Below are 71,276 nucleotides of genomic sequence, written 5' to 3'. Positions count from 1 at the left end.
AATAACATCCAATATTCATGATCACGAAACCATGATCATCTATTAATCAACAAGCTAGTTATACAAGAGGCTTACTAGGGACTCCTTGTTGTTTACATAACACACATGTATCAATGTTTCGGTTAATACAATTATAGCATGGTATATAAACATTTATCATAAACACAAAGATATTATAATAACCACTTTATTATTGCCTCTTGGGCATATCTCCAACAGTCTCCCACTTTCACTAGAGTCAATAATCTAGATTACAATGTAAGGTACCTAACACCCATGGCATTCTGGTGTTGGTCATGCTTTGCCCTAGGGTGAGCTTTAGTCAACGGATCTGCAACAGATCTGTGTGCACTTTACAAATCTCTACTTCACCATCTTCGATGTACTCGCGAATTGAATGAAAATGCAGCTTGATATGCTTTAGCTTCTTGTGTGACCTTGGTTCCTTTGCATTGGCGATGGCACCCGTGTTGTCACAATAAATGACTAGCGGGTTCAATGCACTAGGAACCACACCAAGCTCAACAATGAACCTCTTCATCCATACCGCTTCTGATGAAGCCTCTGAAGCTGCTATGTATTCAGATTCTGTTGAAGATTTCGCCACCGTGCACTGCTTGGAACTGCTCCAGCTCACTGCCGCACCATTCAATATAAACACGTACCCAGACTGAGACTTAGAGTCATCAGGATCGGTGTTCCAACTTGCATCGGTGTAACTGGTTACAACGAGCTCTTGGTCACCGCCATAACAAAGATACATATCCTTAGTCCTTTTCAAGTACTTCAAGATATTCTTGACAGCTGTCCAGTGTTCCATTCCTGGATCACTTTGATATCTGCTGGTCAAACTAACAGCATGTGCGATATCCGGTCTAGTACACAGCATGGCGTACATGATAGAGCCTACTGCCGAAGCATAGGGGATCTTGCTCATCCTCTCTCTTTCATCTGCCGTAGCCGGACCTTGAGTCTTACTCAAGACCTTACCTGGCAACATAGGCAAGAACCCTTTCTTGCTTTCATCCATTCTAAACTTCTTTAGAATCTTGTCCAGGTATGTACTTTGTGAAAGGCCTATTAGGCGTCTTGATCTATCTCTATAAATCTTGATGCCTAAAATGTATGCTGCTTCACCAAGGTCTTTCATTGAAAAAGACTTATTCAAATAACCTTTAACGCTGCTTAATAGTTCTATATCATTCCCAATCAATAATATGTCATCTACATATAATATTAGGAACGCTACAGAGCTCCCACGCACTTTCTTGTAAATACAGGCCTCACCATGAGTCCGTATAAAACCGAAGTCTTTGATCACTCTATCAAAGCGTAGGTTCCAACTCCGGGATGCTTGCTTCAGTCCATAAATGGAACGTTGAAGTTTGCATACCTTGTCAGCATTTTCAGGATCGACAAAACCTTTGGGTTGTACCATATACAACTCTTCCTCAATATCTCCATTAAGGAACGCCGTTTTGACATCCATCTGCCAAATCTCATAATCGAAAAATGCAGCTATTGCTAACAAAATCCTCACAGACTTTAGCTTTGCTACAGGTGAGAAAGTCTCATCATAGTCAACTCCTTGAATTTGTCGGAAACTCTTTGCGACAAGTCGAGCTTTATAGACAGTAATATTACCATCAGCATCTGTTTTTCTCTTGAAGATCCATTTATTCTCGATAGCCTTGCGGCTATCAGGTAAGTCTACCAAAGTCCATACTTTGTTATCATACATGGATCCCATTTCGGATTTCATGGCTTCTTGCCATTTGTTGGAATCTGGGCTCATCATCACTTCTTCATACGTCGCAGGGTCTTTCTTCATCATTGTCGTCCACACTCATGACATTTAGACAGGGATCATACCAATCAGGAGTGGTACGTTCCCTCGTCGATCTGCGAGGTTCAGTAGCTTCCTCGTTCGAAGTTTCATGATCATCATCATTTGCTTCCTCTCCTATCGGTGCAGGCTGCGCAGGAACTTCTTCCGGCACTGCGCTACTATGTTCTATGAGAGAAGGTTCATCAACCTCGTCGAGTTCTACTTTTCTTCCAGTCACTTCTTTAGTGAGAAACTCCTTCTCAAGAAAGGATCTGTTCTTGGCAACAAAGATTTTGCCTTCGGATCTGTGATAGAAAGTATACCCAATTGTTTCTTTAGGGTATCCTATGAAGACGCATTTCTCCGCTTTGGGTTCTAGCTTGTCAGGCTGTAACTTCTTTACATAAGCTTCGCAACCCCAAACTTTAAGGAACGACAGCTTAGGTTTCTTCCCAAACCATAATTCATACGGTGTCGTTTCAACGGATTTAGATGGTGCCCTATTTAAAGTGAATGCGGTTGTCTCTAATGCATAACCCCAAAATGATAATGGCAAATCGGTAAGAGACATCATAGAACGAACCATATCTAAGAGAGTTCGATTACGACATTCGGACACACCATTGCGCTGTGGTGTTCCCGGCGGTGTCAACTGTGAAAGTATTCCGCATTTCTTTAAATGCATGCCAAACTCATAACTCAGATATTCGCCTCCGCGATCAGAACGCAGAAACTTAATCTTCTTGTTACGTTGATTTTCTACTTCACTTTGGAATTCCTTGAACTTCTCGAAAGTCTCGGACTTATGTTTCATAAAGTAAATATACCCATATCTACTCAGATCATCCGCGAAGGTTAGAACATAACGATAACCACCGCGCGATGCTACACTCATTGGTCCGCACACATCGGTATGTATGATTTCCAATAAGTCCGTAGCTCGCTCCATTGTACCAGAAAATGGAGTCTTAGTCATTTTTCCCATTAGACATGCTTCACATCTGTCAAGTGACTCAAAGTCAAGTGACTCAAGAAGTCCATCGGAATGGAGTTTCTTCATGCGCTTCACTCCAATATGACCAAGACGACAGTGCCACATATAAGTAGAATTATCATTCAATTAATTCGCTTAGCATCAATGTTATGAACATGTGTATCACTACTATCGAGATTTAACAAGAATAAACCATTCATCTCAGGTGCATGGCCATAATAGACATTACTCATATAAATCGAACAACCATTATTCTCAGACTTAAACGAATAATCGTCTTGCATCAAACAAGATCCAGATATAATGTTCATGCTCAACGCAGGTACCAAATAACAATTATTAAGGTTTAAAACTAATCCCGAAGGTAGATGTAGAGGGAGCGTGCCGACAGCGATCACATTGACTTTGGATCCATTTCCAACACGCATCGTCACCTCGTCCCTCGCCAGGCTTCGTTTATTCCGCAGTTCCTGTTTCGAGTTACAAATGTGAGCAACCGAACCAGTATCAAATACCCAGGCACTACTACGAGAACCAGTAAGATAGACATCTATAACATGTATATCAAATATACCTTTCTTCTTGACGTGGCCGCTCTTCAGATCGGCCAAGTATTTGGAGCAATTGCGTTTCCAGTGCCCCTTCCCCTGGCAGTAGTAGCACACAGTCTCAGGCTTAGGACCAGCCTTAGGCTTCTCAGGAGGCGCTGCAACTTTCTTGCCGCCCTTCTTGAAGTTGCCCTTGTTAGGTTGCCCTGCTTCTTGAAACTGGTGGTCTTGTTGACCATCAACACTTGATTCTCCTTCTGTATTTCTACTTCAGCAGACTTCAGCATGGAGAAGAGTTCAGGTAACTCTTTGTTCATGTTCTGCATGTTGTAGTTCATCACGAAGTTCTTGTAACTTGGTGGCAGTGATTGGAGGACACGATGAATACCCAGCTGGTTAGGGATCACAATCCCCAAGTCACTGAGCTTCTTCGCGTGTCCGGACATGGCGAACACGTGCTCACTAACGGAGCTGCCCTCTTCCATCATACCGCCAAAGAACTGTTTCGAGGCCTCATAGCTCTCCACGGCCGCGTGAGTTTCAAAGATAACCTTGAGCTCACGCATCATCTCACATGGGTCGTGGTGCTCAAAACGCTTTTGGAGCTCTGCCTCTAGGCTGCACAGGATGGCACACTGCACTTCAGAGTACCGAGTCACCCGAGTCTCGTAAACATTCTTTTCGTCCTCGGATACTGCAGGAGGTCGTGGGGGACCTAGCGGTGCATCGAGCACATATTGCAGGCTTCCACCAGTGAGGAAAATCCTCACATGACGGAACCAGTCAGTGAAGTTGCTACCATTGCTCTTTAGCTTATCTTTCTCTAGGAACTGGTTAAAATTGATGGAGGGGGGCGCCATGGTCTACAACATATTTGCAAAGAGTTTAGACTAAGTTTATGGTAAATTGAGTTCAATTTTAATTCTTAAATTAACTAGGTGAACTCCCACTCAAAACAACATCCCTCCCATTGTCTTAGTGATTACACGAACCAAATCCACTACACCAAGTCCGATCTTCACGAGGAAAGATGTAGCTTCAAAGGCGAACACTCAAAGTGTTCATCATATCATTCATATGACTCATGCTCTACCTTTCGGTATCCCGTGTTCCGAGACCATGTCTGTACATGCTAGGCTCGTCAAGGCAACCTTAGTATCCGCGTGTGCAAATCTGGCTTGCACCCGTTGTATGCACATGTAGAGTCTATCACACCCGATCATCACGAGATGCTTCGAAACGACAAGTCTTAGCAACGGTGCATACTAAGGATGAACACTTTATTATCTTGATATTTAGTGAGAGGGATCATCTTATAATGCTACCGTCGCGATCTAAGCAAAATAAGATGCATAAAGGGATTAACATCACATGCAATTCATAATGTGTGATATGATATGGCCTTTCTTCTTGTGCTTTTGATCTCCATCTCCAAAGCACGGACATGATCTCCATCATCACCAGCATGGCGTCAAGGTCAGTGGCGCCGCTTCATGGTTGTCCATCACTTATAGCTACGATAACAACTACTTGAAATAAAGCTATTACATGATGAATAGACACGCAGGTCTTTAACAAAAATTAAAGACAACCATTAGGCTCCTGCCGGTTGCCATAATACAATAATGAACATCTCATACATCAAATATAATCATCATCACATCATGGCCATATCACATCACCAAACCCTGCAAAAACAAGTTAGACGCCTCTAATTTGGTTTGCATATTTTACGTGGTTTAGGGTTTTCGAGTAAGATCCAATCTACCTACGAACATGAACCACAACGGTGATACTAGTGTTGACAATAGAAGTGCAAATTACAATCTTCACTATGGTGGGAGAGACAGACACCCGCAAAGCCACTTATGCAATACAAGTTGCATGTCAAGCGTGGAGCAAGTCTCATAAGACGCGGTCATGTAAAGTTAGCCCGGGCCGCTTCATCCCACCATCCCGCAAGAAGCAAAGTGCATAAACTAAAGCAACAAAAGCATCACCGCCCACAAAACCACTTTGTGTTCTACTCGTGCAACAGATCTATGCATAGACATGGCTCTGATACCACTGATGGGGTTCGTTGCATGGAAAACAAAAATTTTCCTACCGCAAGACGAATAAAACCAACAGATCTAATCTATGGAACACCCAAGATCTAATCGACAAGATCGAAGCAACGAGATGGAGATGAGACTAACCCTCGAAGATTCCAAAGCCTACGAGATTAATCTCATTGTTGGTGTAGACGATCGTCCCCTGGTGCTGCAATCCGGCAGCACTTCCGTACTCGGTCGCGCGTACGGTGTCGATGAAGCTCCTTCCTCTCCCGTTCAAGCGGGCAGCAGAGGTGTGGTAGATCTCCTCCAACTTCCAGCAGCACGACAGCGTGGTGGTGGTGGTGGAGGAAGAAAACTGCAGGGCTTCGCCTAAGCCGGAGCAGCGTATGGTGGAGGGAGAGGCGGCCAGAGGAGGAGGCAATGGATGGGGGTATGGCCGGCCACCCCTCCCCTCTTTATATAGGGGTCAGCCGGCCAGGGTGGCCCCCTTTCCCATCTAGGGTTAGGGGAGCGGCGGCCAAGGGGGGAGAGGGCTTTCCCCTCCCCCAAGTTGATCCCCCCAGGGAAACCCTAGGGGGTTTGGCCGGCCTGGGCCTTGGGGCCATGTGCCCCTAGCCCATTAGGCCAGGGAGCATCCCCTCGGCCCACGGTGGGCCTCCTAGGTCGTGGGCCCCATGGTGGACCCCTCCGGAACCTTCTAGAACCTTCCAGTCATCCACCGGAAAAATCCCGAACATTTCTGAAACCCAGAAATCAACTTCCCTTATATGAATCTTATTCTCCGGACTATTCCGGACCTCCTCGTGACATCCTGGATCACATCCGAGACTCCGAACAAACTTCGTCTCCATACCATATTCAAATCTACTTATGCGACATCGAACCTTAAGCGCGTCACCCTACGGTTCGCGAACTATGCAGACATGGTCGAGACTCCTCTCCGAGCAATAACCAATAGCGGGATCCGGAGATCCATAATGGTTCCCACATATTCAACGATGACTTAGTGATCGATTGAACCATTTACATACGATGCCAATTCCCTTTGTCTCGCGATATTTTACTTGTCCGAGGTTTGATCATCGGTATCTCTATACCTTGTTCAACCTCGTTACCGACAAGTACTCTTTACTCGTACCGTGGTATGTGATCTCTTATGAACTATTCATATTCTTGCAAGCTAATCAGATGACATTCCACCGAGAGGGCCCAGAGTATATCTATCCGTCATCAGGATGGACAAATCCCACTATTGATCCATATGCCTCAACTCACACTTTCCAAATACTTAATCCCATCTTTATAACCACCCATTTACGCAATGGCGTTTGATGTAATCAAAGTACCCTTCCGGTGTAAGTGATTTACATGATCTCATGGTCGAAGGACTAAGGCAACTATGTATCGAAAGCTTATAGCAATTTGAACTTAATGACTTGATCTTATGCTACGCTCATTTGGGTGTGTGTTCATTATATCATTCAATTAATGATATAACCTTGTTATTAATAACATCCAATGTTCATGATCACGAAACCATGATCATCTATGAATCAACAAGCTAGTTATACAAGAGGCTTACTAGGGACTCCTTGTTGTTTACATAACACACATGTATCAATGTTTCGGTTAATACAATTATAGCATGGTATATAAACATTTATCATAAACACAAAGATATTATAATAACCACTTTATTATTGCCTCTTGGGCATATCTCCAACACACAGTAAGCGTGCCGAATCTATAGGTCATTGTCAGCCAATGTCTCAAGTATCACACTGGTATTTCCCTTTTACATCCTTGCCAAGTAAATGGGAAATATTTCCAACCGAATGCATGCTATCGATACTCCCATGTATCTCAGGAAATCCTCTCGCTGCATTTTGTGCTAGGATCCGAGCTATATCTTTTGTATTTGGTGTTCTCAAATAGTCTGGACCAAACACTACCGACATTGCTTGGAAAAATATTTAGACACTCTTGAAGTATGTCGACTCCGATGCGCAAATAGTCATCGGCTACATCTGGGAGAGCTCCATATGCAAAACATCGCATAGCAGACGTGCACTTCTAAACTCATGAGAAGCCCCGCAAGCAGGTGTAGTATTTTGTTGCGCATGAAGTATGTGTCATACTTTGGATGCCAAACACAATCCACATGAACATATCCTTGTTCATCCTAAATCAGCACCGAAAATCCTTGGGAGTATGTGTTGCGATATTGGCGAAGTACTCGGAGTCAAGCAACAATATGCCAGCTTGCAGATGTCGGTCCTGGTTCGGTGCCTTCCCAAACCAAGAACCTCCATGCCAAGGGACAGCGAGTATGTGATGTCAAACACGGAGGTGGTTGGTAAACATCACCAGCCGTTGTTTCCGCTCGACGGTGGCATTGGCCTCCTCCTTCATGAACATATTCACCCTTGATGTATGTAAAATGCATGGATGAATTTTGCAATTTTTTGACACATATTCTCACACATTTGCAACATATATGATGTTATATCCATGTTTTATATTGATTTTTGGGACTTAACAATGATCTCCTTTATTTTGGTTATAACCTTGTAGGACAGAGAAACCCTATTTTGTTGTTTTTACCTTTCAGAGACCTAAACAAAGTCAATTGAGCTGGGATTCTAGGGATATCAATATTTCATCAAAAGAAGCATCTTTTGATGCAGTGTAGCCTGCTGGCTCCCGCATTCTAGGGTCGTTCTTCTTGCCGGATCTTCGGTGTGACGGGTGGCGAGAATGGCTGTTTGCGTGGGGGCTCGGCCTGCATAAAGGTGGCGGTCCTAGGGTTTCTCTTGCGCCAAGACGAAGACCTTCTAGATGCCGACCGTTCTTCATCTAGCCGGAGTGATGAGCTCTGGAAGGCTTCGCCGTCGGTGGTATTCGGTCGCACGCACCCATTGTTCCGACCGTTTGGTTCTGGAGGGAGTGGTGCGAAGCTCTGTTCTGTGTTGACATCAAGTGACTTGGTCCATGGTGAAGTCAGAAAAAGAGAATATCATGAAGGTCGGACTGGAGGACTAGCTAAGGGAGGTTCAAGCTTCACGATATTGAGGGGCTTGCTTGGTGTCCGGGCTTTGCAGCTATGATAGTGGGGGCGATAAAACATGTGAAGTTCAGAGTCCTACCTTTCAGGGTGAAAACCCAAGGTCTGGCCTTAACTGGTTGTGTCTAGCAATGAACTTGTTGGAGGCATTATTTTGAGAGCGGTGACTATCTTCAGGGAGAAAACGTAAGATATTTGATCGAGCGACAACGGCGCTGGTGCATTGTTCCCTTCTTGGAGGCGTCGCGTTTGGAGAGTCTTTATTTCAGGTGTTGTCCTGGTGGTGGATGTATTGATGTTGCTAGGCCTGGGACACTTCTTAGTTTTCTTTTCTCTTTTTTGGCCATGTGCATCCGTACTGCTATTATGATGTTGCGTTGTTGCAGAAGCGAGGTATAATTCATATCTTCTGGTATTAATATATTCTCTTTATCAAAAAATCAAAAGAAGCATTTGGAGCAACATCGCACGAGCGAGCATCACCAACCCCTGGAGCAACCTCGCACCACTACCTGGAGCCCCTGCCCCGGCATCGAAGACATAGTCCCAACTGTGCCTTCGACGACACGGACCCTACTGTGCTGCCTGCCTTACTCCACCAACGCTAGGACCAACAGCCTGGCCAGATGCTTTTCCCAAGCAAATCCAGGCCCAACACCCACCACCACGACGAAAGGACGGCACTGGATCTGCAGGGGCGAATAGCTACGATCAAATCCAGCTAGATAGGAAACGGGTCCGTCACCATGACAGGGTGGCGCCAAAGCTGTAGAGGGGGGCCACAGCAAGCCTGGACCACTGGAGACGACGCGACGGAGCGGCGAGGGGTCCGGCGCTGCATTGACCTCCATCCCGAGCGAGTAGGGCCACGAGGCCAGATCCCCGCTGCCCACATCACCGACGTAGCACATCCTTTGCTGGCGGCGCTGGGAACTAAGAGCATCTCCAACGCGGCGACCCAAACGGATGCACTGGGCCGTCCGTTTTGGGCCATTTGGGTGGTCGTGGGTTCGATTCCCACAGACGGCGCCAATTGACGAGGGTGCTCCTCGACAATGCCCTCCGATTGGGGCTTAGGGTTGATGTAATCCTATAGGCTGACACGAGACATCGGTTAACAGACAAGCGGGGAGAGCAATTTACCCAGGTTCGGGGCCCTCGATGAGGTAACACCCCTACGTCCTGCTGATGGCGTGTAACACACACGTTCGTTGGGAACCCCAAGAGGAAGGTATGATGCGCACAGTAGCAAGTTTTCCCTCAGAAAGAAACCAAGGTTTAATCGAACCAGGAGGAGCCAAGAAGCACGTTGAAGGTTGATGGTGGTGAAATGTGATGCGGCGCAACAACAGGGATTCCGGCGCCAACGTGGAATCTGCACAACAAAACCAAAGTACTTTGCCCCAACGAAACAGTGAGGTTGTCAATCTCACCGGCTTGCTGTAACAAAGGATTAAACGTATCGAGTGGAAGATGATTGTTTGCAAGAAAATAGTAAAACACAATTGCAGTAGATTGTATGCTATGTAAAGAATAGGACCGGGGTCCACAGTTCACTAGAGGTGTCTCTCCCATAAGATAAAAGCATGTTGGGTGAACAAATTACAGTCGGGCAATTGACAAATAGAGAAGGGCATAACAATGCATATACATGATATGATAAATATAGTGAGATTTAATTGGGCATTACGACAAAGTACATAGACCGCCATCCAACTGCATCTATGCCTAAAAAGTCCACCTTCAGGTTATCATCCGAACCCCATTCAGTATTAAGTTGCTAAGCAACAGACAATTGCATTAAGTATGGTGCGTAATGTAATCGACAACTACATCCTTAGACATAGAATCAATGTTTTATCCCTAGTGGCAACAGCACATCACAACCTTAGAACTTTCTCACATCGTCCTGTGTGTCAATGAAGGCATGAACCCACTATCGAGCATAAATACTCCCTCTTGGAGTTAAGAGTACAAACTTGGCCAGAGCCTCTACTAATAACGGAGAGCATGCAAGATCATAAACAACACATAAACAATAGATTGATAATCACCATAACATAGTATTCTCTATCCATCGGATCCCGACAAACACAACATATAGTATTACAGATAGATGATCTTGATCATGTTAGGCAGCTCACAAGATCCAACAATGAAGCACAACAAGGAGAAGACGACCATCTAGCTACTGCTATGGACCCATAGTCCAGGGGTGAACTACTCACTCATCACTCCGGAGGCGATCATGGCGATGAAGAGTCCTCCGGGAGATGAATCCCCACTCTGGCAGGGTGCCGGAGGCGATCTCCTGAATCCCCCGAGATGGGATTCGCGGCGGCGGCGTCTCTGGAAGGTTTTCCGTATCGTGGCTCTCGGTACTGGGGGTTTCGCGACGGAGGCTTTAAGTAGGCGGAAGGGTAGGTCAGGGGGGCTGACGAGGGGCCCACACCATAGGGCGGCGCGGGCCCCCCTCTGGCCGCGCGGCCCTATGGTGGCGGCGCCTCGTCGCCCCACTTCGTTATCTCTTCGGTCTTCTGGAAGCTCCGTGCAAAAATAGGACCCTGGGCGAAGATTTCGTCCAATTCCGAGAATATTTCCTTACTAGGATTTCAAAACCAAAAACAGCAGAAAACAAGAATCGGCTCTTCGGCATCTCGTTAATAGGTTAGTTCCAGAAAATGCATAAATATGACATATAATGTGCATAAAACATGTAGGTATCATCAATAAAGTAGCATGGAACATAAGAAATTATCGATACGTTGGAGACGTATCAGCATCCCCAAGCTTAGTTCTGCTCGTCCCGAGCAGGTAAAACGATAACAAAGATAATTTCTGAAGTGACATGCCATCATAATCTTGATCATACTATTTGTAAACATATGTAATGAATGCAGCGATCAAAACAAAGGTAATGACATGAGTAAACAAGTGAATCATATAGCAAAGACTTTTCATGAATAGTACTTCAAGACAAGCATCAATAAGTCTTGCATAAGAGTTAACTCATAAAGCAATAAATCAAAGTAAAGGTATTGAAGCAACACAAAGGAAGATTAAGTTTCAGCGGTTGCTTTCAACTTATAACATGTATATCTCATGGATATTGTCAACATAAAGTAATATAACAAGTGCAATATGCAAGTATGTAGGAATCAATGCACAGTTCACACAAGTGTTTGCTTCTTAAGGTGGAGAGAGATAGGTGAACTGACTCAACAATAAAAGTAAAAGAATGGTCCTTCAAAGAGGAAAGCATCGATTGCTGTATTTGTGCTAGAGCTTTTATTTTGAAAACATGAAACAATTTTGTCAACGGTAGTAATAAAGCATATGAGTTATGTAAATTATATCTTGCAAGTTGCAAGCCTCATGCATAGTGTACTAATAGTGTCCGCACCTCGTCCTACTTAGCTTGGACTACCGGATCTTTGCATGCCATGTTTCAACCAAGTGTCACAAAGGGGTACCTCCATGCCGCCTGTACAAAGGTCTAAGGAGAATGCTCGCATTTTGGATTTCTCACTTTTGATTATTCTCAACTTAGACATCCATACCGGGACAACATGGACAACAGATAATGGACTCCTCTTAAATGCATAAGCATGTAGCAATGATTATTATTCTCATATGAGATTGAGGATATATGTCCAAAACTGAAACTTCAACCATGATTCATGGCTTTAGTTAGCGGCCCAATGTTCTTCTCTAACAATTTTGCATGCTCCAACCACTAAAATGATAGATCCTTCAGACAAGACGGACATGCATAGCAACTCACATGATATTCAACAATAGTTGATGGCGTTCCCCAGAAGCATGGTTATCGCATAACAAGCAACTTAATAAAAGATAAAGTGCATAAGTACATATTCAATACTACGATAGTTTTTAAGGCTATTTTGTCCCATGAGCTATATATTGCAAAGGTGGATGATGGAATTTTAAAGGTAGCACTCAAGCAATTTACTTTGGAATGGCGGAGAAATACCATGTAGTAGGTAGGTATGGTGGACACAAATGGCATAGTAGTTGGCTCAAGGATTTTGGATGCATGAGAAGTATTCCCTCTCGATACAAGGTTTAGGCTAGCAAGGTTATTTGAAGCAAACTCAAGGATGAACAGGTGCAGCAAAACTCACATAAAAGACATATTGTAAACATTATAAGACTCTACACCGTCTTCCTTGTTGTTCAAAACTCAATACTAGATATTATCTAGACCTTAGAGAGACCAAATATGCAAATCAAATTTTAGCAAGCTCTATGTATTTCTTCATTAGTGGGTGCAAAGCATATGATGCAAGAGCTTAATCATGAGCACAACAATTGCCAAGTATCACATTATCCAAGACATTTTAGAGTTACTACATGTAGCATTTTCCAATTCCAACCATATAACAATTTAACGAAGAAGAAACTTCGCCTTGAACATTATGAGTAAAGCTTAAGGACATATTTGTCCATATGCAACAGCGAAGCGTGTCTCTCTCCCACAAAGTGAATGCTAGGATCCATTTTATTCAAACAAAAACAAAAACAAAAACAAACCGACGCTCCAAGTAAAGAACACAAGATGTGATTGAATAAAAATATAGTTTCAGGGGAGGAACCTGATGATGTTGTCGATGAAGAAGGGGATGCCTTGGGCATCCCCAAGCTTAGACGCTTGAGTCTTCTTAGAATATGCAGGGGTGAACCACGGGGGCATCCCCAAGCTTAGAACTTTCACTTCTCTTGATCATAGTATATCATTCTCCTCTCTTGACCCTTGAAAACTTCCTTCACACCAAACTTCAAGCAAACTCATTAGAGGGTTAGTGCACAATTAATAATTCACACATTCAGAGGTGACACAAACATTCTTTACACTTCTGGACATTGCATAAAGCTACTGGACACTAATGGATCAAAGAAATGAATCCAACATAGCAAAAGAGGCAATGCGAAATAAAAGGCAGAATCTGTCAAAAACAGAACAGTCCGTAAAGACGAATTTAAAGCTGGCACCAGACTTGCTCAAATGGAAAAACTCAAAACTAATGAAAGTTGCGTACATATCTGAGGATCACGCTCGTAAATTGGAAGATTTTTTCGAATTTTCTACAGAGGCCTGTGCCCAGATTCGTGACAGACAGCAATGCTGTTTCTGCGCAGCGATCCCAAATATAACATCAACTTTGACATAGAAACTTTACTTGGCACAAAAATATGATAAGGAGAGGTTGCTACAGTAGTAAACAACTTCCAAGACTCAAATATAAAACAAAGTACTGTAGTAAAAACATGGGTTGTCTCCCATAAGCGCTTTTCTTTAACGCCTTTCAGCTAGGCGCAGAAAGTGCAAATCAAGTAACGTCAAGAGTAGAAGCATCAACATCATAACTTGTTCTAATAATAGAATCAAAAGGCAACTTCATTCTCTTTCTAGGGAAGTGTTCCATACCTTTCTTGAGAGGAAATTGATATTTAATATTACCTTCCCTCATATCAATAACAGCACCAACGATTCAAGAAAAGGTCTTCCCAACACAATAGGACAAGATGCATTGCATTCGATATCCAAGACAACAAAATCAACGGGGACAAGGTTATTGTTAACCGTAATGTGCACATTATCAATCCTCCCCAAAGGTTTCTTTTTAACATTATCGGCAAGATTAACATCCAAATAACAATTCTTCAATGGTGGCAAGTCAAGCATATCATAAATCTTTTTAGGCATAACAGAAATACTTGCACCAAGATCACATAAAGCATTACATTCAAAGTCATTGAATTTCATTTTAATGATAGGCTCCCAACCATCTTCTAACTTTCTAGGAATAGAAGTTTCAAGTTTTAGTTTCTCTTCTCTAGCTTTTATGAGAGCATTTGTAATATGTTTTGTAAAGGCTAAATTTATAGCACTAGCATTAGGACTTTTAGCAAGTTTTTGTAAGAACTTTATAACTTCAGAGATGTGGAAATCATCAAAATCTAAATCATTATGAGCTACAGCAATGGGATCATTGTTCCCAAGGTTGGAAAAAATTTCAGCAGTTTTATCACAAGCAGTTTCAGCAGTTTTAACAATTTCAGGCAGTTTTGTTCGCTTTGCACTAGGACTAGAAACATTGCCAACACCAATTATTTTACCATTGATAGTAGGAGGTGCAGCAACATGTGAATCATTAGCATTACTAGTGGTGGTAATAGTCCAAACTTTAGCTACATTATTCTCTTTAGCTAGTTTTTCATTTTCTTCTCTATCCCACCTAGCACGCAATTCAGCCATTAATCTTATATTCTCATTAATTCTAACTTGGATGGCATTTGCTGTAGTAGTAATCTTATTATCAATATTATTATTGGGCATAACTTTCAAATTTAAAAGATTAACATCAGAGGCAAGTCTATCAACTCTAGAAGCAATAGTATCAATTTTATCAAGCTTTTCCTCAACAGATTTGTTAAAAGCAGTTTGTGTACTAATAAATTCTTTAAGCATGGCTTCAAGACCAGAGGGTACACTCCTATTATTGTTGTAAGAATTCCCATAAGAATTACCATAACCATTACCATTAGCAGAAGGATATGGCCTATAGTTATTACCAGAGTTGTTCCTATAAGCATTGTTGTTGAAATTATTATTTTTAATGAAATTCACATCAACATTTTCTTATTGAGCAACCAATGAAGCTAAAGGAACATTATTTGGATCAACATTAGATCTACCATTCACAAGCATAGACATAATCACATCAATCTTATCACTCAAGGAAGAGGTTTCTTCAACAGAATTTACCTTCTTACCTTGTGGAGCTCTTTCCGTGTGCCATTCAGAGTAATTTATCATCATATCATCAAGAAGTTTTGTAGCCGCCTCCAATGTGATGGACATAAAGGTACCTCCAGCAGCTGAATCCAATAAATTCCGCGAAGAAAAATTTAGTCCTGCATAGAAGGTTTGGATGATCATCCAAGTAGTCAGACCATGGGTTGGGCAATTCTTTACCAAAGTTTTCATTCTCTCCCATGCTTGAGCAACATGTTCAGTATCTAATTGCTTAAAATTCATTATGCTACTTCTCAAAGATATAATTTTAGCGGGAGGATAATATCTACCAATAAAAGCATCCTTGCATTTAGTCCATGAATCAATACTATTCTTAGGCAAAGATAGCAACCAATCTTTAGCTCTTCCTCTTAATGAGAAAGGAAATACTTTCAATTTAATAATATCACCATCTACATCTTTATACTTTTGCATTTCACAAAGTTCAACAAAATTATTGAGATGGGCAGCAGCATCATCAGAACTAACACCAGAAAATTGATCTCTCATAACCAGGTTCAAGAAAGGTGTTTAATTTCAAAGAATTCTGCTGTAGTAGCAGGTGGAGCAATAGGTGTGCATAGGAAATCATTATTATTTGCATTTGTGAAGTCACACAACTTAGTATTTTCAGGGGTATTCATTTTAGCAACAGTAAATAAAACAAACTAGATAAAGTAAATGCAAGTAACTAATTTTTTTTGTGTTTTTGATATAGTGAGCAAGACAATAAATAAAGTAAAACTAGCAACTAATTTTTTTTTTGTTTAGGTGCAGCAAACAAAGTAGTAAATAAAATAAAGCAAGACAAAAACAAAGTAAAGAGATTGAGAAGTGGAGACTCCCCTTGCAACGTGTCTTGATCTCCCCGGCAACGGCGCCAGAAAAAGAGCTTGATGGCGTGTAACTCACACGTTCGTTGGGAACCCCAAGAGGAAGGTATGATGCGCACAGTAGCAAGTTTTCCCTCAGAAAGAAACCAAGGTTTAATCGAACCAGGAGGAGCCAAGAAGCTCGTTGAAGGTTGATGGTGGCGAAATGTGATGCGGCGCAACAACAGGGATTCCGGCGCCAACGTGGAATCTGCATAACAAAACCAAAGTACTCTGCCCCAACGAAACAGTGAGGTTGTCAATCTCACCGGCTTGCTGTAACAAAGGATTAAACGTATCGAGTGGAAGATGATTGTTTGCAAGAAAATAGTAAAACACAATTGCAGTAGATTGTATGCTATGTAAAGAATAGGACCGGGGTCCACAGTTCACTAGAGGTGTCTCTCCCATAAGATAAAAGCATGTTGGGTGAACAAATTACAGTCGGGCAATTGACAAATAGAGAAGGGCATAACAATGCATATACATGATATGATAAATATAGTGAGATTTAATTGGGCATTACGACAAAGTACATAGACCGCCATCCAACTGCATCTATGCCTAAAAAGTCCACCTTCAGGTTATCATCCGAACCCCATTCAGTATTAAGTTGCTAAGCAACAGACAATTGCATTAAGTATGGTGCGTAATGTAATCGACAACTACATCCTTAGACATAGAATCAATGTTTTATCCCTAGTGGCAACAGCACATCACAACCTTAGAACTTTTTGTCACTGTCCCAGGTGTCAATGAAGGCATGAACCCACTATCGAGCATAAATACTCCCTCTTGGAGTTAAGAGTACAAACTTGGCCAGAGCCTCTACTAATAACGGAGAGCATGCAAGATCATAAACAACACATAAACAATAGATTGATAATCACCATAACATAGTATTCTCTATCCATCGGATCCCGACAAACACAACATATAGTATTACAGATAGATGATCTTGATCATGTTAGGCAGCTCACAAGATCCAACAATGAAGCACAACAAGGAGAAGACGACCATCTAGCTACTGCTATGGACCCATAGTCCAGGGGTGAACTACTCACTCATCACTCCGGAGGCGATCATGGCGATGAAGAGTCCTCCGGGAGATGAATCCCCTCTCCGGCAGGGTGCCGGAGGCGATCTCCTGAATCCCCCGAGATGGGATTCGCGGCGGCGGCGTCTCTCGGAAGGTTTTCCGTATCGTGGCTCTCGGTCTTGGGGTTTCGCGACGGAGGCTTTAAGTAGGCGGAAGGGTAGGTCAGGGGGGCTGACGAGGGGCCCACACCATAGGGCGGCGCGGGCCCCCCTCTGGCCGCGCGGCCCTATGGTGGCGGCGCCTCGTCGCCCCACTTCGTTATCTCTTCGGTCTTCTGGAAGCTCCGTGCAAAAATAGGACCCTGGGCGAAGATTTCGTCCAATTCCGAGAATATTTCCTTACTAGGATTTCTGAAACCAAAAACAGCAGAAAACAGCAACTGGCTCTTCGGCATCTCGTTAATAGGTTAGTTCCAGAAAATGCATAAATATGACATATAATGTGCATAAAACATGTAGGTATCATCAATAAAGTAGCATGGAACATAAGAAATTATCGATACGTTGGAGACGTATCACCTGCCTGTCTGATCTTGATTATGAGAATATCGGGTTACAATGGGGTGCCGAAGGTTTCGGCTGTGATCTCGTCGAGAGGCTAAGTGCTACGGCGACCTAGCTCTAGACTTCTGGTGGCTAAAGTTGCTAAGATTGATCGTGTCCCTCGGCAGCCCCTCTCCTGGCCTTTATATAGGAGGCCAGGTCTCAAGAGATCTGTCCGGGTACGACTAGGTTTACAAAAGACCTAGTACTAAACTTTCCTTGTTCGGCTCTTCGTCTTGTACTCCAAGGAATCTACTTCAGCACCGTCCTAGTGGCCCACCTTGCCGTCGGGTATCTTCATGGGCCTCCAGTTAGGCCGCATAGGATAGGGCAATATTGGTTACCCGAAGGGTAATGCCCACGTCACCCGGACAGCGGCCCGCGTCCGCGTGTCCGTTTGGGTCGCACGTTGCGCCCAATGCGGCGACCCAAAAAGCCGCCACGTGGTTCATCTTCCCTGCGCGGCGCTGAGCCATGGTAGACCTCGACGGGACAGCAATGGCGGGCGGGAGAACGCGCGGGAAAGTTCCTGCGCGCACCAGGGCTCCCCCGCGCGCGAAAAGGCCATGGGCGCGCGCTCTCGCCCAAGTTTCCCGACCAAGGCTGCCAGCTATAAAAGACGGCGGCGGCCTCACAGACCTAACACCCGCTCTGCCGTCCTCTCCCCCTTTTCCTTCTCTGGTGCCCTCTACACCTCCATCGCCATGCCGTGCACCCTCCAGGCCACGAGGGCCAAACTCTACCTTGCCGCCCGGGCCAGGTTCCCACGGACGGAGGAGGACGAGTAGGCGGACACACGTTGGGTCGACGACGACGAGGCGATCCGCATCGCTGCCGAGGGGGCGGTGAAGAAGGAAGAGGACGCGGAGCTGGTGGAGGCGGCCGCGGACGGCTGGCACGAGACCGCGGATGGCTGGCAAGGGGCCGCGGAGGAGGAGCCCGTCGACACGGAGGACACCTTCGACGACCTCGCGCTGGCGAACATCAACGTCGCCATTGAGGAGCATCTCTCCGATCTCACGCACGTGACGAAGGAGCACGAGGCCACCTGCCGGGACGGCCACCGCCGTTTAGGCGACCTCCTCGGCCAGAAGAACCAGCTCCTCGCTATGCGAGCAGCCCTCCACCTCATCCAGCTGCCCTCGCCCGAGCGGCGCTCCCAGGAGGCTGCTGCGTCGGCGAGTGTGGCCGCCAAGAGCGCATGCGCTATCGGGAGGAGAACCACGAGGCCCAGGCCGCCGGCCCAGGCCGCCTGGAGGCACGGACCGCTGTGGAACGCGCCACCCTGCAGAAGCTCGAGCTGTGCGGGAAGCGGATGGTGCCGCCGCAGGAGGCGGAGCGCGAGCGCGCCCAGGCTGCGAGGACGGAAAGCAGGAGGGCGGCCGCGGAGGAACGCAACAAGAGGGCCGCCGCCGAGGCACCCAGCTGGTAAAGCTGGAGTGGATTCTTCACGCGTACAGGCCGCTCGCGTCGAGTGAAAACCACGGCCCCGGCGGCGAGTCGGCGGCGAGTTGCCGGCGAGGCTGCCGGCCCCGTACGTACCTACACTAGTAGTAGTAGATTTAAGAAAAAATATAATGGCTAACTTTAATGAAGAAAGAAACTATCTCCCTATGAAACGTGGGCCAGGGACGGACAAGGGGCGGACGCCAGCGGCCAGCCATCGGCGTCCGCGGCCACGCAAATGCGGCCCAGATTTGGGCCGGCTTTGGGTCGTCCCGAGCGCCGCGGCCATCCGTTTTTGGGATGGGTCCGCGGGTTGTGCCGGATTTTTTTCTGGTTCGACCCATCCGAACGCGCGAGCACGGGATGGGTCGCCGCGTTGGAGATGCCCTAAGGTTCGCCCCATGCGTCGCTTGGAGGGGACAACGCGAGGACGATTTTTTTTGGGGCGCGTTTGGTTGTCTGGGCCTAATTCGTGGCTCACTTGCGCAGCGGTGTAAGCGCACTTGCGCGTCCTGAACGAGCCACGGGCCGAAATTAGCCTATTGTTTGGTAGGTCGGGCTGCACCGTCTGGTCCAAAAAAGACTTTCTGTTTGTTTGCCTGCAGCCAAATCCAAATCTCGATGGAGATGATATTAGGCATGTTTGGTACCATCCAGGCATGCCTAATGTTACCTCTTCTCTACGACAGGTAGCCTTACCATGTTCTCACCTCCCATCACACATAAATCACAGTTAATGATAGTTGCAAAGTTACGAAGCATAGCTATTCACGAAATCATCCCTAGCTACTACGAATGCCCTAGCTACTATGAATTGCAGTTTATCATAACGGGGTCGTTCAACATACGGGGATCGAAAAAGGGTTTCGAGAAACAGGAGATCATAGGGGGGTTCTTCTTCTTCACTTCTTCTTCTTCTTCACTTCTTCACTTCTTCTTCACCTTTTCACTTCTTCTCAGATGGTGGTGTTGCCTCTGGCTTCCCACATTGCGTCTGCCCACTCTTGCATCTTCACCTTCCAGGCATCATATTCGCCTGCTTCCACGCCATGGCCGGTCTCTACTTCATCAAAAGAGACAACCTCTTCGAAGAACTCATCCTCGCCCCAACCTAGGATCCAGTTGTGAAGAATGCAGCAAGCAAGGACCAGCTTTACCTAAGTGTCAAACGTGTGGAACGGTTTCTGGTCAAGGACCTTGAACCTGTTCTTCAATGCAGCAAAGGCCCTCTCAATGGTGACTCTAAGGCTTGAGTGTCTGAGATTGAACAACTCTCTCGCATTCATAGGTCGGTGCTTCGCAGAGAACTCGTTGAGGTGGTACCTTGTTTTTCTGAAGGGAGATAGAATTCCAGGTCGGCATGCATATCCAGCATCTCCAAGGTAGAACTTACCGTAAGGGATTTGCAACCCATCAGGCCTTGACAAGCTGCCGGCCAGGATGCTCGCATCATGAGCTGAACCCTCCCACCCAGCAAGCACGTAGGTGAATGATGTCTACGCACGCTTCTATTCATGTAGACAGTGTTGGGCCTCCAAGAGCAGAGGTTTGTAGAACAGCAACAAGTTTCCCTTAAGTGGATCACCCAAGGTTTATCGAACTCAGGGAGGTAGAGGTCAAAGATATTCCTCTCAAGCAACCCTGCAATTAAGATACAAGAAGTCTCTTGTGTCCCCAACACACCTAATACACTTGTCAGATGTATAGGTGCACTAGTTCGGCGAAGAGATAGTGAAATACAAGTAATATGGATGATTATAAGTAGTAATTTCAATCTGAAATAAAAATGGCAGCAAGCAAACATAAAGCAGAACTTGTTAGAAACGGTGTTTCAATGCTTAGAAACAAGGCCTAGGGATCATACTTTCACTAGTGGACACTCTCAACAATGATCACATAATAAATAAATAACTTCTCCTCACTTGTGCTACTTTCAAACACTCTCTTGTTGGATAACAAACACCGTTCATTGTGTAGGGCTACAAGAGCACACCTCAAGCCGGAGTAAACAAGCTCCACAACATCCGGAGTTCATATTAAAGTAACCTCTAGAGTGCATAATAGACCGTTGCAATTTAGACCGAGTACTAACATAGCATACACACTGTCACCAATAGATATGAAAGGGGGAATAGATCACATCAATACTATCATAGTAATAGTTAACTTCATAATCTACAAGAGATTACAATCATAACCTACGCCAAGTACTACATGATGCACACACTGTCACCTTTACATCACGGAGGAGGAATAGACTACTTTAATAACATCACTAGAGTAGCACATAGATTAATAATGATACAAAGCTCATGATCACATAAAGATCACACCATGGGAGAGAGAGATGAACCACATAGCTACCAGTAGAGCCCTTAGCTTCGGGGGAGAACTACTCCCTCCTCATCATGGGAGACAGCAACGGCGATGAAGATGGCGGTGGTGTCGATGGAGAAGACTCCGGGGGCAATTCCCCGTCCCGGCGGCGTGCCGGAACAGAGACTTCTGTCCCCCAAAACTTGTCTTCGCGATGGCGGCGGCTGCGTAACTTTTCCCGTATCGTGGCTTATTGATTTAGGGTTTTGCCCCTGGAAGAATATATAGGCGGAAGGGCAGCCTCGGAGGGGTCCCGAGGGGCCCACACCATAGCCCCCCCCTTGGCCGTGCCGCCATGTGGGGTGGGGCCCCCTTGGCTCCCCTCTGGCCCCTCTCTGGCTCTCTGGAACCTTCCGTGGAAAATAAGGCCTTGGGATTTTGTTTCGTCCAATTCCGAGAATATTTCCTGTGTAGGATTTCTGAAACCAAAAACAGCAGAAAACAGGAACTGGCGCTTCGGCATCTTGTTAATAGGTTAGTTCCGGAAAATGCATAAAAATGATATAAAGTATGAACAAAACATGTAGGTATTGTCATAAAACTAGCATGGAACATCAGAAATTATAGATACGTTGGAGACGTATCAAGCATCCCACTACTAGGAAAAAGCTTATAGGTGGAGGAAAAACGTGCCGGCGCACCACCTAGGACGTGCGCCGGTGGAAGGTGTTGCCGGCGCACCAGGAAGTCGCCGCGCCGGCGATGCAGGCATACTGTCGGCGCACCTCCGGAGAAGACGCGCCGGGGCAAATTCCTGGCATGGGCTCGGCCGATTCGGGCCAGGCCCAGGAAACACTGCCGGCGCACCAGCTCAGGAGCGCGCCGGCGGTAATTTGATGTTGCCGGCGCGCTCCTGGGCTGGTGCGCCGGCAGTGTTTCCTGGGCCTGGCCCGGAGCAACTATAGCCGGATGGGGTATATATTGCCGGCGCACCACGGCCCAGGTGCGCCGGCAATAACCTGGGAGTTATTTCAGCCACCAACCAGCACACTCACTCACACACTCACTACACTCCACTTATCCACACAACCCGAGCCTTCTCCCAACCCAGCTCATTTTTGCCTATTTCTATCCCCAATTTAGCTAATTTGACCAAACAAAATCATATTTTTTGAGCAAATCTTCCCTTCCTACATGCATCTCCCACATCCCCCTATGTAGATCTAGATCTACTATCCCGCGTTGACCGCTCAATCTAGATCTAGATCTAGAAAGTCGGCTTCCATACGCCATTGTCGCGGCGCGTCGTCTCGATCTCGTCGACAATTATATCAAACAAATAGGTGATTAATGAACAAATTGAGGAATGAAATCGACGTATGTTGGAAATTTGAAGCAAAGCTCTCGTGTGTGGCATATATATATATATGTTGTGCTTGTGCTTGTGTGTGTGTTGGCGTTGAAAATGAGTTGCCAACGTTGCGCCGAAATGTTGATTCTTCAAGTTTCCGTTTCGGCACATTTCTGGCGCTCCTATGTCCTACCGTGTAGGAAGGTCATGCCGAAATTTTCCGTGAAAACTACCGACGGATGCATGGTTCTAATCAATTATGTAATCTTACCATGCAGGCGATAATGGTTATCGAGATGAGTGAAAGCATCGTGATGAGATATCTGAAACACGCGATCATCGACATGTATGAAAATAAACGCACGGAGGTATTGTGTCCGTGCCGGAGATGCAAACGAGGGAAATGGTTTGACCCGTATTCAGGAAAATTGCAGGGGCACCTGCTCACTAATGGTTTCATGCATGGACACACTCAATGGATGAGCGATGATGGCGCGGAGGTCAATGGGGCGACGGCAGCAGGTGGTAATAATGGCCGGCAAGAAGGAGGGCATCATGACATTGATGACGATGAAGAGTTTGTCGCAGAAGACGATAACCTTGACGCATTTATAATAACCTTGACGATGACAATAACCTTGACGACGACGAAGAGGTGCCGCTAGCTTCAGTCGTGCGGGACCCTCATCTTCAAGATCTGCTTCTCGAAAAGACGAAAGGCGCCAAGCGGAAATCAAAGCTTGAGCAACTGGAGATAGACTCGAATACTCCGTTGTACGACTCAGGTCGCGGGTTGGGGGAGTCTCGCTTGAGAGTAGCTCTCGATGTGCTGCAGATGAAGGCGAAACACGGATGGACGGACACAAGCGTCGACGACATCCTGGAATACGTGAAAGATCTCCTTCCTGCCGGGAACACGTGTCCTGGTAGTCTAGCCGAGGTCAAGAGAATCACGTGCCCTCTCGACTTACCCCACGAAAAGTATCACGCCTGCATCAACGACTGTATCATGTATCGCAAGGAGGACATGGACAAGACCAAATGTCCTGTGTGTGACGCTGAACGGTACAAGAAAGGGAAGAAGAAAGCTCCTCGGAAAGTTGTGTGGTACTTCCCGCTCGCCCCCCGGCTGCAACGGTTCTACGCGGACCGCAAGGAAGCAAAGCTCATGCGCTGGCACGCTGAAAGAAAGGAGGCAGTGTTGAATGATGAAGATCGGATTGAGCACCGGTCTTGACACACCCTTCGGATGCAAGCCAGTGGAAAGCATTAGACAATGAATTCGGAAGTTTTGGGGCAGAACCCAGAAACATCAGGTTGGGTGCGAGCACGGACGGATTCAATCCGTTCGGAAACCAGAGCAGCACACATAGCACATGGCCCGTGTTTGTATGGATCTACAACCTCCCGCCCTGGCTGTGCATGAAGAGGAAGTACATACAGATGAGTATGCTAATTCAAGGGCCGACACAGCCAGGAAACGATATCAACATGTATCTCGAACTATTAAAGGAGGAGCTTGAAACGTTGTGGGCGGAGGAAGGGGTAGATACATGGGACGCCGTCGCGGAAGAATATTTCCCTTTGAGAGCCGCGTTGATCACGACGGTGCAGGACTACCTCGGATACGGTTACATTTCGTGCCAGGTGTGCCATGGACACAAGGCATGTGTCAGGTGCATGGAAGAGACGATGTTTTTGCAGCTTGGTAAGGATCCCGGCTCTTCGAAAACAGTTTACATGGGGCATCGAAGGTGGCTACAGAAGACTGACCCGTGGAGAAAGCATGGAGATCTGTTCGATGGTACAAATGAACCCCGAGGACCTCCACAGAAGAAGAGCGGCGAAGAGATCGATACATTACTGAAAGGTTGGAAGGAGTGCCCTCCGCCGGGAAAGATACGTCAAAAGCCTGGAGAGAAGAAGAAGAAAAAGGCAACGGCGACGCCGCTCATTGGTGTATGGAAAAGGAGGTCCGTGTTTTGGGACTTGCCGTACTGGAAAATTCTCGATACACCTCACTGCCTTGATGTCATGCATATTACAAAGAACGTGTGCGAGAGCTTGCTTGGCACTCTTCTCAACATGCCGGACCGGACCAAAGATGGGCCGAAAGCAAGACACGACCTGAAAGTTTTGGGCATCAGGGAAGAGCTTCAGATCCCGGCGGCCCAAGAGGGACAGTCGGAGGAGGAGGCGGACGGCGGTCAGAAGCGCAAAAGGATTAAGCAGCCAGACTATTACTGTCCCCCCTCCTGCTTCACTTTTAGTCCGGCCGAGGTCGATCAATTTTTCAATTGCCTTCTAGGAGTCAGAGTGCCCTTCGGTTACTCCGGGCTAATAAGCAGATACATGGACCCCAAGAAACGAAACTTCAGCGGCATGAAGTCTCATGACTGTCACGTGATGATGACGCAGATTCTTCCGGTTGCAATCCGAGGTATAATGGATGACCATGTCCGTGCAACGCTGATCGGGCTCAGAACTTCTTCGACGTCATACCTCGGAAGTCGACCAGCGTGAAGAAACGCGCACGGCTCCCGGAAGAGATCGTGGTGAACCTATGTGAGCGTGCGATGTACTTCCCTTTGCATTCTTTGACGTGATGGTCCATCTGTTGGTCCATATCATGGATGATATCGTCAGTCTAGGGCCGGCATTCTTACACAACATGATGCCGTTTGAAAGAATGAATGGGGTCATTAAAGGATACGTTCGTAACAGGTCACATCCGGATGGAAGCATCGTACAGGGCTGGCTCACCGAAGAGTGCATCTCTTTCTGCACGAATTATCTAGACATCGAGGACCCTGTTGGTTTGCCTCAAAACAAGCACCTCCGCAGGTTCGAGGGAGTAGGCCACAAAAATGGAAGGAAGGAACTGCACGTGCACATGTCTGGTCGGACTTCCGACTTTGACAGGGCCAACTTAGTAGCGCTACAACACATTGACTTGATCGATCCTTGGTTGAAAGAGCACAAAACCATGATAGAGAACAGTGGCAAGCCGATGATGACGGAAGCAGAAATATACAGAGAGCACAACTCCTCTTTCGCGCGCTGGTTCAAAGACCACATTGATGCTAATCCCTCACCAATGGATTCTGACAAGGATAAACTACTATTGGCCTTGTCACATGGCCCCGCGCCCAACCTCATGACTTACCAAGCGTACGATATAAACGGGTACACATTCTACACGGAAGAAAAAGACAAGAACAGTGTTTACCAGAACTCAGGGGTAACGATGGATTCCTGGACGGGTGACGTAAAGACTAGATACTACGGAAGAATCGAGGAAATCTGGGAGCTTAGCTACGCTGGGGAGAAAGTGCCGATGTTCCGTATCAGATGGGCTAAGAGCGTCACAAAAGAAGACCGGTATTTCACCACCATGTTTCTACCAGAAGCCAACAAATCAAAGTCCACGAACGCCACCGCGCAGAATGAGCCATGGGTACTGGCAGAACACGTGCACCAATGCTTCTTCATAACCGACCCATCCAGGCCTAGCCGTGTTATCGTGAGGAGAGGCAAGAGGACCATCGTCGGAATGGATGGAGTCGCCAACGAGGAAGACTTCGAAGGACAAGTCGGAGACCCAATGATGGAAGAATCCGAGGACGAAGACACAACATACACCACAAGAAGAAGCAGGACCACGCTAACGAGGTCAGGTCGACCGTTCAAAAGAAGAAGTCACGACACGGGGCTAAATTATTCAACGACGAGCAAGAAAAGCAAGAAGAAAGCGAAACACTCTTCTCAATCGAGGATGTAAAACTTTATTTGCAATCTATAACTCATATTTTGTGTAATTCATAACTACTCATATGGTCATGGCCAATATTTTATGTATGACTAATTAATATTGTGTTGGTCAATATTTTGTGTGTATGTAACTCTATATCTTTTTTGTTTTTGCATAATTAATAACACTCATGCATATTTGCTTTGTTTTCCTATAACTCAAATATAATAGTCATGTATGTATAACTCACATATGTGATTAAAGAAACATAAAATAAAGAAAAATAAAAGAAAAAAGGAAATAAAAGAATAACCAGAGCCTAGCTATCTGTGGACTGGGTTAAGGCGCAGCTATAGCAGGCTAGTCTTATTGCCCGCGCACCAGGTTATTGGTTCGCCGGGGACAAGGTTGTCCCCGGCGAACCAATAACCTGGTGCGCCGGCAATAAGACTAGTCATATGACTTAGTCGTTTCGGCCGAAACTCATCTCTTCCCCAAACCACATCTCAACCCTAGCTAACCGCACCGCCGTAGTTGCGCCACCGCCGCACCCGAGCCGCCGAGAGGAGGAGAGCCACCGAGAGGAGGAGGAGCAGGTGTCGCCACACCGTCGCCTCGGAGAGGAGGATCGAGCAGGCGCCGGCCACCGTCGCCACCGTCGCGGCGGAGGAGGAGGAGGGCGTCGCACACGCGCCGGCCACCGTGTCGCCACCGTCGGTAAGAATCCCCCCTCTCCCTTCCCCTCATCCTTTCCCGACGCCGCCAGGACCTCCTCCACCTTCCCCTCCCCCTCTTACTTCCTCTGTCCCTCCCCCGATTTCCCCTCTCTGCATCAGTAGCCGAATTCTTGCAGTAGTAATATGGAAATGGGGGGAATCGGATGCTCCTGTTATTGTCACATTCAAAAACCATGCCCTAATTTTAGTTCTTGCATGCAGTAGTCGAATTTTGCACACACTGCCATGCATTCTCAACACTCTAGAATTCTTGCAGTATGAACTTTAGGGTTCATTTAATACCCTAAATCTATCTCATTGAAATTTATTGCTAGCTAGTTGATTTAGTTGCAGGTTTGAAAAAACAAAAGAAAATGAATTTGTTATCTGGTTTGAAATTTAGTTCATTTAGCTAGGCTCCTATTGTTTTATATATTGATCAAAATAAAAATGACCCTGGGGAGAGAGCTTCACTATGAGGATTACAATGTAAAATGCTACTGGTGGTATTTAGTTCATTAGGTGGAGTTCTCTGGATTAAGCAATGAAAATGAAAATGGGTTTGCTAGCTAAATTGGTTTAGTTAAATCTTGAACATGTTCTCAAGAATTTGGGTGGTATGTCCTCATCATTTTTTTTGTCACCTGCTTAAAGAGCATGGCTGTTCAGTGTGTTTTTGTTCATTGGTTGGTCAGTTTGATTTTTCTTATGGATCTGGTTCATTTAAATGCCCACTGCCAAGAATTGGTTGATATATAAAATTCATTGGTTGATATATAAAATGAAAAAATGATCTGGTTCATTTAAATGCCTACTGCCAAGAACTGCCAAGCATCAAATGCCACCAGTAGCAAGTGTTAGGGTTAGGCATGCCTCACAGTTATTATCTGGTTTAATAATGCTTAATGAAAAAATGTGCTATTCTCTGGTTTGAAAAAAGAGCAAGTGATATTCTCTGGTTTGAAAAAAGAACAAGTGCTAGCAGTAGGTTTAGTTCATAAAAAGAACAAGTGCTATTCTCTGGTTTGAAAAAAAGAAAAGAAAATGAATTTGTTCTCTGGTTTGAATTTAGTTCATTTAGTTCATTTTTCACATCAAGGAAATATAATTGGAGCTTTCTGATAATCCACAAATGAGAAATGACACTAAACCAATTTTAATTATGTAGCCAGAGAGTAGCATGGTGTTGATGTAAAATGGTTATGGTGTAAAATGCTAAAGATGGTTTGAATTCTGGTTTTTATTTTAGTGTTTGAATTCTGGTTTTTATTTTAGTGTTTGAATTCTGGTTTGAATCCAGGGCTAGCATGATGAAATTCTGTCACTGACTCACTGGAATATTTCTTTCTTAATACAGAGAACATAGTCAGTAGTTACTGTAAGTGCTATTACTGTAAGTGTCCAGGGCTCTAAAGCTGTTGTTGTCTGAGTGTGAGAATTTGATTTACATTCATCTACTGTAATGCTAAGTGCTACTGTAATGCTACTGTAGTGCTATTACTGATGGTTATTGTGAAATGAAAGTGATATTACTGATGGTTATTGTGAAATGAAAGTGCTATTACTGATGGTTATAGTTTATGGTGATGGTTATGGTGTTCATGGCTATATATATGTGAATTGCATTTCTGTTACAGGGATTGAGTTGCTATTGAGTGCCGGAATGTTGATTCATTTCCGTTCCGGCAATTCTAGCACTCGGCATGTCCAATTTTTAGCAAAGGTCATGCCGAATTTTTTCGTGAATTCTAACTCTTTTTCATCTTCTATTAGTGCAAGCCACCATGGCGTCTGAAGAACAGTTAGAGGAGCACTACAATAGGCACTTCTTTAGGACGGAGGAGGATGCCGAGGCCGCTGGTGTTGGCGGCGACGAGGACCATGAGATGGAGGATGCCGCTGGGGGTAGTGGCGACGAGCCAAGCGGCAACGAGGCAAGCGACGCCGCCGGGGGTAGTACCTACGCGCCAAGCAGCGACGAGGCAACCGGCGCCGCCGGGGGTGGCGGCGAGACAAGCGGCGACGATCCTAGCGGCGCCGCCGGGAGTAGTGGCACCGGGACAAGTGGTTCCAAGAGGCCGCGGAAGGCAAGGCGCCAAAACACGGTCGGCACCGGCAGAGACACAGTCAAAGAGGTGGACCCCGCCAGTGGATTGCCGAAGGAGCCTAAGGATGTTGCCAAGGGGTACGGCAACCAACTGGCATGTATCCTCCGAGAGGTCGTCAATCTCAACGAGACGGACCTCCGAGCTGAGAGCAAAGCGCCTCTGCGAGCCCAGCTCATTGCGAGGTTGCACTCACGATACAAGTTCCTAGGCGACTACGCCTCCACTGATCAAACCAATAACATTGTGAACTCACAAGCCCTCCTGAAGTTCACCAAACACCTCAGCAGCTACAAGTACATGGTGCGGAAGCTGATTGCTGAGGGCAAAGGTTTCGAAGAGGTCCACTCCGCCTTTCCGCATGTCTCCCAGGCGGACTTTGATGCTTTTGTGGCCAATGAAGAGCTACAAGCAACCAAGAATCGCAAGTTGTGGGGGAAGGAAATGCGGGAGCTTAACATCGGCAACCACAACCTTGGGAGCCGTGGGTACGAGGGAAAGGAGCCCTATTGGGCGAAGGAGGACGAGGCGTATGTAAATGCCGGCATTGAGAACCCCTGGCTCAAGTACAAGGACCCGCTTGAAAGAAGATTCATCAGGTCCCGGTACCATAAGAAGAAACTAACCGGGGAACTTGTCACGGACCCGAAGGTCGTAACCGACATAATTTGGTTCACGAACGACAAGAAGGTCCTGGCGTTGGAGAAAAAACTGGTAAGCAATTTACCGGTTTAATTAGATCAAGTATCGTTCATATAATAGTAGCAACATTTCTAAATGGTTCGCGTTTCTTCCGCAGGAAGAAGAAAGACAAAAACTTTCTCAATGTGACGAAGGCTCCTCCTCCCAGGCGTCGACGGGCAGGGTAGTGATACGCGTAGATGTACACGTCCGTTGGGAACCCCAAGAGGAAGGTATGATGCGTATAGAAGCAAGTTTCCCTCAGTATGAAACCAAGGTTTAATCGAACCAGTAGGAGCCAAGAAGCACGTTGAAGGTTGATGGTGGCGAAATGTGATGCGGCGCAACAACAGGGATTCCGGCGCCAACGTGGAATCTGCACAACAAAACCAAAGTACTTTGCCCCAACGAAACAGTGAGGTTGTCAATCTCACCGGCTTGCTGTAACAAAGGATTAAACGTATCGAGTGGAAGATGTTTGAGAGAAAATAGTAAAACACAATTGCAGTAGATTGTATGCTATGTAAAGAATAGGACCGGGGTCCACAGTTCACTAGAGGTGTCTCTCCCATAAGATAAAAGCATGTTGGGTGAACAAATTACAGTCGGGCAATTGACAAATAGAGAAAGGCATAACAATGCATATACATGATATGATAAATATAGTGAGATTTAATTGGGCATTACGACAAAGTACATAGACCGCCATCCAACTGCATCTATGCCTAAAAAGTCCACCTTCAGGTTATCATCCGAACCCCATTCAGTATTAAGTTGCTAAGCAACAGACAATTGCATTAAGTATGGTGCGTAATGTAATCAACAACTACATCCTTAGACATAGCATCAATGTTTTATCCCTAGTGGCAACAGCACATCCACAACCTTAGAACTTTCTGTCACTGTCCCAGATTTAATGGAGGCATGAACCCACTATCGAGCATAAATACTCCCTCTTGGAGTTAAGAGTACAAACTTGGCCAGAGCCTCTACTAATAACGGAGAGCATGCAAGATCATAAACAACACATAAACAATAGATTGATAATCACCATAATCATAGTACTCTCTATCCATCGGATCCCGACAAACACAACATATAGAATTACATATAGATGATCTTGATCATGTTAGGCAGCTCACAAGATCCAACAATGAAGCACAACAAGGAGAAGACGACCATCTAGCTACTGCTATGGACCCATGGTCCAGGGGTGAACTACTCACTCATCACTCCGGAGGCGACCATGGCGGTGTAGAGTCCTCCGGGAGATGAATCCCCTCTCCGGCAGGGTGCCGGAGGCGATCTCCTGAATCCCCCGAGATGGGATTCGCGGCGGCGTCTCTGGAAGGTTTTCCGTATCGTGACTCTCGGTACTGGGGGTTTCGCGACGGAGACTTTAAGTAGGCGGAAGGTCAACGCGGGGGGCCACACGAGGTGCCCAGGGGGTAGGGCCGCGCGGCCAGGGCTTGGGCCGCGCCGCCCTGTCCCCTGGCTGCCTCGTGGCCCCACTTCGTTATCTCTTCGGTCTTCTGGAAGCTTCGTGCAAAAATAGGACCCTGGGCGAAAGTTTCGTCCAATTCCGAGAATATTTCCTTACTAGGATTTCTGAAACCAAAAACAGCAGAAAACAGCAACTGGCTCTTCGGCATCTTGTTAATAGGTTAGTTCCAGAAAATGCATAAATATGACATATAATGTGCATAAAACATGTAGGTATCATCAATAAAGTAGCATGGAACATAAGAAATTATCGATACGTTGGAGACGTATCAGCATCCCCAAGCTTAGTTCTGCTCGTCCCGAGCAGGTAAAACGATAACAAAGATAATTTCTGAAGTGACATGCCATCATAATCTTGATCATACTATTTGTAAACATATGTAATGAATGCAGCGATCAAAACAAAGATAATGACATGAGTAAACAAGTGAATCATATGACAAAGACTTTTCATGAATAGTACTTCAAGACAAGCATCAATAAGTCTTGCATAAGAGTTAACTCATAAAGCAATAAATCAAAGTAAAGGTATTGAAGCAACACAAAGGAAGATGAAGTTTCAGCAGTTGCTTTCAACTTATAACATGTATATCTCATGGATATTGTCAACATAAAGTAATATAATAAGTGCAATATGCAAGTATGTAGGAATCAATGCACAGTTCACACAAGTGTTTGCTTCTTAAGGTGGAAGGAGATAGGTAAACTGACTCAACAATAAAAGTAAAAGAATGGTCCTTCAAAGAGGAAAGCATCGATTGCTGTATTTGTGCTAGAGCTTTTATTTTGAAAACATGAAACAATTTTGTCAACGGTAGTAATAAAGCATATGAGTTATGTAAATTATATCTTACAAGTTGCAAGCCTCATGCATAGTATACTAATAGTGTCCGCACCTCGTCCTACTTAGCTTGGACTACCGGATCTTCGCATGCCATGTTTCAACCAAGTGTCACAAAGGGGTACCTCCATGCCGCCTGTACAAAGGTCTAAGGAGAAAGCTCGCATTTTGGATTTCTCGCTTTTGATTATTCTCAACTTAGACATCCATACCGGGACAACATGGATAACAGATAATGGACTCCTCTTAAATGCATAAGCATGTAGCAATGATTATTATTCTCATATGAGATTGAGGATATATGTCCAAAACTGAAACTTCAACCATGATTCATGGCTTTAGTTAGCGGCCCAATGTTCTTCTCTAACAATTTTGCATGCTCCAACCACTAAAATGATAGATCCTTCAGACAAGACGGACATGCATAGCAACTCACATGATATTCAATCAATAGTTGATGGCGTTCCCCAGAGGCATGGTTATCGCACAACAAGCAACTTAATAAAATATAAATTGCATAAGTACATATTCAATACTACGATAGTTTTTAAGGCTATTTTGTCCCATGAGCTATATATTGCAAAGGTGAATGATGGAATTTTAAAGGTAGCACTCAAGCAATTTACTTTGGAATGGCGGAGAAATACCATGTAGTAGGTAGGTATGGTGGACACAAATGGCATAGTAGTTGGCTCAAGGATTTTGGATGCATGAGAAGTATTCCCTCTCGATACAAGGTTTAGGCTAGCAAGGTTATTTGAAGCAAACTCAAGGATGAACAAGTGCAGCAAAACTCACATAAAAGACATATTGTAAACATTATAAGACTCTACACCGTCTTCCTTGTTGTTCAAAACTCAATACTAGATATTATCTAGACCTTAGAGAGACCAAATATGCAAATCAAATTTTAGCAAGCTCTATGTATTTCTTCATTAATGGGTGCAAAGCATATAATGCAAGAGCTTAAACATGAGCACAACAATTGCAAAGTATCACATTATCCAAGACATTTTAGAATTACTACATGTAGCATTTTCCAATTCCAACCATATAACAATTTAACGAAGAAGAAACTTCGCCTTGAACATTATGAGTAAAGCCTAAGGACACATGTGTCCATATGCAACAGCGGAGCGTGTTTCTCTCCCACAAAGTGAATGCTAGGATCCATCTTATTCAAACAAAAACAAAAACAAAAACAAACCGACGCTCCAAGCAAAGAACACAAGATGTGATTGAATAAAAATATAGTTTCAGGGGAGGAACCTGATGATGTTGTCGATGAAGAAGGGGATGCCTTGGGCATCCCCAAGCTTAGACGCTTGAGTCTTCTTAGAATATGCAGGGGTGAACCACGGGGGCATCCCCAAGCTTAGAGCTTTCACTCCTCTTGATCATAGTATATCATTCTCCTCTCTTGACCCTTGAAAACTTCCTTCACACCAAACTTCAAGCAAACTCATTAGAGGGTTAGTGCACAATTAATAATTCACACATTCAGAGGTGACACAAACATTCTTTACACTTCCGGACATTGCATAAAGCTACTGGACATTAATGGATCAAAGAAATGAATCCAACATAGCAAAAGAGGCAATGCGAAATAAAAGGCAGAATCTGTCAAAAACAGAACAGTCCGTAAAGACGAATTTAAAGCTGGCACCAGACTTGCTCAAATGGAAAAACTCAAAACTAATGAAAGTTGCGTACATATTTGAGGATCACGCTCGTAAATTGGCAGATTTTTTCGAATTTTCTACAGAGAACTGTGCCCAGATTCGTGACAGACAGCAATGCTGTTTCTGCGCAGCGATCCCAAATATAACATCAACTTTGACATAGAAACTTTACTTGGCACAAAAACATGATAATGAGAGGTTGCTACAGTAGTAAACAACTTCGAAGACTCAACAAAACAAAAAATTGCTGTAGTAAAAACATGGGTTGTCTCCCATAAGCGCTTTTCTTTAACGCCTTTCAGCTAGGCGCAGAAAGTGCAAATCAAGTATTATCGAGAGTAGAAGCATCAACATCATAACTTGTTCTAATAATAGAATCAAAAGGCAACTTCATTCTCTTTCTAGGGAAATGTTCCATACCTTTCTTGAGAGGAAATTGATATTTAATATTATCTTCCCTCATATCAATAACAGCACCAACAGTTCGAAGAAAAGGTCTTCCCAACACAATAGGACAAGATGCATTGCATTCGATATCCAAGACAACAAAATCAACGGGGACAAGGTTATTGTTAACCGTAATGTGCACATTATCAATCCTCCCCAAAGGTTTCTTTTTAACATTATCGGCAAGATTAACATCCAAATAACAATTCTTCAATGGTGGCAAGTCAAGCATATCATAAATCTTTTTAGGCATAACAGAAATACTTGCACCAAGATCACATAAAGCATTACATTCAAAGTCATTGAATTTCATTTTAATGATGGGCTCCCAACCATCTTCTAACTTTCTAGGAATAGAAGTTTCAAGTTTTAGTTTCTCTTCTCTAGCTTTTATGAGAGCATTTGTAATATGTTTTGTAAAGGCTAAATTTATAGCACTAGCATTAGGACTTTTAGCAAGTTTTTGTAAGAACTTTATAACTTCAGAGATGTGGCAATCATCAAAATCTAAATCATTATGAACTACAGCAATGGGATCATTGTTCCCAAGGTTGGAAAAAAATTCAGCAGTTTTATCACAAGCAGTTTCAGCAGTTTTAGCAATTTCAGGCAGTTTTGTACGCTTTGCACTAGGAGTAGAAACATTGCCAACACCAATTATTTTACCATTGATAGTAGGAGGTGCAGCAACATGTGAAGAATTAGCATTACTAGTGGTGGTAATAGTCCAAACTTTAGCTACATTATTCTCTTTAGCTAGTTTTTCATTTTCTTCTCTATCCCACCTAGCACGCAATTCAGCCATTAATCTTATATTCTCATTAATTCTAACTTGGATGGCATTTGCTGTAGTAGTAATCTTATTATCAATATCATTATTGGGCATAACTTTCAATTTTAAAAGATTAACATCGGAGGCAAGTCTATCAACTCTAGAAGCAATAGTATCAATTTTATCAAGCTTTTCCTCAACAGATTTGTTAAAAGCGGTTTGTGTACTAATAAATTCTTTAAGCATGGCTTCAAGACCAGAGGGTACATTCCTATTATTGTTGTAAGAATTCCCATAAGAATTACCATAACCATTACCATTAGCAGAAGGATATGGTCTATAGTTATTACCAGAGTTGTTCCTATAAGCATTGTTGTTGAAATTATTGTTTTTAATGAAATTCACATCAACATTTTCTTCTTGAGCAACCAATGAAGCTAAAGGAACATTATTTGGATCAACATTAGATCTACCATTCACAAGCATAGACATAATCACATCAATCTTATCACTCAAGGAAGAGGTTTCTTCAACAGAATTTACCTTCTTACCTTGTGGAGCTCTTTCCGTGTGCCATTCAGAGTAATTTATCATCATATCATCAAGAAGTTTTGTAGCCGCCCCCAATGTGATGGACATAAAGGTACCTCCAGCAGCTGAATCCAATAAATTCCGCGAAGAAAAATTTAGTCCTGCATAGAAGGTTTGGATGATCATCCAAGTAGTCAGTCCATGGGTTGGGCAATTCTTTACCAAAGTTTTCATTCTCTCCCATGCTTGAGCAACATGTTCAGTATCTAATTGTTTAAAATTCATTATGCTACTTCTCAAAGATATAATTTTAGCGGGAGGATAATATCTACCAATAAAAGCATCCTTGCATTTAGTCCATGAATCAATACTATTCTTAGGCAAAGATAGCAACCAATCAATCTTATCACTCAAGGAAGAGGTTTCTTCAACAGAATTTACCTTCTTACCTTGTGGAGCTCTTTCCGTGTGCCATTCAGAGTAATTTATCATCATATCATCAAGAAGTTTTGTAGCCGCCCCCAATGTGATGGACATAAAGGTACCTCCAGCAGCTGAATCCAATAAATTCCGCGAAGAAAAATTTAGTCCTGCATAGAAGGTTTGGATGATCATCCAAGTAGTCAGTCCATGGGTTGGGCAATTCTTTACCAAAGTTTTCATTCTCTCCCATGCTTGAGCAACATGTTCAGTATCTAATTGTTTAAAATTCATTATGCTACTTCTCAAAGATATAATTTTAGCGGGAGGATAATATCTACCAATAAAAGCATCCTTGCATTTAGTCCATGAATCAATATTCTTAGGCAAAGATAGCAACCAATCTTAAGCTCTTCCTCTTAATGAGAAAGGAAACACTTTCAATTTAATAATATCACCATCTACATCTTTATACTTTTGCATTTCACAAAGTTCAACAAAATTATTGAGATGGGCAGCAGCATCATCAGAACTAACACCAGAAAATTGATCTCTCATGACAAGATTTAGTAAAGCAGGTTTAATTTCAAAGAATTCTGCTGTAGTAGCAGGTGGAGCAATAGGTGTGCATAGGTAATCATTATTATTTGCATTTGTGAAGTCACACAACTTAGTATTTTCAGGGGTATTCATTTTAGCAACAGTAAATAAAACAAACTAGATAAAGTAAATGCAAGTAACTAATTTTTTTGTGTTTTCGATATAGTGAGCAAGACAGTAAATAAAGTAAAACTAGCAACTAATTTTTTTGTGTTTTGATTTAGTGCAGCAAACAAAGTAGTAAATAAAATAAAGCAAGACAAAAACAAAGTAAAGAGATTGAGAAGTGGAGACTCCCCTTGCAGCGTGTCTTGATCTCCCCGGCAACGGCGCCAGAAATTTATGCTTGATACGCGTAGATGTACACGTCCGTTGGGAACCCCAAGAGGAAGGTATGATGCGTATAGAAGCAAGTTTCCCTCAGTATGAAACCAAGGTTTAATCGAACCAGTAGGAGCCAAGAAGCACGTTGAAGGTTGATGGTGGCGAAATGTGATGCGGCGCAACAACAGGGATTCCGGCGCCAACGTGGAATCTGCACAACAAAACCAAAGTACTTTGCCCCAACGAAACAGTGAGGTTGTCAATCTCACCGGCTTGCTGTAACAAAGGATTAAACGTATCGAGTGGAAGATGTTTGCAAGAAAATAGTAAAACACAATTGCAGTAGATTGTATGCTATGTAAAGAATAGGACCGGGGTCCACAGTTCACTAGAGGTGTCTCTCCCATAAGATAAAAGCATGTTGGGTGAACAAATTACAGTCGGGCAATTGACAAATAGAGAAAGGCATAACAATGCATATACATGATATGATAAATATAGTGAGATTTAATTGGGCATTACGACAAAGTACATAGACCACCATCCAACTGCATCTATGCCTAAAAAGTCCACCTTCAGGTTATCATCCGAACCCCATTCAGTATTAAGTTGCCAAGCAACAGACAATTGCATTAAGTATGGTGCGTAATGTAATCAACAACTACATCCTTAGACATAGCATCAATGTTTTATCCCTAGTGGCAACAGCACATCCACAACCTTAGAACTTATCATCACCGTCCTGCATTTAATGGAGGCATGAACCCACTATCGAGCATAAATACTCCCTCTTGGAGTTAAGAGTACAAACTTGGCCAGAGCCTCTACTAATAACGGAGAGCATGCAAGATCATAAACAACACATAAACAATAGATTGATAATCACCATAATCATAATACTCTCTATCCATCGGATCCCGACAAACACAACATATAGAATTACATATAGATGATCTTGATCATGTTAGGCAGCTCACAAGATCCAACAATGAAGCACAACAAGGAGAAGACGACCATCTAGCTACTGCTATGGACCCATGGTCCAGGGGTGAACTACTCACTCATCACTCCGGAGGCGACCATGGCGGTGTAGAGTCCTCCGGGAGATGAATCCCCTCTCCGGCAGGGTGCCGGAGGCGATCTCCTGAATCCCCCGAGATGGGATTCGCGGCGGCGGCGTCTCTGGAAGGTTTTCCGTATCGTGGCTCTCGGTACTGGGGGTTTCGCGACGGAGACTTTAAGTAGGCGGAAGGTCAACGCGGGGGGCCACACGAGGTGCCCAGGGGGTAGGGCCGCGCGGCCAGGGCTTGGGCCGCGCCGCCCTGTCCCCTGGCTGCCTCGTGGCCCCACTTCGTTATCTCTTCGGTCTTCTGGAAGCTTCGTGCAAAAATAGGACCCTGGGCGAAAGTTTCGTCCAATTCCGAGAATATTTCCTTACTAGGATTTCTGAAACCAAAAACAGCAGAAAACAGCAACTGGCTCTTCGGCATCTTGTTAATAGGTTAGTTCCAGAAAATGCATAAATATGACATATAATGTGCATAAAACATGTAGGTATCATCAATAAAGTAGCATGGAACATAAGAAATTATCGATACGTTGGAGACGTATCAGGTAGCCTGGGACAAGCCTCTCGTACGGGCGCTAAACATCGTTAATGAGCATTCACCGACGAGAAGGCCGCATAGAGGCCGTGTGGCTGGCGCCGGTACAGGCTACAAGCATGGTCACTATGGCTTGTCGTCTGCGAACGATAAAAATGCGCGCAGTGAGAGGAAGCAGCGGGAGGCGGAGGAAATGAGGGAGTCAATCCTAGCCGAAGTCCAAGCTGGTTTGGTACCGCAACTGGTACCGCAACTCAAAGCTACGCTCATACCTGAAGTCAAAGCTGAAGTCGCCGCTTCAGTCCAAGCAGATTTCAACGCTCTACACGCGTGGTATGAGGGTGGCAAACAACCCCCCCCCCCCCCCCCCCCCCGAAAATGCAAGTGGTTAGCTTCGACGGCAGCAACTCGATGGCGCCGCCGTCCGCCGGTAATGACAATGTTATAATGGAGACTCCTCCGGCCGCCGGCAATGTCGCTGGTGCTAGGGATTCACCGTCCATGCCGGGTAGCAGCCCCTCCGTCACTTGCACGCCTGCCGCCGCATGTGCCGGCCCGTCGACATTAGCCGAGCTCAACGCCCTCACGGTAATTAACCCATGTGTACATCAAGTTAATATATTAGTTTCGTCATCCTTGCCCTCTCTCTAACGCCATACACATGTTCTCGCAGGCGCTCTCAACGCCATGCACCTTCCTGATGAGAGTAAACGGCGAACTCAAAGACGTCGCGAGGGGGTCCATCCTTCGGCCCCTGGATAAGAAGTGGCACACACGAGATATGGAGGATGACGTTTACCGGGTTGAAGTGGATCGGGCGTTACCGGGCTATGAGGATTTGTTTCCTCCTAATCAACCGCATGGTGCCGATGACGAAGACCCGTTGAATCTTGCCTCACTGAAGGGTTGGGTACTGCTATGGCCGAAGACCCTAATTAGGATCAACACCTACTCGGGGTCGACGGCAAGCAAAGACAAGCACCTTGCGGCGCCACAGGTCAGCGTCCCTCCACGACAGCCAGCGGCGCCGGTGGTCCTCGCCCCACCACAACGGCCAGCTGCACAAGAGGTCAGCCGCCCACCACAACGGCCAGGCGGCGCCGGTGGTCGAGCGCCCCACCACAACAGCCGGCGGCGCAGAGGCCGAGGAATACGAACGTGACGACTTCCAATGGGATATTCCTACGTCTTCACAAGTTGTCCATGAGGATGAGCCGGCCTCAAAATATGGGTGCTCCAAGAAGCTGTTCGATTCTCAAGAAACGGCTGAGGAGGAAAATCCTGAGGAGGTCGCCGCCGCCGCCGTCAAGAAGATGCTGAGCCCTAACACACTCCGTGCTACGGTTACGGCGGTGGGAGATGGTCCAGTACTACAACCCAAGAAGAGGAAGAGGCCAGCTAAGAAGGACGCCAAAGACAAGGCGGCGGCCAAAGACAAGGACAAGGTGGCACTCCTTGACAAGTTGCCAAACAATTGGCGACCTCTGCATCACTTGGGTGAACCGATGCTGCCGGAGCATGTCCTCAAGTTACTCACCGGGATATGGCGAGCTTGCATAACCAAGTCCAGTATTTGGAGAGGCAGCTTCTCAAATCAAAAAATCCTAGTTACCCTCTCTTCGTGGCGAAGGTGCCAACTGGCATGAACTTCGTCGAGAAGTACCCCGCGGACTTGTGCTTCATCCGGTTCAATGACATCTTCAGCATCTATCGCATGCAAATGCTCCACTTTAGTGTGGTTCGCCTAGTTGCTCTTAGCTTGTCTTCCCAGATCGTTAAGGAGGGGACGCCGACCATCGCGATAATGGACCCCTTCTATATGCGGGAGAGCATCATCTGCAACGCCGGGGATCGGGCGATTGCCACCCGGCAGGTCGAGGATTTCATGCTGGCGAACATTAAGAAGGGCGCAATTCTCATCCCTTACTTCCCCGAGTAAGTAATCACTCGCTAGTCCCCATCACCATTCTATCCTATATCTCCATTTGCATTTCCAAAGGTTAATCTGTGTGTTTTCCGCAGAGACATGTACTGCACCCTCATCGTCGTGCACCCGCAACACTCGCATGCGCCTATCTCGACTCGGTAGGGACAAGAAGAAAGACTACACCAACATCGGGGCCCTTCTCAATGATGCTCTCACCGGCTTCGCCAACAAGGCAGGCCCCTCAAAGTAGAGAGGAAATCCCGAGGAGGCTTGGTCTTAACCCACACAACCAACTTCCCTGCCTCGTGCGATCGAATGAAGACAATGGGATGGACGCGTGGTACGCCATCCTTCAGATGCAGGAGTACATAAAGTACGCAGATGACATGTTGCTGCCAGAGAGTCTCAGAGAGAGGTTTTTAAACATGGCGGATGCCCCTGATAGAGAGATTAGAAAGAACTGGGGTCGCATCCAGCAGTTCATTTGCACGGTAATCGTGCATGATGTCAACAATAGGTCTGGCGAGTTCTTCTACGGCTACGGTCTACCACCTAATGACGAGATAGAACTCCGCTTGGAGATGTCGCGTGATGAGAGGCCGTTCAACACGCTTGAGGGCTGCCGTCCATTCCCCCCTAGGCGTACAACCTGATCCTACGACGGGAACACTATTGCTAAAGCTTGAACGATTTGTCTTTGAACTTCCGTATTGTAATACTTGCTACATATTCCCATAGAATCGACTTGTTGCTTTTATTTAGTTGTATGGATGTGCATGTGAACAGGTGTCTATAGTTTCATTTAGTTTGCTATATATTTCAAGATTATGCCGTAGATACCTTAATAATTATTTGCATTTACTCGACCCCTACTTGCCTCGTATTTGGAGTTCGCCGATGATTACAATGTTCGGTCACTAGTACACTCGGGGGTGGAGCCAGTGAGCCTTGGTGCAATGGCCACAAGTATCAATCTATTATGCATCCTACCTAGCCTCACTGACTCCATCCCTGGATGTTAATATGTGTTTCGACCGACAAATTATGAGGCACGCTATTTAAGTCGTACTACTTGTCTTTTATTTGAGTTCGCACTTCTTAATTGCATTGGCCGATGATTAAAATGTTTGGTCACTTGTACACTCCGGGGTGGGGCCAGTGAGGCTTGGTGTGATGGCCACAAATATCAATCTATTGTGCATCCTACCTAGCCTCGCTGACCCCATCCCTGTATGTTATTATTTATTTCGACCAACAAAGTATGAGGCACATGCTATTTAGTTCATACTACTTGTCTCTTATTTGAGTTCGCACTTGTTCATTGCGTTGGCCGATGATTAGAATGTTTGGTCACTTGTACACTTTGGGGTGGGGTGAGTGAACCTAGTGTGATGGCACAAATATCAATCTGTTGTGCATCCTACTTGGCTTCACTTACCCCATCCCTGAATGTTACTATTTGTTTCGATCGACAAAGTATGAGGCACATGCTATTTAGTTCATATTACTTGTCTCTTATTTGAGTTGGCACTTGTTAATTGCATTGGTACTAACGTTTTATTTGTCTTGTGCATGGAGATGCCGACGACATATGTCGTGTACAAGGGGAGGGTTCCTGGAGTCTACGACGACTGGGAGGACTGTCGGAGACAGGTGCACCGCTTCAGCGGCAACAGCTACAAGGGATACCCCACTAGGGTGGAGGCGGAAGGAAGATACGCCCGTTATCTAGCGGGAGAGATGAGGGACATGAGGAGGAACCGGATGAAGACCATGGCCTTCGTGATGATGGTCATCGTGACCATGTTGGTCATGTTCTATGTGATTGTAGTTTAGGTTAGTAGCTACATTGTGAGGTGTATGACGACACTTGTGACGACTATGTACCGAGACTTCTAACTTTGTGAAACTTCGTCCTTCGGTGTTGCATATGCACATGTGTTGTATGAATCAACATTCCGGAACCAGACTTGCGTATTTGTGTATTGATACCGAAATGAGACTTGGCTCTCTATGTGCTTCTCATATTGCATGTTCTGCTGTATAAATATGAACTGTGTTGTAAATATATACTGCTGTCAAATATGTATTCTAATATGCTGGGAAAAATCTGAAAAAAGAATTTTCGAATATTATTGCCGGCGCACCTACATGCCCTACTGCCGGCGCACGTGGCATGCGCCAGTGCTGCAAGCACTACTGCCGGCGCAGCTGCAGCTGCGCCGGTGGAACTTGCCCTTTGCCGGCGAAGCTACGATGGCGCGCCGGCAGTACATGACCTATCGCCGGCGCACTGCCTGGTGCGCCGGCAGTGGCCAGTTATCACCGGCCCGTTCGCAGCGGCGGGCTCGTGGTGCGCCGGCAATGGGCCTTTTAGGTGCGCCGGCAATAGGCCTTTCCCTTGTAGTGTCCCCAAGCTTAGTTCCTACTCGCCCTCGAGTAGGTAAACGATAAAAAACAATAATTTCTGAAGTGACATGCTACCAACACAATCTTGATCAACATTATTGTAAACCATATGAGATGAATGAAGTGATTCAAAGCAATAGATTGCTAACAAAAAGATAATGACTAAACAACTGAATCATATAGCAAAAACTTTTCATGAATAGTACTTTCAGGACAAGTATCAAAAAGACTTGCATAAGAGCTAACTCATAAAGCAATAGATTCAAAGTAAGAGGTTTCGAAGCAACACAAAGGAAGATTAAGTTTCGCCAATTGCTTTCAACTTGTAACATGTATATCTCATGGATAATTGTCAACATAAAGTAATATAACAAGTGCAATAAGTAAACATGTAAGAATCAGTGCACACAGTTGACACAAGTGTTTGCTTCTAAGATAGAAAGAAGTAGGTAAACTGACTCAACATAAAGTAAAAGAAAGGCCCTTCGCAGAGGGAAGCATGGATTACTCATGTGCTAGAGCTTTTATTTTGAAAACATGGAAACAATTTTGTCAACGGTAGTAATAATTCATATGTGTTATGCATAAAACCTCTTATAAGTTGCAAGCCTCATGCATCGAATACCAATAGTGTTCGCACCTTGTCCTAATTAGCTCGGATTTCCATGGATTAGCATTGCATTACATATGTTTCAACCAAGTGTCACAAAGGGGTACCTCTATGCCACCTGTACAAAGGTCCAAGGAGATAGATCGCATTTGATTTCTCAGTTTTGATAGATCTCAACCTGTGGACATCCATACCGGGACAACATAGAAAACACATAATGGACTCCTCTTTAATGCTTAAGCATTCAAAAACAGGTAATATTCTCATAAGAGATTGAGGATTAATGTCCAAACTGAAAACTTCCACCATGATACATGGCTTTGGTTGGCGGCCCAATGTTCTTCTCTAACAATATGCATACTCAAACAATTTAATCATGATAAATCACCCTTACTTCAGACAAGACGAACATGCATAGCAACTCACATGATATTCAACAAATGTGTAAAAAGTTGATGGCGTCCCCAGAAACATGGTTACCGCTCAACAAGCAACTTATAAGAACTAAGATACATAGCAACATATTCATCACCACAATAGTTTTTAAGCTATTTTCCCATGAGCTATGTATTACAAAGAAAAAGGAATGAAATTTTAAAGGTAGCACGCAAGCAATTTACTTTGGAATGGCAGAAAAATACCACATATAGGTAGTTATGGTGGACACAAATGGCATGGGTTTTGGCTCAAGGTTTTGGATGCACGAGAAGCATTTCCTCTCAATACAAGGCTTTGACTAGCAAGGTTGTTTGAAGCAAACACAAGTATAAACCGGTACAGCAAAACTTACACAAGAACATATTGCAAGCATTATAAGACTCTGCACTGTCTTCCTTGTTGTTCAAACACTTTTACCAGAAAATATCCAGGCCTTTAGAGAGACCAATCATGCAAACCAAATTTCAACAAGCTCTACGGTAGTTCTCCACTAATAGATTTAAACTACATGATGCAAGAGCTTAAACATGATCTATGAGAGTTCAAAACAATTGCCAAGTATCAAATTATTCAAGATAATATACCATTTACCACATGAAGCATTTTCTGTTTCCAACCAAATAGCAATCAACGAAGCGGTTTTCAACCTTCGCCATGAACATTAAAGTAAAGCTAAGAACACCCGTGTTCAAATGAAAAAGCGGAGCGTGTCTCTCTCCCACACAAGCATGGTAGGATCCAATTTATTCAGAGAAAAAAAAACAAAAACAAACAGATGCTCCAAGTAAAGCACATAAGATGTGACGGAATAAAAATATAGTTCACTAGAAGTGACCTGATAAGTTGTCGATGAAGAAGGGGATGCCTTGGGCATCCCTAAGCTTAGATGCTTGAGTCTTCTTGAAATATGCAGGGATGAACCACGGGGGAATCCCCAAGCTTAGACTTTTCACTCTTCTTGATCATATTATATCATCCTCCTCTCTTGACCCTTGAAAACTTCCTCCACACCAAACTTAAAGCAAACTCATTAGAGGGTTAGTGCATAATCAAAAATTCACATGTTCAGAGAGGACACAATCATTCTTAACACTTCTGGACATTACCCAAGGCTACTGAAAGTTAATGGAACAAAGAAATCCACTCAACACAGTAAAAGAGGCAATGCGAAATAAAAAGGCAGAATCTGTCAAAACAGAACAGTCCGTAAAGACGAATTTTTCTGAGGCACTTAACTTGCTCAGATGGAAAAACTCAAAACTAATGAAAGTTGCGTACATATCGGAGGATCATGGATGAATTTTCGCTGATTTTTTGATTCTTCTACAGAGAGAAAAACGCGAATTCGTGACAGACAACAAATCTGTTTCTGCGTAGAAATCCAAATCTAGCATCAACTTTCTATTAGAGACTTTACTTGGCACAAAAACAAAATGAACATGATAAGGAGAGGTTGCTACAGTAGTAACAACTTCCAAGACACAACAAAACAGTAGCAAAATAAAAACATGGGTTATCTCCCAAGAAGTGCTTTCTTTATAGCCATTAAGATGGGCTCTGTAATTTTAATGATGCTCTCGCGAGAAATAAGAGTTGAAGCAAAAGAGAGCATCAAGAAGCAAATTCAAAACACATTTAAGCCTAACCCGGTTCCTATGCATAGGAATCTTGTACACAAATAAATTCAAAAAGAGCAAAGAGACAAGCATAGGAAGATAAAACACGAGTAACTTCAAAATTTTCAGCATGTAGAGAGGTGTTTTAGTATCATGAAAATTTCTAAAACCATATTTTCCTCTCTCATAATAATTTCCAGTAGCATCATGAACAAACTCAACAATATAACTATCACATAAAGTATTCTTATCCACATGCATAAAAGTATCATTACTCTCCACATAAGCATAATCAATTTTATTAGTAATAGTGGGAGTAAAACTATCACATCCATCATTATAATCATCATAAATTGGAGGCATAGAATAATCATAATGAAATTTATCCTCAATAGTAGATGGACTGAAAATATCATATTCATCATTGCAAACATCATATATAGGAGGCATATCATAATCAACATAAACTTTCTCTTCCATACCCGGAGGACTAAAGAGATCATTTTCATCAAAACCGACCTCCCCAAGCTTAAATTCTTCCATAGCATTAGCAATAATAGTGTTCAAAGAGTTCATGCTAAAAACATTGCTACAACTATTTTGCAAACAAAGTTTCATGGGTTTTTTAATTCTCTCTTAAAACACATCATGTCCTAATTCAAGATAAAGTTTATAAAGATCTCTAATTTTTTTGTTGTTTCCATTAAGCCTAACTAGTGAAAATAAAAACAAGAAACAAAAAGATATAATTGCAGAATCTAAAGGAAATAGCTTCGAGCACTCACACACCGGCAACAGTGCTAGGAAATAGCTTAGTAGTCGGAGGATGTGAATACCTTTTACCTTACCTCCTCGGCAACGGCGCCAGAAAATAGCTTGATGTCTACGCATGCTTCTATTCCTGTAGACGATGTTGGGCCTCCAAGAGCAGAGGTTTGTAGAACAGCAGCAAGTTTCCCTTAAGTGGATCACCCAAGGTTTATCGAACTCAGGGAGGTAGAGGTCAAAGATATTCCTCTCAAGCAACCCTGCAATTAAGATACAAGAAGTCTCTTGTGTCCCCAACACACCTAATACACTTTTCAGATGTATAGGTGCACTAGTTCGGTGAAGAGATAGTGAAATACAAGTAATATGGATGATTATAAGTAGTAATTGCAATCTGAAATAAAAATGGCAGCAAGCAAACATGTAGCAGAACTTGTTCGAAACGGTGTTTCAATGCTTAGAAACAAGGCCTAGGGATCATACTTTCACTAGTGGACACTCTCAACAATGATCACATGATAAATAAATAACTTCTCCTCACTTGTGCTACTTTCAAACACTCTCTTGTTGGATAACAAACACCGTTCATTGTGTAGGGCTACAAGAGCACACCTCAAGCCGGAGTAAACAAGCTCCACAACATCCGGAGTTCATATTAAAGTAACCTCTAGAGTGCATAATAGACCGTTGCAATTTAGACCGAGTACTAACATAGCATACACACTGTCACCAATAGCTATGAAAGGGGGAATAGATCACATCAATACTATCATAGTAATAGTTAACTTCATAATCTACAAGAGATTACAATCATAACCTACGCCAAGTACTACATGATGCACACACTGTTACCTTTACATCATGGAGGAGGAATAGACTACTTTAATAACATCACTAGAGTAGCACATAGATTAATAATGATACAAAGCTCATGATCACATAAAGATCACACCATGGGAGAGAGAGATGAACCACATAGCTACCGGTAGAGCCCTTAGCCTCGGGGGAGAACTACTCCCTCCTCCTCATCGAAGACAGCAACGGCGATGAAGATGGCGGTGGTGTCGATGGAGATGACTCCGGGGGCAATTCCCCGTCCCGGCGGCGTGCCGAAACAGAGACTTATGTCCCCCGAAACTTGTCTTCGCGATGGCGGCGGCTGCGTAACTTTTCTCGTATCGTGGCTTATTGATTTAGGGTTTTTGCCCCTGGAAGAATATATAGGCGGAAGGGCAGCCTCGGAGGGGTCCCAAGGGGCCCACACCATAGGGGGCGCCCCCCCTTGGCCGCGTCGCCATGTGGGGTTGGGCCCCCTTGGCTCCCCTCCGGCCCCTCTCTGGCTCTCTGGAACCTTCCGTGGAAAATAAGGCCTTGGGCTGTTGTTTCGTCCAATTACGAGAATATTTCCTATATAGGATTTCTGAAACCAAAAACAGCAGAAAACAGGAACTGGCGCTTCGGTATCTTGTTAATAGGTTAGTTCCGGAAAATGCGTAAAAATGATATAAAGTATGAACAAAACATGTAGGTATTGTCATAAAACTAGCATGAAACATCAGAAATTATAGATACGTTGGAGACGTATCAGTGAACCTCATATCGAAATCCACAGCTGCTAGAATGTTCTGGCTGGTGTAGTGCTTTCTCCCGTGGAATGATGCAGACATTGATCTCGGCACCTTTGCAGTGACATGAGTACCATCAATGGCCCTAATGCAATCCTGTAAAAATATTAGCACACAATCATGTTTCTGACAGTAGCACACATCTGATAGGTAGAAGGAACATGATTTTGTACTCACCCTGAAATAGGGGAACCACCTGTAGCTTATCTTGATCTTGGTGGGTGTGTTCATTGATGTTGGCTTGATCATTTCACTTCTGAGCTCCCCAATTGCGTACAACACCTGCTGAAAGTACCGAGAGATAGTCTCCGTGGATCGCCTGAATGTGTTATGGATGACTCTGAACCTCTTGTTATGACCGACGACATGAAGAAACATTGCGACTTGTTCTTCGACAGAGGTGTGGATGCTATCAGTCAGCAGTCCTCTTTCCCTGAACGTTTTCACAAGTGCATAGAAAGGGGCTCTTCTCATCCGTAGCATCCAGATGGCCTCAACGTCGTTGCGGTTGTAGATGTTGTTTAGGTTGGCAATCCTCTCCTGATCTCGGGGTAACATAGGTCTGTAAGTCACACGAGGAAAAGCTGCATGCCTAACTGCTCTCTTGTGCACCATCAGGATCCAGGCTTGTACGCAAATGATGAGTGATGCGGCGTGTGCACAAGCTGGAGCTGGTCGGTCTACTCAAACAAGATCTATGCATTACAAACGGTCTTATCGAACCCAACTAGTTCTACCAACATGAATCTAACACTACAGTATAGCAGAGAAGTTTGCACTTACCTCCTTCATGGTGGACGAAGGGCAGGGCCGAAAGCCGCCGAAGATGTGCGCAACCTCCAGCGCGGCCGGAGAAGAGGATCCTGGTCCGACGCCGGAGACCCAAGGGAGATGCGCGCTGCCAGATCTGGGTCGCCACCGCCGGTGCGAAATTTGGGGGAAGGGAAATTTTGGGAGGGGGCTAATGGAGAGGGTAACCGAAGAGGGAGGTTACCCCTACCTTTGCCGCGCAACGCCGCTGGGATTTCGGCTTCTCCCGCCATGTCAAGGCGGAGCTCCCACGCGAACGGCGTTGTCGATTTTCGTCTCGCCAGGACCTGGCCCTGGAGAAACTGTCAAACCGGGCGTTCCTCCGGGACCTGTCCCAGGGTGTTTTAAAACTCGTGCTATGCAAGAACACGAATGCGCCCAAAAAACCAAACGGCCCGAAAAATACTGGACCGATGCGAGCCAAGGGCCGCCCAGGCTACCAAACGCGCCCCTGGTGTGTGAGCTCTATTGCTTTCTCCGCAATCGATGGAAAATAACGCCGAACAGTCGAACGGACGCAAATCATACAGTACAGTGTGCCAATAGGCAATAGCTGATTCTTCCGATCGAAATTAAGTTTACAGTGAAGAACTTTCAGCAAATACGTTTGGCTAGTCTTACTTCCCTCCGTTGTCCTAGTGCTACCATAGTATACATTGTCGACGGATCACTGCGTCATCAGCGACGGTGATTCGGCGGAACCGTCGAAGAGCGCCTCCATCTCCTCGAGGCTCCTCCCCTTGGTCTCCGGCAGGCAAGCGTAGACGAACACCCAGGCCGCCGCCGCGAACCCCGCGAAGATGTAGAAGCTCCCGGCCATGCCCACCGCCTCGTACATCGAGATGAACGTCATCCCCACCACCGCGCTCATCACCCGGTTCACCGCCGTGCCGATGCCCGTGCCCTGCGCGCGCAGCCGGAGCGGCAGGATCTCCGACCCGTACATCCATATCACCGGCCCGAACCCCAGCGAGAACGTCGCCATGAACGCCGCCGCAGCCGCCACGCTCGTCGCCGCCGCCCACCACGCGGCGCCCGCGTCCGCCGCCGGCGCCGCGCGGAGGGAGAAGCCGAGCACCAGCAGGGACGCGGCCATGCCGCCCGCGCTCGTGAGCAGCATGGGGCGCCGGCCGAGCCGGTCGGTGAGGAAGAGCGGGATGACGATGGACACCGTCTTGACGACGCCGAGGAGGATGGTGGCGCCCAGCACCGCGTGCTGGGAGGTGATCCCGGCGCGGTTGAACACCCGCGGCGCGTACAGCACGAGCGCCGCGACGCCGGATGCCTGCTGGAAGAACTGGAGGCCGAGGACGGCGAGCAGCACGCGGCGGATGGACGGCGTCGGCCGGACCAGCAGGTCGCGCCACACGCTCGTTGACGGCCGCGCCTCCTTCTTGCCGTCGCCGGAGACGGCCTGCTTCGGGCTCTCCCGGGCGGAGGACACGATATCCTGGAGACGGCGGTCGGCGAGGGCCGCGTCGCCGGTGGTGCGCGTGAGGACCCTGCGGGCTTCGTCGTGGTGGCCGTTGAGGACGAGCCACCGCGGCGTCTCCGGCATGGCGAGCAGCGTGGCCGCGGCGAGGAATAGCGGCGGGACGGCGCCGACGCCGATCATGAGGCGCCAGTTGACGGACTCCGGGAGGCCGGCGAGGGCGAAGTCGGCGATGTAGCTGAGCAGGATGCCCGAGTTGCCGGCGATCTGATGTGGCAGGCATATAAAAGAGTGTGAAGAACAGCGTTTATTGGCAAATTTATGATGACACCGTGAGAGTGAAAATTAATTCACAGACTAAGGTCTCAACTGGAGTACATTTTATGATTTCTAGTTCAAAACTTGGAGGAAAATTTTGAGCTAGCACAGTAAAGAAACAAAAAGTGACTTTGCCACATGAGCACCAGTGCTTCAGGTTTAAAAATAATATATTTTTGAGATTCCAAAAAAGTTAAGTTTAAATCTGCACATACATAGAAATCTTCTGAATGTTCTGTAGATATTTCGGAAGAAAATATATTGTATTATGAACTATATAAAAAAAAAAATTCTGACAAAAATTGTCCCTATACACAGCCTTTTTTCTGTAGCTAAAAATACAACAAATTTTTACCGAAATTTTGCACAAGTATTAATGACATATATTTATATTCATGGAATATTTTTTATGATTTTTAAAAATATAAAATACAGTTTTTAAATATTTCAAAAATCGGGAACACTGGTACTCATGTGCACCAAATCTTCGTCAGTAAAGAACAAGTACAACTTTGGTGGGATCTCACTTGCATCTCTCGCAGAGAGTGAGACTTGTTCCCCTTCTCAAAAGGAAATAAGAGTAAAATGAAATTCACAGATATAGCTATATTTATTATCACCATTCTTAAATTCGTTTAGTTTTGCACAGATATAGCTATGTTTATTATCATCATTCTTAAATGGGTTGGCCCGTTGGGTGTACTCCTGTCCAAGATGCGAGCTATTAAAAAGATGGCACTCGCCACCTGAGTCAAGATCATCCACTTAGCACACAAGCGGTACCCACCGGTGGTGGAGGAGATTGTCGCCGAGGCAGAATATGAGGAGGACGGATGACAATGTGGAGGACATCGACGCCGAGGTGGAGATGGACGACGAGGTCGACGAGCCGCCAACAAGCCATGAGTAGGCGGCTCTTCTCGTATCCTTCAAGTGCAAGACTGGTATGGGTGTGCGTGCCTACCTCGAGGACGTGAACGCTCCCACAAGTAGTTAGGCAGGGGACAGTCTTGCCGCCGACTCAGGGCTGCCGAGTGGAAGGCCGGACATCCTGGCCTAGAGGGAGATCGAGGCCGCCTCTCGCGAGGTTACCCGCATCTCCTTGGTGGGTGCAACCCGCCTGGCACACGAAGCGGCGTTGGCGACGAGGCAGAGCCGGTAGGCGCATGCAAAGAGTCGGCAGTTGCAGGCGAAGGTAGATGCGGCGAGCCAGTGCTTGGAGGTGGAGGCAGCATTGGTTTGCGCCCCTCCCTCGCCCGGCTTCAGTGGCACCAAAACCAGGCAGATCTGATCTGATGGGCAATCGAAGCCAAACGGTGAGGTATGTCCCTCTGTGACGATGAGGTAGATGCGACCAGGTCCCTGACGTGCCCAACTCTACCATTGAGTTTCTGACAAGTGACACCCACCCTAGATGTGATCCACATGCCAGTCAGCCAAAGTCGGAAAATTGCAGGAATGTCCACGTCAGAGGATCCGTCTCAGGCAGAGGATAGCAAGAAGTAGAAGCCACCATTTAGTCACTTTTATTTAAATTACGATGTAATGTTCTATTTAGTTGCAACGAACACTATCCTATTTTTTTTTTAGAACCTATCCTACTTTATTTAGGTAACTTATCTATAGGCTATGAGATAACAAGCGCGGACAACCGAGCGGTCTGCGGCGAAAATGGGCCTTACAGCCGGGTCAGTGGCGCTCGGTCCATTTACGCGCACAGTTTGGTTGTGCCTCCTTTTTCGACCGAAAGGTTCGTTTGGTGTACAAGAGGAGATTGTCTTTTATTTTTGTGTTAAATTCCCCATTTGGATGTCATCCTGCGACCTGAGCAAAAAAAAGAAGTCGCTGATCGAACACTTGCAAGTTGCAACGAACCGAACGTTGGTACTACAGTACGGTACTTTAATTTGCACATTGCGCTCTTTGACGATGCAGATTAGACACAAGCTCGTGCTACGACAGTAGGACACTGACACTCATTAAACCGCCGGTTCGTTGGGCCGTGCTAGACAGAAACCCTTGGATAGGAAGAGGTAGTAGATATGCCAGCGCCAGCCTCCTCGTAATTATGATATCGATTTCCTTTTTTTTCTTTGCGAAATTATGATGGCGAATTCGCGGTGGCAACAGTCTTTCAGCCGTGCTGCATTGGTAAGCAAGTTGTCGCAAAACAACAATTTGTGGTAGAAACAGACCAAGTACCAACGAATCACACGTATACTGGGCTAATAATTGTACATAACATCAGAGAAGTTCGATCCGATTTGCTTTCGGTCTTTTTCCCTTTAGTAAATTCAATTCGTAATGCATTGTTGTGGACATGACCGGAGAACTGATGTCTGTCAAAGTAATTGTTCTGATCTTGACCTCCTATTGGAGAACATTTTTCCAGTATTCAGAGTACGACAAGCATTATTTTTCTGTCCACCATGTTCGAACCGATCCAGCAATCCTAGGAGCGCGATCTCTCTACCCTTCATAGTGGGTTACCACCCCACTCTCTTTCATCATTTATTATCATGCCATGTCACCAAAATGGTTTGAGATGTGTGATGTTAGGGCAGCCCCAACGCACGTATCTAAACTATCGTATCTTGTTTTTCATCTCAGTTTTTGTTAAAACTTCCCAGCGCATCGTATCTAATTTTGTAAAACGTGGGCCCAGCTATCACCCAATTAAATGGGCTTTCTATGATTTCCTCGTGAGCTGGTTGGCCGAGCGTAATTGCTGCATCGGTTTTAACGGCAAGAGCCGTATCCTAAATAAGATACCGTGATACTCTCTCTCCTATTTAATTACACCTCCACGTTGGATTCTTTCCTAGCTGGCTCAAATTAGATACGATCCTAGTCACCGCGTTGGGAGCGCCCTTACTACCTATGTTACTCCCACTATGAGTAGTCTTATATTAGTTATAGTGGGGAGTAACTTAAACTAGTAACATGGCTTACGTTACTAGTTTAAGTTACTGCTTTCATAGTGGGTAGTAACTTATATGTAGTGTCATGCATTGTGTCATTTACTATGTTGTAGACTCATCTTGTCTTGGGGTGTGATGTTACGGTAACATAGCTAGTTACCACTTCACTCTCTTTCTTCATTCATTGTCATGCCATGTCACCAAAATGCCTTGGGTTGTGTGATGTTACTAGCTAAGTTACTCCCACTATGAGCAGTCTTAATTAGAAGTCAATCATCCCCTAATTAGCAGCAATTAGCTTGCACCACATAGCAAGAATTGCGCTCGTGAGAAGCAGTTAGTTAATTAAGCGACGATCAGATGTAGACGGGCACCACCACGAGGCCGAACCCGCACCAGACGCCGGCCACAGGCTGCCCGGCCATGAGCGCCGCGTACCCTGACGCCGCAACGGTGGTGGCGGAGCCAGCAAAGAACATGGCCACGGAGAGCGCCATGGTGCGGCGCCGGCAATGAGAGTAAACACTAGACACAGCAGATTTGCCACGAGCTCATGCTATCGCAGTATGACACTGACACACCGACGGTTCATAGCGTCATGCTGGACATAAACCCTTCGAAAGAGTGATATGCCAGCCTCCTTGTAATTGTAATATTTTCGCGTGTTTAAATTAATTGACCCAATAGTCGTCAGTTAATTTTGGTGCAAGTTTTATTGTTAGATGTACCCAAGACGGTGCGGCTCCTCCAAGGAAAGAGAGGCAATCCTAAAATTAAAACTCATCTAGCATTCTGTCCCCCTCGCCGGGAATGCTGCCGGTTCACTCTGTCTGTAGTGCCCTTGGGGATTTGTAGGCTTGGTGGACCACGAGTCCAAGACCCTCGCCGGCGGGAGGATTATTGTTCTTTGTTCATGGTTTGTTTCATGTCCTCCTGTAGATGGTGAGGCGGTTGCTACATTCTGAAATCGGGATAAGATTCTCCCTATTCTATCTTCGCTTTGGTGGTGCATCTAGCACCGGCTAAGGGCGCGTGGAGTTGTTCTTCCCTTGGATCTTATGGGATATCGCTGGTTTTTATATCCGTAGGTGTGGTTTTGGGTCTGGTTCTTCCGATCTACGGGTCTTGTCCTTAACGATGTTTGTTGCTCTGGTGCGTTAGTCCTTCAGAGACTTAGCACGGTAACTTTCGGTTTGTCTACTACTACAACCTCTACTAGGACAAAGTTTGCCCAGCTCCGGTGATGGAGGGCAAGAACGGCAGCGTGAGTTGTCATCGCTAGGTGGTATATTAATTCATTTGTAATTTTGTTTACTACTTTTTTTTGCTCTTTGTAGATATCAGTGGATTTTTTTGCACTTTTTTGTGTGGTACAGGTGTATTTCTAAACCTCGTTAATTAATCTGGATTGGAGGAAGTAGCAAATTCCCTTTGGTACATAATACGTTGCGTTGGTAGTCAACCTGTCGCAAAACAACAACTTGTGGTGCATTCGTCGTGTCCGTCCAAATGCCAACGAATCACGTCCTAGACTAATAACTGTAGATAACATCAGATATAAGTTGGATCCGATGTGCTTTCCAAAAGAGAGATTCGATAGAATTTGCTAATCATTTCATATTGTCCAGCTAGATGTGACTGGAACCAATACCTGTCAAAAGTAAATACTATTCTGATTTCTGATATTGATCTCCTATTGCCTATTGGAGACCATCTTTCCAGTACTCAGAGTACGACTAGCATTCTTTCTCTGTCCACCACGTTCGAACCGATCGCAGAAATCCTAGGATCTAGTGTGATCTCTCGAGAAAATTATACTACTACGGTAGTAACTATTTTATTAGCTAAACTACCCTTTAATTAGAAGTCAATCTACCTAGCAAGCATTGTGCTCGGGAGAAGCAGTTAGTTATAATTAAGCTCGATCGATCAGATGAACACGTACTAGGGGCCGGGTGGAACGGAGCTAACCTCGGGGATGGAGGAGAGGAATCCTCGTGACGCCGCCGGCGCCATCTCGGCGATGTAGACTGGCGCGACGACGAGTCCGAACCCGCACGCGACGCCGGCCACGAGCTGCCCGGCCATGAGCGCCGCGTACCCGGACGCGGCGCCGGTGATGGCGGAGCCTGCGAAGAACAAGGCCGCGGAGAGCGCCATGGTGCGTCGGCGGCCCGCGCGGTCGCACGCCCACCCCGCCGCCAGCGAGCCGACGAGCGAGTAGATGCTGGTGGCGCCGATGAGCACCTCGATCTGCGCGTCGCTGATGCCCAGGTCATCCTGCACGAACTTCTGCGCCCCGCTCATCACCCCTCGGTCTGCAGAGAGAAATCAGATTCGCATGGTTAATCACGACATGAAATTGATCGACAGTTTTTCCTAGGCACATGCATAATCTTAATCCTGCAGGTAATAAGAGATTAATGTTTCGGGATTAATTAGAGCATATCTGGCACCTAGCTAGAGATCAAAATAATTGTTGGACGCAAGATTTAGAAAGATACGCGCATGGCCAGCTTGCATGCATGCATGACCATCTCTAGATCGAGGTTTTTTGCTTACTGTAACCGTAGATGATGGAGATGGCGGAGGCGACGAGGGAGCAGACGAGCGCGTAGGCGCTTCCCGCCGCGGCGGCCGCCTTCCTGGCATCGCCGTCGCCGGGAAGCAGCGGCGCCTCTAGCTCGGGCTCTTGTTCTTGCTCATTCTTCATTATTTTCGTCGCAAGAATTACTCGTTGACCGCCACCGTCGTCTCTCTTTGGGTACAAGGAGACCGGAGTTGAAATGGCAGAACGATCGACCTCGCCGGAGACACTTTATATAGGGCCGATGCGGCTGATAATTAATTGCTCACGTGTTCAAGGTAAAGGGCAGAGAATGAAAAAGGCTGATCACGCGGAGATTTTATTTGGCAATAATTCACCACGGCCGAGATAAGCACGGCAGCTGGTAAAATTACGTGATTAACCGCGGGCGATTACAAACACTCAAGTGTCGGCTCGAGACTATTACAGGTGGGGCCTTGGAGCCAGCGAGGTGCTGATATTTGGGATGCTGCATGCGCACGTGATGATTTTCTTTGGGCATTACGTAGGCTGGCATATTTATTTTGGAACTGCGCGAGCTGGCACTTAATTACGGAATGGGCAACAGGCAACCAACCTCGTCGCAGAAAATAAGGGCCTGTTTGGTTGCCTGCATCAGATTTCTGCACCACTGACGCAGCAGGAAGGAATTCCTGCGCGTTGAAGATGTGTCATAGGCCATAAAAGTCACGTTGTTTGGTGGCCTGTATAGAGTATTTTAGGTCCCGTGGAGATTTGGGTTCTATCTGTTTGGTAGGTCGGTTTTCAGGCCTTGTAGCAGCCTAGAACGACGCCCCTGTTGTTTGGTTGCAACCCAGAATCTGCTTCTGCTTATCTCTTACCTTCGGTGGTGAGGTTACCAGCGATCAACAGCACAAGCAAGAACACAATTTACAGTTTAGGTAAACTTAACACTGATCATAGTTCAAACACGGTCATACTTCACGACACACCACACACGATCATAGTTCAACAGACGACATGAACAACAACTAGACACATACATGGTAGGAGCGACACAGAACCAGATTAGCTTCAAACATGACTTTGAAAGACGACACACCTGGTGGCGTCGCCATGGTAACGGCACATGGTCATCACCTCTCAGTGCAGGTGTGGTCGAAGATGACCACATTGTACTGGAAGGTGGACACCTTTTTGAAGATGAGGAACTGGCCTATCTGCAGCTGATGAGCGATGGTGAAGGCCGCCCACCCCTGGTCGATGTATGTGTCATCGCCTTCTCTCATCGTAGTCATCCTCCAGTAGCAGCCAGTGTTGGTGGTGACGATGATGTTCAAAGGGATTTCTCCGAACCACCTGACGAAATCATGGGGGATCTGTAGCCGGTTGAAGGTGGGCGTGAAGACGATGCGCATGAACTGGTCCGGTCCTACGTCTGGCTGAAAGTGACCGACGTTAGCCGCCCTTCGCTTCTTCTATTGTCCCTCCTCGGGGGTCTCAGTAGGTGACCCAAGCTTGAGCTTCTCAGTCTGCCACAAGAACACATGTCATTAGATGTGTTCCTGCTCACAAGTATATAGATGAAAACGAACATTGAAAACATGTGATGCCTTATTCACTGGCTCACACGGCAGCTCAAGGGACTACCCTCAAACTAAGTCTAGTGTGCAAGTAATCACACACACGACTAAGTTTGAGGGCAGCACCTTGCCTTCCAGTGTGCCATTGTTCAATCATTGGCCAATGCACTAGACAAACAAAATGAGGTCTCATAATTGGATCACACTACAGGCAAAGGGATTGTCCGCAAACTAAGTCTAGTGTGCAAGTAATATGGCACACATGACTAAGTTTGAGGGCAGCACCCTGCCTTCCTTTGGGCCATAGTTAAATCATTGGTCATTGCACAACTGAAGAAGTACAAACATGCAAAGCAAGGTAGCATATGCCTCATACAATGAGCACATATGGAGGAGATGTTTGATCAGAACCAATGGCATGATGATGTACAGTCATGCCATAGGTTCTGATCAATCATCTCCTCACACTACGATACCCGGTTACAATCATCGGCCTAGTTCAATCAGAAACAACACAATCTAGAACAAACTAGCGTGACTCATTCCGCACAGCTATCTGAACATGCTAAACCCCAGCACAAAAAACTCTTCCCCTCTTAGCATGCACAGTAAGATCTGGCAATTTCAGCAATCCACAGTCCGATCTAGGAAGGATCTACCGCAATCCGATATTAGAGTAACAGATCTAAGCAAATCCACACCGTGAAAAGCAAGAACTAGACAAGAACAACAAGAAATGGGGACGAACACCTTGGAAACATCAATCCGAACGCTATCCTAATGAAAACCCTAGCAGATCTATTGTGCATGTCGTCGCAAATGACCGAGATTGGCATGTTCTGGCACAACGAGTAGCAAGGTGAGAAGGAGAGGTCGTTACCGCCATTGTTCCGGCCGAGAACGAGCTCGAGGTCATGGGCGACCTCGAGATGCCGATGAAGACTGCGGAGCAGGTTGCGGCCGATGTCACGGTGCTGCTCGCCGATGTCTCCTCCTCCGGTACCGGTGCTCCTTCGTGCGGCCATGCGGCAAATTGGTCGGCTAGAGAGGAACCGTCGAGTGATGTGACAGTTTGGGGGAGATCGCGACTGAGAGGAAGGAGAGGGAGCGGTGAGCCTAATTATGGTGCGTGTTCCCAAAGGGACGCGGCGTTTTCACCTCCCTTCTCCATGTGTGCAGGCTTCTGGCCGCAACGGGCCTTGCCCTGGAGAAACTGCCATTCCGGATGTTCCTCCAGGGCATGTCCAGGGGGGTGCTTTAAAACCTGGTTCATGCAAGAACGCAGTGGGCTGCAGGCATCCAAACGGACCGAAATTTGTTGGGCCGATGCGAGCCAAGGTCCATCGAGGCTACCAAAAGCGCCCTAAAGGATCTTGTTGTGTGTGTGGGACTATAGAAATATCGCATCCGGATGCCACGCGTCGTTTTCTTCCTCAGCGATTCTTTCCTCACTCTCTCCTCTCCGTTTTTCTACGCTGGTCGAACGCATAGGAGCAGCGCGCCGGCGGGAGGCTCTGCCGCTGCCCCTTCGGCCAAGCACCTCCGCGACCACACGGTCTTGTTTCTTGCGACTCCTTCTTCTTTCTTCCCGTGATCCCATATGATGTTGTCTTACCTCGTCTAGCCTTACAGGGGTCCAACTCCATCTAGAGCGCCGCAGCCTAACGAGGTACAAGACGTCGGTTGCACGGTGGTTAGATTGAAAGTGGCGAATTCTTGAAGCACAAGACAAGAAGACGTTCAAGTATGGAAGGAGTAGATAGATTACCTTTGTATGGTAACCGAATTCGGGAAGGACTCTCGGGACCTGACCTCCTTTAAACCAAACCCTAGCCACCTTGCCTCTCGGCGAGAACACATCCACACAGTTCATTGGCTGCCCCATTGTAACCGATTCCAAACATAATCAAGATCAGACGGGCATGACGTACGGGTATTACCTCTACCAGGGCCCCAAACCTAGGTAAATCTCACCTCTCGCTTGTCTTGTATCCGACGTTTAGTGCTAACATGCAGGCTTCCACTAACCCTAAGACTCTCGTGGTGGGCATTGCCGAGGAGCCACCTCGTCACCATCCCTTCTCCGTTTAGCGCCATACATGGACCTCACCGTAATGATCAACGTCCTCTCGCCGAGCTTCGATAAGCATCACGTGGGAATACCAACAAAAGATAAAAGAGCCACCGGACTCGACGCCTAGGCTCAGCCGAATTTGCCGCTGGAGAGCTAGATCTAGCAAGGTTGATGCTACAAAATATATGTTACCGTTCTACAGATTTTCTTTATCGCAAGATTGTTTCTTGCTTGACGCAAAAACATATGACATGATGTGGTAAATCAGGAATTTATTGCAAATTTTGTGAACATGCTGCAAGTTTTTCCTCGCAATTAATGCTACAACAATTTACTTTCATGGTGCATATGTGTGATGGTTTATTCTTGCCATTTGTTGTGACTATTGGCGGGTCGTCGGTCGCACATGTGAGCATGGACAATGCCGCATAGATACGCTGAGACTGTGGCTAGCATCCACGTCATGCCACACTTGGATGTAGCTTCTTAGCTAGGGTCACGGTCGTGTGTAAGCTCAGACGCTAGCAAAAAAAATCGAGTGAATCTACACGATCGCTGGTTTGAATGTGTGTCTGCAGCTGTTGCGGTGAGGAGACAGTGTGTCTGGTTTTTATGTGTTGCCAATGACGGGCGCGCTGGTGCAATGTCTTGGGATGGCTTAGGGGGGATGTGCGGTACTATACACCACTCTGTTAGGGTTTGCGATAGTCAGGGGCAAAGCTACACAAAAATATTATTCGGACAATTCAGGTGGCTAGAGGCACTTTTGGAACAAATATGGTTTTATTTACTTTTTTCTTCATGTATGAAAGAATTCCACAACTATACTTGGGTTTGCCTTTGGGTGTAGTGGCTTGTGGCACCTGTTGTCCCCTCCCTCCTCATTCCCATGACTTCATGAGAATGTTGTCCATAAATGTGGCATGAAGCGAACCATGACTGCCCCTAATCCTCCATCATCATCCAACTCTGGTGTGTTGCTCTGTGCTCATGCATGCTTGGCCGCATGGTAGGGTGTGTGTGTGTGTGGGGGGGGGGGGGGGGGGGGGGGCTTTCCAGATGGGGACGGAGGAGGGTCGGTTTGGATTTCTTATCAGAAGTCACTACAATCATGGATGCATATACCTCATGTACCCGATGCCAACTGTGTGTGTGACGTTTACCACATTAGAGACATCATCATGGACCTCTTTCTAATTCCTCATCTCGGTCGGAAGGTTCTAGATAAAAGCTCATATCCATTTGAATTGCGTGACAACGGCGTTTTTACATTGTCCCTTCTTGGAGGTGTTACCTCAAGCCCTTGACCTAGGTTAACTCTTCTTGTTTTGTGCTACTTGTGGTGATCTTACTAGTGGAATATTGCTCTGAAGATGCTTCGGCAGGGGACTTGATCCGGCGACATTCTATGTTCTTATTTTGTTGGAGACGAAGACACGGACAACTCTCTTTGTTATCTTATTTTTGCTTGTATATGTTGTTCTTCATGTTTTGGTGTAGTTTTTCCCCCCTACACATATGAGTTTTCATTGTAAGCTGGTATCCTCAAAGTGATATTTGATTGAATAAGGTTGTACTCATAGACAGTTAATGATTTCATTAATCTAAACCCGATGTCTTATCATTTCGAGCCTTTCCTTTAAAGAAAAAACATCGATAAAATCGTGTTACGCGATAGCATGGTATTCCGTCGTAGGAGGCAGGGAGAAGCTCCATGATCACACAACCGATCAAAATTAATGCAACAACCGTCGGCGCTATGTGTGCCACTCCTCATCCGACGGCGATGACCAGTTCAGCGATCGAGCCCACCGATAGGAAGTAATCATCCATGGACGTACGGACGCAAGCTCTCGTGGCGTCCGCGTCGTCCCGTCTCGATCGTCTGGTAAGTATATCTTCTCTCTCTGTCGCGTTGTGGTCGATGACTATCCGTCGCTGGGGAGTTAGCCGCTGCTTGCGCCTGGCAATGGTGCAGTTGGTTTACTCAAGCTGATTAGAGAAGAACAACTCAAGTCGAGCTTCTTCCTTCTCTCAATTATCGTCTGCTTGCTTTCTGTCTTGTTGTGTTTAATTCTACGGCTGACATGGGTATATGGATGTGGACGCATCATGAAATTGCATGGAGCCGAATCAGCTCCACGGGCGCACCGTTGCCAAAACAAAAGGCTGCACGGGGAGATGGAAAGACCGTGGACAATCCGTATAACTTGACATTAGTATATTTAAGAAATTGAAAATGAATGCGAAAATATTTGAATCTAGATGTGGTAAATATTTGGATTTGTTCTAGTGTATTAAATTTTGAAACAAATCTTAGATATAGTAATGGATATATCTGTATCAAATAAGATTAGCTAGTTTTAGTAATTTTAATATGATGTGCCAATGATCAAATCTGAAAAAACTAACAAAGTGGTCACATGTAATTCCCCATGACTAGACTTAAAACAATTGTATATTCATAAAGTGCCCTACTGCCGTTTCTTTATCTGTTCGTATATTTTTCAAACGAATATGGATGCTGGCAAATACTATGGCAGAGGAAACGTTACTTGAATACGGATATAGATAAGATATTTCCTTAATTTAAAATGGACATGCACATAAAAAATAAAATAATAGACACATTTCTCATAAATAAGACATGACTAGTAAAAATACCCGTGCGTTGCTTTGGGATAGACAAATAATCAAACGCTCTAGCAAACCTAAACCATCCGTGTTAACACTTCTCTTTATCACCCATCATCGATGGTGGTCATGCTTTCTCCTATTCACGACGAACGTACTAAATCCTGCGAGCACTCCTCATGTTGGTGATGAACGCCTATGGAATCTCATAAGTGATTTTTTTTTGAAACAAGATAAAAGATTTGTCAGAGAAGTTTAAAGAGGTCTTACAAACCAAACACCACTTGACCAACTGCTGATAAACCCCAAGTGCAGGAATCACCGCAGTAGAATTCAATAAGTATTTGAGTGTCGAACCCACGAGGAGGTGAAGGTAAACTATATACTCTCTAAAGTCCTATAACCCACTTATATGGCCTTCTTTGCAAAGCTAGGAACTATGATGTGTGTGTGTGTGAAATTTTTTTGGCTATAAAACTATGAGTGCTGAAAATTAAATGCAAGGAGTAAAACTAATGCAAGAAAATTAAGTGTAGTAAAGTAAAGTGAGGTGAAGTGGTGTAACTCAAGGGACAAAGTGTTCTGATAATTAGTGAAGCTCAGTATAGTTTTTTTAGTGTTTCTTCTAGAGAGGAGTCATAGATAGGTGCAGCCATTGATATGAGCAAATACATCCCTAGTGATTGATTCCAAGGCCAATTAAGATCAAAAAATGAAATTATTAAGACATAGAGTCCAACCACCGTTGTAAGTTTAAAGGTCCCCATAGTTATACGCCTTCTTTGATTAACCATGAATTAATATAACATGAATATCTAAGAATTGAGACATGGTTTATGTCAAGCTCCAGTTGTCCCTCCTCCTATCATCATGCAACGGTGACAACCTCATGTATTCCCCAACTTTATGTGTGCACTCATATATTAGTACAAGAGATCATCATAGAAGATAATAAATACTTATATGCAACCATCAACAAATTATCTCACAATTGCCAAGTACAAGTCACTACTCAAACAAAGACATAGAGGTACAATACATCATGTGAAAATGATAGATTGACTCACACACCATGTCCGCCAAGATATTACAAAGGATAGATGAAGATGGCGCTGAGGGTATTGATGAATATGATGATGATGACCATGTCGGAGGGGCGGTGGAGTCCACCGGAGGCGATTCCGGCAGCGGTTCCCCCCCCCCCCCCTCAAATCAGCGCTGGCGGCGGCCTGCTGACTCTGTTTATGTGTTTTTGATATCCGCCACCATCTCCTCTAGGAAACCCTGGGGGTCATATATATAGGTGTTTTAGGTAAAACAAAGTCCGTGGGTGCAAGATTGAGGCTGATCGGACGGCCAAAGGGGAAACTAGCCCTGATGTCGCGCCCTAATAGGGTGGGCGCGCCACTGGGCCTATTTCCCATCCCCTTGACCTCTTGGTGTGCCACTTTAGCTCATTTTGTTCGTCTTAAAATTTTGAAGCGTGGCCCCTGACCTTGCCCTTTTTCGAGTCTCGTAGCTCCTAAAAAGTCAAAAGTACTAAACGAAGGTGTTTTCTACCAGTCAGAGTTAAAACCAGAGGAGAGGGGATTGTTTAGAAAATCCACGAAAACAATATAAAACATGGAAATAACATTATATAAGATACAAATATGTATCAATAAACTACCAATTTCATGTATGCATTTTACATGCATCAACATCCTCAAGTTTAACATATGCTCGTCCTCGAGTATAAAGGTTACAAAGCTAACATGAACTTTGGAGTTTCTTGCATTGCTTCTAATAGACTTTGACAAGAACTTCACTCTATGCAAGCATAATAACTTAACATGGCAAGTATTTGAAACATAGCTTTATCAATGAATAGCAAAGTGTTAATAAAGATCCACTATGTTAGTTTTTTGTTGTTTATACATGGTGCAAGGGAGATAATATATGGCAAAACTATTTGGGTATGATTAATTGATGGCAGCAACAAACAAAGTTCTCACATCGCATTTGATTTAATCATGAGTAAGGTTTTTGCGAGCTTTGGTTCCTTAAATTGTTGACTAATAATTCACCATGTGCGCATTGCAAACTAAATACTTGGGTGATGTCGTATTCTTCCAATCCTTTAGCTTTTAAACACTCATAGGAGACTCATACATGAGTAAGGGGCTAGCATCTTTAGTTGAACAAAGGGTGGAGTGGAAGTAGGATACGTGCTTTCTTCTTAGCTTTAACACCTTATATGAGTGGTTGGGGTCTTTCCCCTAGGAATGTGAACTTTTTTAGCCTCACTTGTGGCATTTCTTGATTTGCCTTCGAGTAGTTCTTAGTTTTTTCCTTTTTTTTTGATCATAATAGCCAAATCTTGTGTTCGTTCCTTTTTATCTTTTTTTTTTCTTTTTTTTTTCCGGGTAGTAGCTCATTGGTTCAAAGGCTAGCAGGAGGCTGGTTGGTCAAATAAAGATATTATCAACTGACTTACATATGATTCAACGATGAGGTTCACCATTTAAAAGACTGGACCATCATCAACCTTTATATTTTAAAGACACATAGGAATATAAATATTCATCCTTGAACATGTGACACGTCCGCAATAACAAACATCATGGGATGCATAGACTTTTATTTAAAGCTACTATCTCCCAATCAAGTCTAAGGAATGTTCCTCAATAGTATCTCATTTGTCTCATTATATAGCGAGAAGAACACAAACAAGGTAAACATCTAGTATCACTTCCCTAAATATTGATGAAACTATGAATAAGCATTTAGTATGGTTAAAGTTAACACATAAATATAGAAAATGTGCCATGCCTCATTTATCAATTCCCACATAAACATGCAAATTATTTATTATGATGGTCTCATTTATTTCAAAGAAAAACTAGACATAACACTAATAAAAGGACACTCCAGGTTTTTATGATCATTCTGTGTTGCTCAGAAAACAAAATTTAGGGGTGTGCAAGATGGATCCAATGGGTTTCCTTGGAAATCCCCAAGCTTATGTTCTTCGCCATTCTTGGATAGCTCTTGGTGTGGTGTTCCTCTATTCCCTGTGAAAAACTTCAACACAAAACTTTCTCCCGTTTCTTTTTTCTATGGGGTGACATTAGCGGTATAAAAATATCATGCTTATTGCCATATTCTTCAAAGACAAAATTATTCCTTTATAAACCGGGGAGCACATAATGTCATACACATTCCTAGAAAATCAAAAGATTCAAGAAAAATCATGTTGAAACCCTAAAGTATGGTTCAAACATTAGGGGGCAGAATCTGTCAAACCAATAGCAGGAGGAAAACAAAATATTTTCAACCACTTAGACATGTTAGAAATTTTAGCCAATTTTTGTACATATAGAGGACGAAAATTTGAAACGTCAGTGAATTTTTCAAGATTTTAAGAGTTACAAAAAATCATAAAAATCGTGCAGTAAAAATTATAGCGCAGAAATCAGCAACTCCCATTTTATTTCACAACTTTAAACATCCAAATGGGTAAAACTTGGTACTTTATTTGAAAAACCAGAGATAAAACCAAAAAGAAACTTTCTTTCAACCGCAAGAATGCAAAAGGAAAACCAAATAAAATCAAAGGTAAATAAAAAACATGGTCCCCGCAAACATTCAAAAGGGATCATGAAGATAAAACTAGAATAGGAGTTTGAAATGATTCACTTGAGAATAGTTGAAAGAAGAGGGTGATGCATGGGCACCCCGAAGCTTTTGGTTTTGCTATTTCTTGTCCTCTTCTCCTTTCTCATCATATCATGTCTCACATCTCTAACAAATAAATAGTCTCATCTCCATCATTCTTCAATGCTTACAAAATGGTTAGTTCTTCACACAAAGGATATGATAATTTCTACAAAGATGGAAACTATAGTACTTATTGGGAAACCATTTTATTCAAAAAAACATATATATAAAGTAAACACTCTTTTTATTTTGTTTTACCGTAGAAAGAGTTTTAATGATATAGACTTTGCAATGATTCCACTGGCATGAACAACAGATGCTCAAGGTCGACCCCAACTTCTCCATTACTCATCTTTATCATTTACTCTCCATAGTTTATTTTTACTTGTATTAAAACTTATAAACTAATTACTTGTGTAAAGTTATTTCACAATTTGGAAAGGACATCAAGGTGTGCTCAAACTAAGTTTTACTTGAAAGCATATGGTGCACACTACAAGATTTAAACGCATTAACTTTTAAGTCTCACCCTCTTCCTATGCATTGGCATTTTATATATGAATAAATAACATCAACTTAGTGGTAGCCAATGCATATATATAACGATCAGTAGTTTGCATTTTAAATAACATGAAAACATAAAGATGGCTCTTATCTCTTCCTCTTTCATAATATTTGCAAGCATCAAAAGTAAACTCAACAACATAGTTATAAATAGAATCACCACATAAAGATAAATCATCTAATGCAATTATGGTATCATCTATTTCTTTTACATAATCATGATCTTCCCATAGATTAGACAAACTTATATCACATAGAGTATCATCATCAATAATATAAGAATGGTTGTTCATATGAATTTGTGTGTTACCATTATTGGGAGTTGGAGATGGGTAGCTACTCCGTTCTTCCTCCTCGTGTTCTTCTTCATGCTTTGCTTGGGGTTGCATGGGCATATCCAAGCTTATGATTTTATCACCCTCCTTCTTTTGTTCTTCCTTGGCACTCTCAACATGGTTTCTTGCATCCGAAACATTAGTACACAAGGGAATATTCAAGCTTTTAACTTAGTTGTTATAGCATATCCTCCATATATTTGTGAGACTTACGAGAAATCTCCAGAGAATCTTCCATTATCTATTTTTTTTTTCTAATTTTATATGCAAGGTACTGAAAGTAAACTACCAATGCAAGCAAGAATCCCGGAAACAGTGCCACAAAAGTATCTTGATAAATCGTGCAGGGGATAACCATAGTATAATTTGATAAGTATTTGAGTGTCAAAACCACGAGGAGATAAAGGCAAAGAATATATTCTCTAAAGCCCTACAACCCACTTATATGGCCTTCTATGCAAAGCTAGGAACTATGGTGTGTGTGTGAAGTGGTTTTTGCTATAAAACTATGAGTGCTGAAAATAAAATGCAAGGATTAAAACTAATGCAAGAAAAGTAAGTGTAGTAAAGTCAAGTGAGGTGAAGTGGAGTAACTCAACAGAGAAAGCGTTCTGGCAAATTGCTATTTCACTTTTTTGGTTGTCACAATTAGTGAAGCTTAGTATAGTCCTTTTGGTGTTTCTTCTAGAGAGGAGCAACAGATAGGTGCAGCCATTGATATGAGCAAATACACCCCTAGTGATTGATACCAAGGCCAATTAAGAGAAAACACGGGAATTATTAAGAGATAAAGTTCAACCACCGCTATAAGTTTAAATGTCCTCATAGTTATACCCCATGTTGATTAACCATTAATTATTATAACATGAATATCTAAGAATGGTGACATGGTTTCTGTCAAGCTCTAGTTGTCCCTCCTCATATCATCATGTAATGGTGACAGCCTCATGTATTCCCCAACATATGTGTGCACTCTTATATTAGTACAAGAGATCATCATATAATATAACAAATACTTATATGCAACCATCAAAAAATTATCTCACAATTGCCAAGAAAAAGTCACTACACAAACAACATAGAGGTAGAATACATCATGGGAAAACGTTAGATTGCCTCACACATCATGTTTTCCAATAGATTACAAAGGGTAGAATAAGATAGTGTTGAGGGTATTGATGAAGATTATGATGATGACCATGCCGGAGGGGGTGGAGTGAATCAGAGGTGATTCCGGCAGCGATTCCCCCTCCGATCTCCGCCGGCGGTGGCCTGCTGACTCTCTATTTATGTGTCTTTGATATCCACCGATGTCTCCTCAAGGAAACCCTTAGGGGTCTAATATAGGGATTTTTAGGTCAAACGAAGTCCGTGTGCGCAAGATTGAGGCTAATCGGACGGTCACGGGGGGAACTAACCCTAGTGGTGTGCCCAGCCACTGGGCCTAGTTCTCATCCCCTTACCTCCTGGTGTCCCACTTTAGCTCATTTTGTTCGGCCCGAAAATTCCGAAGCGTGGCCCCTTGCCTTGCCCTTTTTCGAGTCCCGTATCTCCTGGAAAGTCAAAAAATACTAAAAGAAGTTGTTCTCTGCGAGAAAGAGTTAAAAATAGAGGAGAGAGGATTGTTTAGAAAATCCTCAAAAATAAAAACATGAAAATAAAATTATATAAGATGAAAATATGTGGGAATATGTATCAATAAACTACAAAGTTCATCTATGCATTTTAGATGAATCAATGGCCAAGCACAAGAAACAAGCCTACTCTCGCGACATCACATTACTAAAAGCCTTAGCCGTGGCGAGGCTTTACATCGCCAACTCTCCTTTAATCTCTGTGAACACCATATTTGAGGTAGGCGCTTCATTGTGGAAGACAACGCGAAGAACTTGCATTTCAGAGGTGTCTAAGGATTCCAAACCACGGAGGGCAAAGGAGAAGTCGGTTGGCCTAAGAATTGCATCTTGTAGGCTGTTTTGGAGTATGACCCATCATTGGTGAGCTTCCAAGAGATAGAATCGTGTAAGTTTGGGTCCTAATGAGTCACTTGTACCATCCCCCATAGGTTGGTAAATTGCACAATGTGCTCCACGAATAGGCTCTCTTGCGTGTTGACTTGGGAGCCCCAAAAGTTGTTGTCCAAGGCTTTGTTCATGGTGAAATTCCTCCGCTAGGAGGCTTTGAAAATAAGGGGAGCGATATCTTTGGGGCACCTTCCATCTAGCCAAGTCGCCTCCCAAAAAAGCGCTTTCTTTCTGTTTCCATAGAGACCTTCGTTGCCGCCGCAAAAAGCTCATGGTCTTGGGGTGTACAAGGGTTACCAAGCCCGATCCAAGGTTTCGCCTCATATTCCATTCATGCCAAAGCCACCTCATTCGAAGGGCCGAAGCAAATTTTGCAAGGTTGAGAATCCCAATTCCCCCATACTCTTTAGGCTTACAAACCGCTTCTCAATTTACTCTGCATTTTCCTATGGTAACCTTGTCACAAGCCGCCTAAAGAAAGCTCTCCGGATGCTATCAATCTTCATGAGGACCTCCACCGGGATGTTTAGCACGGTGATGTAGTAGATGAAAATGCTTGTGAGGACCGACTTCACAATGCTAGCTCGTCCGGCCATGGTAACATGCTTCCCAAGCCAAGGGACAAGCTTAGCGGACACTTTATCTTCCAACGGTTGGAAGCGGATTCTCTTAAGCCTTGTAACCGACAAGGGCAGCCCAATGTACATCATCATAAAGGTCGTGCGAGTATCCGGAAAAGCATGGAGGATGTCGACGAGGTCAATGTCCGCACATCTAATGGGAGCCACTTGGCTTTTTGTGCAATTTGTAACACAGTCCAATCACGAAATTTGCTTGGGAAGCACAAGTGTTGAAGCATGTCCACCAAGTGTTCCCATCTAACTGAATCAAAAGCTTTTTTGATGTCAATCTTGAATAGGAGAGTTGGCTTTTTTTTGTCTTGTGAAGCTTTCTTACGAAGTTCCTCACAACGACGAGCTTGTTCATATGGGGCGCAAGCCTAGCAGCCATCATCTTAGAGATCAACTTGGCAAGCATGGATGAGGCTAATGGGGCGGAAATCGGAGACGTCCTCGGCTCCCTCTTTTTTTTGGTATGAGGGCAGTGTTGGCGGAGTTAAGCCAATGAAAATTGTTGATTTGGAGGCTAGAGAATTGATTAATGACCGCCATGACATATACCTTGATTGTGTTCCAACAAGCTCTGAAGAAGGCTCCCGTCAAACCATCCGGTCCTAGGGCTTTGTCACTAGCAGTTAAGTCAACCGCGGCTTTGACCTCTTCCTCCCTAAAAGGCTCAACAATCCCACTAAGATCGCATTGCGGGGTCGGAATTGTTGACCAGTTGATGCTAGCAGAGCGTGGAGGACCAATCTTGATGATCTTCTTGAAGTGATTGTGATTGATAGTCTTCTTTTGCTCATGCTCCGTGACCCAACCGCTATTATGCTTTAGACGGTGGATGTGATTTAAACACAACGTACCTTGTGCGGAGCACGGGCGGTCAAAGTTTTGTCGAACAACAATGCAGTGCACAGACATCGAAGTCTTGTAAACCAATTCGGTACCATATCATGATCTAACACAATCGTGCCTTCCATGACGGCACCTACTTCTTTAGAAAACCATTTTACAAAACCCTTCCCTAGCAAAATTCGTCATCCAATTGCTTACCTGCAAAACGGTAGGACAAAAGTGCATAAAATAGATAGTTCGAGTATTTTGTTTACTATATTACTCGCAAGAATTTATTGTAGACATGTTTTTGAGTTATCACATTTATCTCAAAATCATAGTTATCACAAACAGACTAGAAGAAACTCAGTAGTTTACCTTTTCTAACTATGCAGAAGTAGCTGACTTGGTGTTAGCTCATTGTTGTTTTGCAAAACAATCTTCAAATTAGTTACTGTCTCTTAGTATGGGTTTATCTTTAGAGATACTAGAGGATACCAATTTGATGTGAAGAAATAATGAGAAGGTGATAGAGCATGCATATTGATTTCCACATTGCAGCACATGTGTGCC

General features: G+C 44.7%; 1 protein-coding gene and 1 pseudogene across 1 annotated transcript; both read right to left on the bottom strand.

The window, feature by feature from the left end:
- Positions 1 to 20,226: 20,226 nt before the first annotated feature.
- On the bottom strand, positions 20,227 to 48,922 carry LOC127303418 (protein ALP1-like; annotated as a pseudogene).
- Positions 48,923 to 49,654: 732 nt separating this feature from the next.
- LOC127299453 (putative polyol transporter 1) lies at positions 49,655 to 56,526 on the bottom strand. Its single transcript, XM_051329418.2, has 3 exons — positions 56,351 to 56,526; positions 55,760 to 56,106; positions 49,655 to 50,816 (listed from the first exon to the last, which is right to left on the bottom strand). The coding sequence occupies exons 1-3, from the start codon at positions 56,499 to 56,501 to the stop codon at positions 49,785 to 49,787; spliced, it is 1,530 nt and encodes a 509-aa protein (XP_051185378.1). The 5' UTR covers positions 56,502 to 56,526; the 3' UTR covers positions 49,655 to 49,784.
- Between the last annotated feature and the right edge of the window lie 14,750 nt (positions 56,527 to 71,276).

Source organism: Lolium perenne, chromosome 5, assembly GCF_019359855.2.
Source record: "Lolium perenne isolate Kyuss_39 chromosome 5, Kyuss_2.0, whole genome shotgun sequence".
In the NCBI taxonomy this organism is placed as follows: domain Eukaryota; kingdom Viridiplantae; phylum Streptophyta; class Magnoliopsida; order Poales; family Poaceae; genus Lolium; species Lolium perenne.
The sequence above is the reverse complement of the archived record's forward strand: the minus strand, read 5'-3'. Positions and strand labels throughout refer to the sequence as shown.

What these genes read in the sequence shown, in the direction of transcription:
- LOC127299453 (XM_051329418.2), bottom strand. Translation starts at nt 56,501, where the DNA reads ATGAAGAATGAGCAAGAACAAGAGCCCGAGCTAGAGGCGCCGCTGCTT. An exon ending in CTCCATCATCTACGGTTACA is followed by an intron (nt 56,107 to 56,350) that starts GTAAGCAAAAAA and finishes TTCTCTCTGCAG; the next exon opens with ACCGAGGGGTGATGAGCGGG. An exon ending in TCCTCTCCTCCATCCCCGAG is followed by an intron (nt 50,817 to 55,759) that starts GTTAGCTCCGTT and finishes CTGCCACATCAG; the next exon opens with ATCGCCGGCAACTCGGGCAT.